This window comes from Pecten maximus, chromosome 16 (assembly GCF_902652985.1).
Source record: "Pecten maximus chromosome 16, xPecMax1.1, whole genome shotgun sequence".
In the NCBI taxonomy this organism is placed as follows: Eukaryota; Metazoa; Mollusca; class Bivalvia; order Pectinida; family Pectinidae; genus Pecten; species Pecten maximus.
In genome coordinates, this window is record NC_047030.1 from 22,984,137 (window position 1) to 23,035,508 (window position 51,372).

General features: G+C 34.0%; 2 protein-coding genes across 2 annotated transcripts; one reads left to right on the top strand and one right to left on the bottom strand.

Annotated features, from left to right (window-relative positions):
- Positions 1-1,886: 1,886 nt before the first annotated feature.
- LOC117345344 (inactive C-alpha-formylglycine-generating enzyme 2-like) lies at positions 1,887-12,401 on the bottom strand. Its single transcript, XM_033908412.1, has 8 exons — positions 12,278-12,401; positions 8,275-8,440; positions 7,355-7,511; positions 6,812-6,962; positions 6,111-6,166; positions 5,630-5,714; positions 4,753-4,915; positions 1,887-3,860 (listed from the first exon to the last, which is right to left on the bottom strand). The coding sequence occupies exons 1-8, from the start codon at positions 12,387-12,389 to the stop codon at positions 3,740-3,742; spliced, it is 1,011 nt and encodes a 336-aa protein (XP_033764303.1). The 5' UTR covers positions 12,390-12,401; the 3' UTR covers positions 1,887-3,739.
- Positions 12,402-16,830: 4,429 nt separating this feature from the next.
- On the top strand, positions 16,831-25,243 carry LOC117344623 (TAR DNA-binding protein 43-like). The gene is made up of 4 exons (XM_033907445.1): positions 16,831-17,192; positions 18,393-18,571; positions 20,254-20,394; positions 22,602-25,243. Exons 1-4 carry the CDS (start codon positions 16,955-16,957, stop codon positions 23,400-23,402), a joined length of 1,359 nt encoding a protein of 452 aa, XP_033763336.1. The 5' UTR covers positions 16,831-16,954; the 3' UTR covers positions 23,403-25,243.
- The last annotated feature ends 26,129 nt before the right edge of the window (positions 25,244-51,372 follow it).

Consider the following 51,372-nt stretch of genomic DNA (forward strand, 5'->3'; position numbering starts at 1 on the left):
TAATTTTCTGTATGGTAGAGTATAGTATAAGAGCGGAAATCACAAGTCTAATTTTCTGTATGGTAGAGTATAGTATAAGAGCGGAAATCACAAGTCTAATTTTCTGTATGGTAGAGTATAGTATAATAGCGGAAATCACAAGTCTAATTTTCTGTATGGTAGAGTATAGTATAAGAGCGGAAATCACAAGTCTAATTTTCTGTATGGTAGAGTATAGTATAAGAGCGGAAATCACAAGTCTAATTTTCTGTATGGTAGAGTATAGTATAAGAGCGGAAATCACAAGTCTAATTTTCTGTATGGTAGAGTATAGTATAAGAACGGAAATCACAAGTCTAATTTTCTGTATGGTAGAGTATAGTATAAGAGCGGAAATCACAAGTCTAATTTTCTGTATGGTAGAGTATAGTATAAGAGCGGAAATCACAAGTCTAATTTTCTGTATGGTAGAGTATAGTATAATAGCGGAAATCACAAGTCTAATTTTCTGTATGGTAGAGTATAGTATAAGAGCGGAAATCACAAGTCTAATTTTCTGTATGGTAGAGTATAGTATAAGAGCGGAAATCACAAGTCTAATTTTCTGTATGGTAGAGTATAGTATAAGAGCGGAAATCACAAGTCTAATTTTCTGTATGGTAGAGTATAGTATAAGAACGGAAATCACAAGTCTAATTTTCTGTATGGTAGAGTATAGTATAAGAGCGGAAATCACAAGTCTAATTTTCTGTATGGTAGAGTATAGTATAAGAGCGGAAATCACAAGTCTAATTTTCTGTATGGTAGAGTATAGTATAATAGCGGAAATCACAAGTCTAATTTTCTGTATGGTAGAGTATAGTATAAGAGCGGAAATCACAAGTCTAATTTTCTGTATGGTAGAGTATAGTATAAGAGCGGAAATCACAAGTCTAATTTTCTGTATGGTAGAGTATAGTATAAGAGCGGAAATCACAAGTCTAATTTTCTGTATGGTAGAGTATAGTATAAGAACGGAAATCACAAGTCTAATTTTCTGTATGGTAGAGTATAGTATAAGAGCGGAAATCACAAGTCTAATTTTCTGTATGGTAGAGTATAGTATAAGAGCGGAAATCACAAGTCTAATTTTCTGTATGGTAGAGTATAGTATAAGAGCGGAAATCACAAGTCTAATTTTCTGTATGGTAGAGTATAGTATAAGAGCGGAAATCACAAGTCTAATTTTCTGTATGGTAGAGTATAGTATAAGAGCGGAAATCACAAGTCTAATTTTCTCTATCGTGGAGTATAGTAGAAGAGTCTAATAAGTCTAACAAATCTAAAATTTTATCAATGTTTTGTTATATGCATATTGCTAAATTTTAAGTATTTAAATATAAACTATGTTTATTTTGTTCAGTTATGCGAATATTCTGTTAATATGTTTAAATGAAAGCATTATTAGGCCAAGTTCACGTATGCTCGATATGTAAACAACGGCCCTGTGTGTAGTTATAATTATGTGCAGCGCACGTTGTTATAGCCTCGTTCTCGGCTCCGTGACAAATCTCGCGATAAATATAAATGCGGAGAGTTATTTTTATACACTGATGTCTCAAGGACTCCCCTGGTCAGTGTCCAGGCCAGTGGTCATTTTAATGTTAGGAGAGCATGAATGAGCATCTTGGATTGCAATTGATACACGTGTGCAACTATAATTTTAGGTTGTTTGGGAGTATGTGGCTTTAATAAAACATGGTCATTTTGTTGCGCCATTCATAATTCATGACGTCACGTCATTGCCCATATTATGACGCCACAATTTTTTTCTGACTGGCGCTCCTGATGTGATAAATCTGGGTAGTTTTACTTTACTAATTAATATACATGTACATTTTTTTACCAATAAAAACAAGATAACATCGTTATTAGAATAGAAGATTAATATTTATTGAGACGATAAGGTGAAATAAAAACAAGAATTGTTATGAGTCTATTTATCCCATTAAATGAGAAAAGATTATATCTAACCCCCTTGGTAAGACAGTGTTAAATGAGCATTGCAAAATATATAAATAAGAAAACCACATTGTGTTATACTTAAGTAGAATAAAGGCCTAGTTGAAAATTTGCGAGCATAACATATTCATTGACTTTTATGAAACTGAAAATGTACATGAGAAGAGTAGTTCAATTTCTTTTAATTTTATAAGTGTTTTCAGGGAGGAGGTATTCATGTAAGAGCAAGTAACATATGATGATTATTTTATAAAATTTTAGAATAGGTACGTTTACCTATTACAATATACTAGCCCTGAAATGTGTTACGTAGGAATTGTATAAGACGTAGCACGTGAACCTTTTAAGTTCAGTTATAGATACAGTGGCTTGACTTGTTTTCAATCCTCACATTTCAATAAAATGATATTATGTTACATCATTTTAAAATCAATTAAATAATGTTTAAAATCCTCGACTGAAACGAATGGGGAAAATTTTACTAAAGTGACGAGAATTATATTTAGTAAACATGAAATTCCTGAAAATTCTTTCATACACATATGCTCAAAATAAATAAATTAATAAACGTGTCTTTGAAACGAGGCTAGTGGGAATAGTAGATAATAATACTCGATTTGTTAACAACGGCATGTGCCCTTTTTCTGAAATATTGACTTTTAAAACATAATTTCACGATCCATATCTCAAGATGGTAAAATCTCTGCTACTATATCTTGTTTAATATCTAACACTAACATTTAGACACCTTTCACCAAACTTATGCATAAAATATGCATTTGTACTGGGGAAAAAAACCTAAGGACTAGATTGTAGTTCTTACTCCTTCACTACACCTACTTGACGGTTGAACCAAACAAACTGTACACAAAACATTATTGGTATTACTACACGCCCTTACAACTTGCATGTACATGTAGCTGAAACAGTTTCACTAATACTTCTCATATACACACTGTCGTTGGTACTATTGTTCCTTTTTATCACTGGTTGTAATTTGTGCTGATGGATAACAAATGTAAAATTATAATCAGTATGCCTATATCAGGATAGACATATACACTTATTAATGACAATTTTGAAATATTATCTAAATAAACACTATTTCAAAATGCGATTTTTCTGGAAAGATTATGTAATTTTCGAAAATAAAGAGATAGGAATTGTAAGCAGCAAATTTGTTACAGAGGCTGGATAACCAAATTCATTCAATATTCAGAAAATATTTACAATGTGATTCCCCTTTGTTAATAAATATGTTTTAAAACATGTTTTCATTGTTATTTTGTCATATACCAGCTGAATAGTATATATACGACATGCTTTATACGACGTTAATGAGCTGGGGTTATCGCAACAAAAGGACAGTCGGTCGGGCCCTTTTCTTTTATACGGTTTCTTTGTGCCTCCATGATAGGACTTTTCGTTTTTGTACGAAATATGGGTATATTGAACATAAAAACTTAAAATATATTTTAATATGGCTTTCTGATTGCTTGCCAAATGTACACAATTTTTAAAGAATCTGTCTCAGTACCATTAAAACTCTCTTGTTTTTTTCATAACCACTGTAGAAATTCTTCTTTGCGAGTGATTCTAGAAACATATTTATTTGATAGTTTTCCGGTAGATGTATTTTGTCGAGAATTTTGGCATTTTTGAAAAAAAATGTACTACTCAAAAAAGCATTCATGGTGTATATAGCAAAATATGACAATGAGATCACCACATGCTCTATACTAAGATAATGACTAGTGACTCAGAGTTCGTCCCTCCGTCTCCGTTTCCTTGAGGATTGTTTATTGAATTTCTCGTGTGGTATCGGCAGTACACACCGAAAACCAACATTGTGTGCTGTGTAGTCCGGAGATAAGCCCATCCTGAAACAGTCCAAAGCGTAAATAGATTAGAGCAGATAAATAATAGATAAAGTCATTGTCTACATTAATTGTGTAATACTTCACTTGCATATGTGTTTTTTCTGTATTCAGTTTTTTCTCTTTTGTTGTATTCATGTCTTAAATATCCACTGTATTAGTCTAATCGCTCCCATGTGAAGTCATTTTGTGGTCAACATTAGGAATTCTTTCTCATGGTATCAATTCAAGGATCTTAGAATTTATGTTAGCTTAATAAATGATAATGCCGTCGTTTCATAGAGATACATGAATAAATGTCCCCGCTGCCACTTGACATCCCGAAACACATTTTGGTGAGAATTACATCAGCTGTTCCTGAGATTAGCTACACTGTAGTTACATTGCATCGGGACGGGAAGCAACGCGACGGGACCAAACGGGACGGACATGGGCAACACTATATGCCCCCCTCACCGCATTTCATGGTGGGGGCATAAAAACGGGGATGCAATTTACCTATAGATCGTTTTTTCGAGTGCATTTGCACTATTTAATTCTATAACGCTATTGTATATATATTGTGAGATAATACCCCTATTTTTTATTATATATTTTTTTTTTTAAATAGTACTTATTTGTTGACTATGATAACCATCCTTCTCTTACAGTATATAACGGTTTTCACTTGAAGACATTCAAATTAATTGTCATTACGATAATTCTTTTTTATTGTTACCTACGGCAAGCTTTTTGGTTTTGCAAATTCATCGTTGCGTTAATGGTCAATAAAAACGCTTACAGTATTTATCTGCGCTTCACCATGACCGTCCTACCTATCCACGATAATCGTCCAATTTATTCGCCCAACACAATGATCATCCTATCTATCGGTCCGATATGATGACAGTCCTACCTCTGTGCCGTCCGGATGATGTGATTGGCTTTCCCGTCAACCGTGTCTATGTACGACCCGCCCTTCACAACATACATCTCCTCCTGTAGTCTGCGGTCGACAAGCCTCTCGTAATATCTCGTTGTCGTCCACTCCCAAACATTACCCACTACATCAAACATCTCTAAAGAGAAATCAAGTCATGTGTTAGACTACGATATATGTTAAATGGTGACACAAAATATCTCTTTACTGATTAATCTATTGTTAGCCAAAACCTTTTTTCTCACATTTTGCTGACTAGTAATGATAACGTTGCTATAGATTATTTATTTATCTGTTGAAATTCAATACAAATTGACCATGAATTATATATTTTTATATATTGTACTATTTTTACACCTTATGTTTGACAATGTTTAAACTTCTTACAGGTAATTAGATCGGTTGCGCTTTTACAAGTGATCAATATCGTCACCAGCAAATATCGTGTGATGCGCAAATTAAAATAAATTACCCTTTCGCATCTTCGTTAGCCAAGGCTCCTGACCGCGTTACACTCCACGATAACCTAGAAGCGGAGTGTAACGCAGTCAGAAGCCTGGGCTAGCGATGATTGCTCATTTAGGAACACCTTGGTTATTCCAAAAGACGAGAGATTCTTTTTGTTTTGTTTGTGTCGGATAAGCAATGGGTTAGGACCCCATATTAGAGGTGGCTAAAATCTTAGCTTTGTTTATAGAGGCGTTTTAAGTGAAGAATATGTTTCGTTGTTCTTTCACAAAATAACAACCTAACTCCTGTATATGTGTGTTCATGTGATACATACAGGTCACGTACAAGACAAACGTGCGATATAAATTGTTGAGTGGATAGTAATCAGTCAATGGCGACTTACTGTAATCATTCTGGGGTCCAAACGCATCCACTGGAGAAAGCCCTTTCCAGCCGTCTCTGTGTTTCGTACTGTTAGGAAATGGACCCTGAAGTACAATAGCAGATCCTTATAAACACATATCTACTATACATACAATGTACAACAAGTAAGTAAAGGTCAAAAGTATTCAATGATATCTGATCCTTATACCCTACGTTAAGAAGCTTATCAACATATCCTTCCTTTTTCAAATGTTTAATAATCAAAATAGTTATTTTGATCATATTTGTACTTTCTATCAACATGAATTGCTCCCAGCACCACACCATGAGAACAAAGAAACATCCCCGTTAAGTACGATACTGTTTATTCTGTATTTTAATATTTTTCTTACGGAGTTGGTCGATATATATACTAGTATAGTAATATCCGAAAGCAATGCAACTTGTTGAATAAGTGAAAATACCTTTTCGTTAGGTGTTAGTAATTGTCAAATACTTACCTGCCATATGTTTGCCCTGTTTCTCTTGTACGACTCGCCCCACGGATAAGTCAAGCCTAAAACAAATGACATTCTGTAGCAGATACGTCAGAGATAATTAATAACCAGTAAGTCAATATCATTGAATAAAATCACATCGTACAGCATATATAAAGTTAATGCGATTTTTCAAGAAGTATTTAACGAATTATAAGTTTGCATCAAATGGTGGAAAAATCTGAAATAGAAAACTAGCATCCTGTAGGAGTCATCACTGCATTTTCTATATTCTTCCGCGGATGTCGTAAGCATTTGTCAACCTCTTCGAATTAAGAATATAGAGACAGTGCCAAAAAACTTTCGTCTGCACATAGAAGGCGCGTTCAGTAAGAATCTCAGCCCACCTCTCGCATCGCTTGGCAACAATAAGCGTGATGGTTAACAAGCTCTGCCCACTTTTCGCCTGATTGGCTCGATGGAAACATCCAATCGTAAGCGTGTTTAGTCTAGTTAGGTTGTATTAGTTTCCTGACTAACATACAGGACAAACATACAGCCAGGGACACCGCTAGCTATCGATTAAACTAATTGATGAAGTAGAGGTATAGCAAAGCAATTCAACTGAATAATTCCAACACTGATGCCATAGCCCGTATACATTATCGTCTAAGTTGCTGCAAAAATAAAACCGTTAACCAAATAAATGATGGAAGCAATCTTACCGTTCTCTCCGCCCCTAGCGGCGTATTCCCATTCGTGTTCTGTCGGCAGACGTTTGCCCTCGTTCTGACAGAAGGTGGCAGCGTCGTTCAGGTTGACATGGACTACCGGACGATCGAGAGTCTGTTTGATAGTGGAATCGGGGCCTTCAGGCTACCACCAGAAAAAATGAACAAAACTATTCAAATATTGGTCCTAGATAAAATATTTAATTAACTGTTCATTCATTTGTGATACCAAAAATCTATGATCTATAATAAAAATGTGATTAATTAAGAAGGTAAACGTTGGGTCATTAATACAGATTGGGCCCTACACTTAACTGGGAAACCATTAAAACAAACATTAGGGAAATCAACACAGAAATTGACTTCTAATTTTAAGAATACAACTTGTAACATTTCTATCGATAGAGAAAATTAAAGTGAAATTACAAGAATATAAATGTTAGGTTCAGTATTATGAGTACCACTACAGCAATACATTTTCAATTTACATACATTACCACTGTAAATAAAATATTTTGCGCTAAAAGACCTTCATACCTTCCTCCAGGTGGCGCCGTGCACGGCCACCCACCAAGGATCCCTCGAGGGAGTACTTTTGGCCAGAGTTTCATTACTAATTAAGTCCCAAAATACCCAACTCCATCCTCTGATTTCACTTCCGGTAAAATGTCGGGATCGCTTTTGACGGAATTTCCTGATAAAAAAGCAAACAAAACTAACGCATGCAATACTATTAAATATCATAGAGTGTGTTTTGTATCATTAATATACAAGGCAGACATTAGTTCATTTCGTTATATGCCAATAATCTACTAACAATTTATTATCATTTTTATTCATAGATATGCTTTCTTCTGTATGATAAGGAATTTCTCGATATAGACTCTATTACCAATCGATTTTTTTTTTTTTTTTTTTTTTTGATTTTTAAACTTTTAAAAAAATTTTTTTAGATGACAGTGGGAAATCTGTTTTGATCAACCATACCCAATTATATTAAAAGGTGAATAATATGGGGTCCCTCCTATAAAATCAGCGTTTATTTTAAACTAAAACATTTCAACTCAATTTTGTACATTCCTATGTACGGTTTTTATCATGTATTGTTATCGAAGGGAATTCAATAATCGAATGCATGAAATTACTGCAGGTAGGTTACACGTTGATTCAAAAGTAAAGTTTAGATTCAAAACCATGTTTTTATTTGCCTATAAAGATTACATATTATAGTAAATACGGCTGTACTTACCACAATATGGCATTTGGTTAATACGGCTGTACTTACCACAATATGGCGTTAAATCGATACGGCTGTACTTACCAATATCTGGCGTTTAGTAAATTCTGTACTTACCGGCATCTGATGTTTATCTAATGTAGCTGTACTTACCAGAATCTGACGTTTATCTAATGTAGCTGTAGCTACCGGAATCTGACGTATATTCACCACGACTTACCAGAACCTGGCGTTCGTGACAGGGAAGCGGTCGATAATAAAGGATCCCACGTTGATTTTGTGAGGCGGATACTCTCCACTGTCAGATCGAGGATCGTTGATACCCATCATAAAGCGCCCGCCATTTACTGTCCGGACGAGATTTAAATATTCGTACTTGTCTACCTCTGAAGAAAACAACACGGATCTATTAACGACCAGTCACGGTCTACAAATTTTTTTCTGTTTTTTTTTTTTTTTTTTTTCATTGAGCATGTTTAATACGTTGATACCTGTATAACTTTTGTCTAATCTCATTGAAATTTTGAGGAACCAATAGTATAGGGGAAGAGAAAAAAAAGTACATTTATTCAGGCATATACTTCAACATTGTGACGACCAAAACAACTGTCCAGGCGCAGTGGATAATGATAGCTCTGAAAGACCCTGTTGGATGGGAAAGAATGCGATTCAAAGCAGGAGTTTGATCATCGAAAGAGACAAGGTAATGAAGTAGGTCACCATGAACATCCCATCCATAATGAGATCCAGGCGGATGACATCCTGTCCATAGTGTAATCAAGGGGGGTGACAGTTCATCCCTAGTGAGATCCAGGCGGATGACATCCCATCCATAGTGAAATCAAGGGGGATGACAGTTCATTCATAGCAAGATCCAGGGGGTTGACATCCTATCCATAGTGAAATCAAGGGGGATGACAGTTCATCCATAGTGAGATCCAGAGGGTTGACATTCTATCCATAGTGAGATCCAGGGGGTTGACATCCCATCCATAGTGAGATCCAGGGGGTTGACATCCCATCCATAGTGAGATCCAGGCGGATGACATCCCATCCATAGTGAGATCCAGGGGGTTGACATTCTATCCATAGTGAGATCCAGGCGGATGACATCCCATCCATAGTGAGATCCAGAGGGTTGACATCCTGTCCATAGTGAGATCCAGGGGGTTGACATCCTGTCCATAGTGAGATCCAGGGGGTTGACATCCTGTCCATAGTGAGATCCAGGCGGATGACATCCCATCCATAGTGAGATCCAGGGGGTTGACATCCTGTCCATAGTGAGATCCAGGGGGTTGACATCCTATCCATAGTGAGATCCAGGGGGTTGACATCCTATCCATAGTGAACAGCACCATCAAGTAATTTGGAAAGTAGTGATTGCAAGTTTGAACAATGTCAACAACATCAAGTTATTACAAGCACTTGTTTATGAAGCACTGCAGAGTATTGAGAAGAACGGACAACTAGGGAAGGCCAAGGCATGGGATTCTATTTCGACTGACATCGCCTCTCGTATTGTATAATGTTACCAAAACAACAATTGAAGCTTTGACGAAAACATTTAGACAAAAGTCGATGGTTCGGAGTTCCTCTGGGTTTCATAAATGTCGGCCTCTACGGCACATCAGCAAAACTACAGCTTCTTATTTCATCACTGAAGAGGAGTTCAAGGAAGCGAAAAAAGTTGATGCGTGTGAGAAACTTCATGGATGAATAGGTCCGAAATTCTGGCATCGAAACCAGGAAGGGAAGAAATTATTTCACCCATATAGGTGGAGTGTTAACGGTGGCCAAATCATCATTGGATAACTATATGACTGTACTGTTGTAACTGTAGTCAGATAAACACTGGATACCTATATAACTGTACTCTAATTGTCACTGTGGTCAGATAAACACTGGATACCTATATAACCGTACTATTGTCACTGTGGTCAGATAAACACTGGATACCTATGTAACTGCACTCTTGTCACTGTGGTCAGATAAACACTGGATACCTATATAACCGTACTGTTGCCACTGTGGTCAGATAAACACTGGATATCTATATAACTGTACTGTTGTCACTGTGGTCAGACAAACACTGGATACCTATATAACTGTACTGTTGTCACTGTGGTCAGATAAACACTGGATACCTATATAACCGTACTGTTGCCACTGTGGTCAGATAAACACTGGATATCTATATAACTGTACTGTTGTCACTGTGGTCAGACAAACACTGGATACCTATATAACTGTACTGTTGTCACTGTGGCCAGATAAACACTGGATACCTATATAACTGTACTGTTGTCACTGCGGTCAGATAAACACTGGATACCTATATAACTGTACTCTTGATTGTGGTCAGATAAACACTGGATACCTATATAACTGTACTGTTGTCACTGTGGTCAGATAAACACTGGATACCTATATAACCGTACTGTTGTCACTGTGGTCAGATAAACACTGGATACCTATATAACTGTACTGTTGTCACTGATGGTCAGATAAACACTGGATACCTATATAACTGTACTGTTGTCACTGTGATCAGATAAACACTGGATACCTATATAACTGTACTGTTGTCACTGTGGTCAGATAAACACTGGATACCTATATAACTGTACTGTTGTCACTGTGGTCAGATAAACACTTGATACGCACAATGTATACAAATTATAAGAGTCATATTATCTCGCCAAGGTTAAATACATTTACGAACATCATTGATAAAAACAATTCAATTTAAATAAGGTTTTCCACTAGAAATTACATAAGGTAACGACACATTTAAGTAAATGCTGTATAGTTTTGCTTCATAGCAACAAGCACGGCTTAGTCTGAGGGATTTACTTGATGACATCGTGCAGCTGTCGCGGGTATGTGAACCCCTTAAAACAAACATTAATTTACATATTCTTTTACCAACAACTGAACTTCTAAAACTTGATTTGTGAACAGCCTGTATGTATGTGTTATCTCGGAGGATAGCAAGGGACAGGATCATTGGGAGTTAAATAGACTGGTTATCATGAGAGGCTTGTTGTAGTATTAGAGGAGTGATGGGTATCCAGACTGTAATAAGCAGATAGAAGAGTTGAATATTGGTACATTAGAGTAAAGACTGGGGGTGACTGAACGTATTGATTATTACTTGTAACAGTTTTGGTATATAAACAGATAATTCCGACCTAATACTGAAACCGTAATTCTAATTAAAAATCGATAGAGCGAGGGAAAAATCATAAATACATATATCTATATATGTAGAATCTTCAACAAAAAAAAAGTCAAGGAGGATAAGACCAGGCGTTCCGCAAGAGTAAGCGTCTTCTGCTTCATCGACAACACATATCATACAAATATAGGTCTAATCCGGGTTTTAGTCACATTCTCAAAATTGGAGTTAGCTTAGTGTCAATGGAACCATTAGGAATATCAACTAGCATCGAACACGTCTGACTTCATATCGCAAAAGGAATAGACTATTCCATGATGTCCGCCATAAAACTCCCCAATGGTCTACATCAGCCTTAATCCCTGTCAATAGTCGACATCTGTCACAAGCCTTTGGATATAGAATCAACTGGGACATTTAAACGCCGGAAGAAGGGAAAGCAGTGATGTTACTATTCAGAAAAGGAAAATTAACAATAAACAACTTTTCTATTGTATCAATACATAGAGACTAGGTACAAGTCGCCAAATCCGCAACCCACGGATGTACATGTAGTATGTCATGTAATGCATGTTAAATATGAGTCGTATGTTGGGAATTTATCTATAACGTCCCTATGTATTAATGTATGAACCCAGTTCTAAAAATAAGGGAGATAATTTCGGTATTTCATCTGGCTCCTTGGTCGGTAGACGTTTAACCCGAAATACTTCAGTATATGAAGTTTGCAAAAATATCCATAGAAATTCTGTTGACAGGACTATTTTCAGAAGTGTTCATATCAGAAAGGCGCCAACAGACTTCTCGTAAGAGTGAGAGTGTAGCACCCATTCTTCCCCACAAACAATGTTCACATCATCGTCGTCGTCGTCGTGTTCGTGGTCGTCGTCGTCGTCATCATAATCTGCGAACACCTTACTGTGCCATTGCTGTAACTTCTGAACACCATTTATGTTGTGGTTTTCAATTACTTAATCAATAGGTATAACAGTTTGTTATAGTAATGGTTGGATATAAGTACAACATAAAAAGTAATACGTACGCTCATCGATACCATTAATTAAATCCAGTCCGGACGTAAGTTGTGGTATACATAGATATATTAAAAGCTTAACAGCATTTAAGTGTATATTCCTCCATCTTTGCCGGTCCATTTTTACTATATAACTCAGATTGAACGGTGACGAAAGCAGTTTTCTGGGCATGCGCAGAGAGTTGTGCAGCTGTTGCATTTTGTCGAGTTGGAGATGAGCACGTGGTGAGATCGATTAAATTTCTTGTTGTATCCGGTGACAAATGTAGTGATTTAAAACTTCACAACTTACAATGATCCCTGCTGATCGATATGTAGACGTTGGGGTTTGTAAAAGTATCTAACATCTGTTGTACGTCGTGTCTGTCTGCTGATCATTAACGGGTGGTACTCATAAACTGTAAATCAATACATTTTCGCGAGGATTAATTTTCGTGTTTGCGTGTTTAAAACCTCTGGTAGCCAGTTAATGTCACTCGAAATATCATAATAATTGATAAAATATTGGAATAAAAGTAGTTTATGTTAATGAGATATTGGACTAAAGGTAGTTTATATTTATTAGATATTAGATCAAATGTAGTTCATTGTAATTAAATATTTGACTAAAAGTACATGTACGTTATTTCAATGAAATATTGGACTAAAAGTAGTTTATATTAATGAAATATTAGACTTTGTGTTAATGAAATATTGGACTTAACATAGTTTATATTTATGAAATATTGACTTAAAAGAAGTTTATAGTAATGAGATATTGGAATAAAGGTAGTTTATATTTATAAGATATTAAATTGAATGTAGTTCATATTAATTAAATATTTGACTAAAAGTACATGTACGTTATTTCAATGAAAAATGAAATATTGGACTTTATGTTAATGAAATATTGGACTTAACATAGTTTATATTAATGAAATATTGACCTAAAAGAAGTTTATATTAATGAAATATTGGACTAAAGGTAGTTTATATCAATGATATATTGGACTAAAGGTAGTTTATATTTATGAAATATTGGATTAAATGTAGTGCATTTTAATTCAATATTTGCCTAAAAGTACATGTACGTTATTTCAATGAAATATTGGACTAAAAGTAGTTTATATTAATGAAATATTGGACTTTAAATAGTTTATGTTAATGGAATCTTGGACTTTACATAGTTTATATTAATGAAATATTGACCTAAAAGCAGTTTATATCAATAAACTTTTGGATGAGACGTAGTTTATATAAATAAAAAAAATAGACTGAAAGTAGTTGATATTAATGATAAATTTATATTTGATAATGAAATTTAGATTTGTTGTCGATCGTTCGAGCATATAACTTATCGAATGAGAGTATATTTGATTTGATTAAATCATGATGATGATCATGCGGTACCTCTGTCGCTGTGAAATACATCCATGTGTTTGTTTTGTTTATCTTATTGGATAAGTAAAAGGAGTATAATGGTTTTAAAGATTACCAGAACAGATACGTGTTCCACTGGATTAGCTGGACAGGCATTGAATCTTATATCAATACTATGAAAGTTTTATTTCTGGGCCGAAAAAAGGATTTTGCTCTACATGTTACATAGGTCGTGGATGGGGACATTTTTTTCAGATCCATCCCCACTGTGGGCGACTTATAAAAAAATGATAAGTATCTTTTCTGTCTGTTATTCTTGCAAATGATAGCCAATTTATCATATTATTCCGTGATTGGGTTATTTCTTTGAAAGAAAAAAAAAAGAAAATTTCTTCAATCTTGTTTTCAATCCCGTTTTCCTAGTTAATTTTCTATAGGAATTATCGTTACCCAGGTGTAAAATCCATCGACGCAGAGGTGTACGCACCGGCGCCCAGTCAGTAAGATTGAACCCGGTGATGTACAGTACTTGTTTCTGAATCATTTCATTATCTTGTATATTATATGTAGCACTGCAATATCAATTATAAAATAAAGTTTAAACTAGACAATTTCGAGGGGTTACAGCCAGAAGGTCCTAAGTGCACATTTTGTCAAAATACGTCTTTTCCCCCCTTTTTGATCAGAAATTGGCATCTCTTAATCCTGTGAAATTATTGGAACTATATCTTAATTAGAAAAAATATTACGTCCAAATTACATAAGGTCATAAGTGCAAAGTATATAGATACAATAAAGCCAAAAGGTTACAAGTGCATCTGAAACTTTGTGGCATTGGAAATTATAGTCTAATGTTTAATTCCATAAGGTCCCAAGTACACTTGTTTCATTTGATTTTAAAATTTGGAAGATTTAGGAAGATTTTTCATATTTTTTTAAGTTATATATTTGGACTTTGACATTGTGACTAACTTATAGTGACTCACTATGTAGTTCTTGGAGGATTTTTGTTGGTGAATATAACGATGTGGATAAAATTACTAGTTTAATTAGAGTTATATTAGCTTTTAGTTAATTAATTGCCTCTTGCATCATTTGTTTTATTCAAATGATATGTTTTTGATGACAATTCTTCAAAACCAAATTAATTTTACTGTCAGTTTCTGAAAAAAAATGGTGAAAAATGACCCATGTGCCATTGTTTTAGCATAGAAACTTATTGCTCTTCATTCAACCAAAAATTAACACACATTTTTTTCTTAAAATCATGAATTTTGTTTAAAACCAAAAAGTCATCAGAGCACTTGAGATGAATTTACTTTGAAATACTACAATTAAAACCGAAAGTCATAATTAAGGTAGCAGGTGAACTTATGACTTTTGAGACCCCACTTTCTAAACAATAATGCAATAAGTCTGTATGCCAGAAGGTTATAAGTGAAATTAGTCATAACTAATTAACGCTGCAATGTATTTTGTTACATGTAATGTGTATATATCTGATGTTTAACATAGTTCAATGATGAAGATATCAATAGTAAAATGAATATTGTGTCGGGCCTTGAAATCTTTAAATGCGTTTTTCTCAAAAAGTAAAATTATGTAATTATAACCTTACCACTCTATAACCCCTCGATTTGTTTTGTTCCAACCACTTTAATGACTTTGTGATATGAAGTCCATACAAAATGAGCACAGGGAAAAAATAAATATCAATAAATAAATTAGTATAACAATATTTTATTCAATATTCATTCAAGTATTATGCATACATTTTTATATAATTTGGGATCGGAAAGCAAGCTTAAAGCTTATATTAATTCCTTCTCAAGTACATATGAAAACAAGTGAATCTTCGTATCTGGAAACTCCTTGTTTACGATACAGTATGAATAATAATAAGTTAACAACTAATACAAATGACACAAATAACTTGAATGATTATACATCTATCTTCAATGATGGAATGTTAATGTATGGATTTTTTTATGATCATACTTAATATAATGCACTGCAAAATGTGACTTAAGGGATTTTCATGTTTATAACCTATTTGATACTTTAAACATGTATAGATCCCTATATAGAGTGACATATAAGAACAGATTAATAATGCTATTTCTGTACAAATATTATATAATGACCTGTGAAAGGTAAGTTGGTTTTATGCATAATATTGGACATATTAATGTTTTTTAGTGTCTCGTAGGTCTGATAAGGCTGGACATTTTAATGTTTCATATGTATGTGAATTATGTATTTAAAATGTGTGACACTTAAATAAAATATATCTTATTTTATCTTATCTTATCTTATCTTATCTTATCTTACTATAACATATACATGTGACGAAAATAATCGTATTCATGAAGCCTTTGATAATGATACATATATCGTAAGGTACATGTTACATACTATATATAGCTATATTACTTAGTAACTACATAACCAGTTAGTTACTATGATATGATTATACAAACTAGGTTGCTTACTTGAGACAAAAAATACAAATAATTAGCTAAAACGTTTACCATATGTTAATTAGTTTGATATAAGTTTGGACAGCTGAACATATTTCTTCATTTATCTGTTTAGAGTAACCATACTTTCCCCAAAGAAGAGTGGTTTCTGTTTTTTTTTTTTTTTTAATTCTAAATTTTATATCTAATGAATGGTATTCCGTCTGATTGGTGTATATACACGTACTTACTACATGGAAGTAAGAAATGGAAATTATACAATTACAACCAATCCACAAATGTCCTCTTAATTTCTAAGATATAAATGCTGCTTTGAATTATTACCTATAGGTCTTAACCTAGTATGTAAATTTGGAGGTGTATATTTCCAATATTAAAATATTTTGGACTATTAGTTCATCTTTTTCTAAGAACTGCTTTATCACACTGATAGACTAGCCTAGTGTACGCGTTCTATAACTGGTATATAGATAGGTACAACTATTTTAACAGCCTACTGGTCAAAAACAGCAGGGTAGCATAGCCATATGAGCTTTTTCAAGATCGAAAGGTGTGTGTCGGATGTAAAATATAGCTGGATATGAACTATAACTGAAAACTTAAAACGAAAACAGTGATGTAAGCACGATTAGTGAGTGTCAATCCTACCGGTCCAGGGGGGATAACTCCAAAAAGAAATGTTTAAAATAGGTCAACCGCAAGATGGCGTATCCATCGCAGAAATTGTCAACAGAAGCAGCCATCTTGGAACGCCGCGCACTTCATTTCGGGACTACGGCGGGATTCTCAAATTTGAGGACAGTTTTGAGCGTTTTCATCTAGAATGTGTATGTAGTCCACACTCAGAATGAGTCAGTATATCCAGGTAACCGAGGATGAAGGCGACGATCCAATGGAGGTTCCAAGCGAAGACGATGGAACTCTTCTGCTGTCAACACTAGCTGCTCAGTTCCCAGGGGCTTGTGGATTGAAATATAGAAATCCAGATTCTGGTGCTTTCAGAGGAATAAGATTGTCTGATGGACGTCTTTATCCACCTGATGGGAAATGGGGTAACAGGATGTTTATTGCAGTGTTCCCTAAAAGTAAGTTAACTCGGTTTACAAGGATGAGATCCGAGTGTTCTTGATGACGCTTTAGGTTTTTTGCTGGAGCAGACGCCTCGGAATTTCTCGCTGTTTTTGATACTTCTTTCGTGTAAATACCAAAATCATCCTTGCATTATGATTCTTTAAGATTTCAAGAATATGTTTGCACAGACAAAGTTAGCTCATATGCTTTTATTGGCTTCAATAACATAGCTTTGTTTAGCTAAAGTGAAACTGACAGTGAAATAAGTTTGACAGCTAGGGGCGATAACTCTAATCTATAGGAGGAAATATTTGACAGGAAATATTTGAACATTTTCAATTCATTTTGCATGTAAATATGTCAAAAATTTTGGGTGACGTAATTGATCCTTAATAAAATGTTTTTGTCTTTAAAATGAATGGGAAAACAAATTTTTCAAAAGGATTTTTATGCAGATTATTGAGCGTTTGATGTCTTTTTGTCCATAGAAACGAAACATGAATTGCAATATTTACCCACCTTGCATATAATTATATGGGAGATGTAAAACATGTAATTTTAGATTACTTTATTAATATAGTAAAATATCATTCGCATTCGTTCATTTTGCTATTCTGGTTGTGAGTATGAGCAGTCTTTGTAAGCTGTTTATAAATTAGACAGTATATATTTCATTGTTTATTATATATGCTCCTAAATACATTAATGTATTATGTAGAATTTGTTGAATGTAAAATAATATGTTAACAGATATATCTACATCTTACGAATTGTCCACATTGTTTAAAAACTGTGTTTCAATCAGTGGAGTTTTTGTATAAATTTCATCAAATTCTATAGGGCTGCTGACAGTGGATTTCATTGATAATATTGAATAATATTTAAATTCCCTTGCCGGTAATTTTTTCTCCGAAACAAATATTTGAGTTTAAAAGCTTTTGCATTTGAACTCGTGCACATTTTGAAAACAAGTTTGAATTTTTATTGCAATGACAGTTATCATGACACACCATGATATTTATTATGACAAATCAAAAATTTTGAAAAACGGTATCTTGCATGATCATGGTCAGCTGTACATGTGAGTCAATCCTTGTGACCCTCTTGTAAATACAGTTCATTGTCAGTTATTGCGATTGACAAGTCTTGATCTATTTAGGCATTTAATTTCATCATTTGTTCTATATACTCATTTTCTCTCTCTTATTATTCAGCTGGAAATGAGTGCAAGCGTGTGCGAGAAGAAAATCCGGTTATTGACAACACTTTGATTAGGAGGAAACATGAAAAATCAAAATGCAGCGACCTCATAGTTCTGGGTTTACCCTGGAAGAGTACCGAAGAAGACCTCCGAAAGTATTTTTCAACTATTGGTGACCTACTTATGGTTCAGGTACATACAAACAATATATGTTGGGGATCTGTTTCTGAGCTGTTCCTTAAACTTTAGTTCTGTACTCTTTGCAGGGCAAGTCCTCCAGTGTACACAAGGGAGGTCACTGAGGATGGAACCAGTCTAATGTCTTTCTGAAAGAATTATTCATTGAATTGCCATAATAATTTCAGTGTATTCACATATGTACAAGACAGTTTAAGATGTAAATATTGCATGTTAGATTATCTAATGTGACATTATTCAGGGTTTGACACTGACTTTATCACCTTGACAGACCACTGGGCTGTCTCAGGTTTTAAATGAGGCAGTCCGGGCTGCCAGTGGTAAAGTTCCTCCTGGGGGATTTGGGGGCATGTCCCTACAGCCCCTAATTATAACCCAAACATGGACAAAAAAAAACTTTAGATGCAGTTTCCTGCGTCTAGTTCATTCTGAGCATAAAAATATTAAATCTTTCGAATTCACCAAAGGGTTTTAAAAAAAAAGGTTTGAAAATAAAATTATTGAAGTAAATGAAGAAAATTTTAGCTGGACGTTATGCATTTGGCTGAAAATGTTTGCAGCCCACAAGTCTGGACTTTCTGGCAGCCCAAACTGATTCCAGGCAGCCCAAGGCTGCCAGCTGGCTACTGTTGATCCCTGGTATAAATGTATTGTGGTACTTTCCATTTAAAAGCTTCCACACAAGTCAAATGACTGTAAAGCTTTGTAGGTGTAACAAGACACATGTACTATCGATGGATTACAATTGTTTCTGTCTTGATTAAAAGAATTATTGTGAACTCATAAATTTTCATATTGGTTGCTAATAGTCTGAAAGATAGATTGATAGTTTCAATAGTGATGGAACTACTTTAATCTTATGATGAGTATACGAGCAATAATAATTCAGTCCCTATCACATACATACTTAGTCACATTTATATGTTTTGTCATGTGCTATAACAGGGCATCCAGTAGACCCTTGAGAGTATGTTTTTGACTCTCCAAATTGAGATCTGACTCTTGGGTTTGAAGGGACATGTCTATTTGACATATGTTTTGACCCTTCAGATTTCTGAGAAAAGGTTATTTGACTTCTGTAATTGCTAAAAGTCAAGGGTCAACTGGATGCCCTGTGTAATCAAGTCAATCTCAGGTGTGTGTGCATTTTACCTGTCGTCGACAATATTGAGGCCTTTAACAAGTTAAAAACAGAAATGAAAGGTTACTGAGTAGGAACATTTTAGAATTAAAAAAAAAAGAGATGTAGAGACAAGAAAAAGGCATTTATTTCTTTAAATTTGCATATATGCAAGACATTATTACTTTCTAAAAATGAACCAGCAATGAATTGCTATGTTGTTACTTTCTAAAAATGAACCAGCAATGAATTGCTATGTTGTTATATATATAAGCTCAGGTAAGTTAAGTCTCCAATAGTGATGCCATACTATTGCGATATATATAGTGACTATTAGTGTTTTCCCCGATGGTAATTATGTTTGCAATAGTGAAAAATTTCTGCTATAGTCAGGCCTATACTTAGCTTCAGTGAAAAATAAACAAATGAAAAACATTTTTAAATGAATATTAAAAATGAATTGAAAATTAAGGTTTTCTATATATGTCTGTCTTTTAAAAAAAAAAAATTATGTTCATATAAATAAACCTTATCAAAAACAATTTCTTTTCTGCAGGTGAAAAAGGACACTAAAACTGGCCAGTCAAAAGGATTTGGATTTATACGATTTGCAGATTATGAATCACAACAGAAATGTATGGCAACGCGGCATTTGATAGAGGGAAGGTGGTGTGATGTGAGGATACCCAACTCCAAGGTACAGGACTTTGTGGTGTATGATGACTGCTGTTATACAAGCCATTAGGGGGCAGTGCTATAATATTAATGTATTCTTCAGAACATCAGTACACTCTGACTTCCATCCTTAAGTTTTCCACCACCCATTATAAGGGGAAATTTATCATAATGGTAAGACAGTGGTGGACTTATAACATTAAATAATTTTGTCACATTAAACATTAAATGAGAACTAGATGAATGTATATGGAGCTTCTGGTGAAGGATGATTTCTTCACTGGCAAAAAGATTCTTAAATCCTTATTGTAGGACCTGGTTGATCTCTTTCACAAATTTTAACATCTATTCATCTTCATTCAAACTGTTCGTCTAAGATTTCCGAATTGTCTCCTTGTCCCATCCATATTCCTATAAATATTTGAAAATAATTTGCATTCTGCAAACATCCATTTACAAATCCAGTCTAATGTAGAATTTTACTATTATTCTTTTTGACTCGTGCATGGAGATTTTTGTCCTGTCCTGTCAAGACCACAACTATGATCAAATGCCATATTCATGGCTCTACACAAGTGAAATAAAAAATTTTAATATTTTTACACAACAATTCCGGTGTACTAAATTGCCCATTTAAATCTATAGATGATGTTGATTATATTACTGGTCGACCAGCTGGCCATCGATATCCCAACCCTCAGGGATATATATCTGTATATCCTACTCAGAAAGGAGGTTGAGAACTTCAGATGTTGATGGAGTGAACAGTGCAATCTTAATGTGTTCATAGCCACTAGTTTTCTACACATGTAGCCTTTGTAGGCCTACATACTTTCTTTGTGTTTTGTTTGTATGTTTTGTTGAGTTACCTCCCTTTGGCAGTACTCCATCTAAAATCTACTGTCTGTACCAGTTATTATCGAAGTGATTTTTCGTGGATTTTTGGGAAGTTGATTTATAAATTACTTACAGGTATTGTAAAGTCCTCAGTTAGGGCATGTCCCAGAGTAAAATAAGGACTGGTATTTCAGTTAATTGTATCTGTCTCAAAGATCACTGCATATTTTCTCAGTCAAAAAAAAAATTACATTCACAAGATTCTTATAAAATACATCTGTATTATATGTTATCATGATACATGGAAGTATTAGAGATAGTTATAATTAAATTGATGTCAAATTATTAACAGACCTGAATATATATGTAATAGATAGATATGATAGAATGATTGAATTGAAACTGAAAGTGAAAGTACAATTTTGTATTTTCACTTCTGAGAAATTCTCATGTTTTGACTTTTAAAAAGTCGATAATGGAAATTTCTTGGAAAAGTTGTTTATATTTAACTTTGTAATGTTTAGCATTGCTTTGTTTTATATTTGTTTTTTTATTGAAATATTTTCATTCATATCTGTTATGAATTTCAAAATCAATAAATATGGTTATGATAGAGCTTTTGTTTTAAGTAATCTCCTATTTGAATATAAAGTGTACATGCTTTAAATTCGTACATTAATTTAGTCTCAACAGCATAACAACTCTCAAAAGCAAGACTATTGGTGTACATGTCACTTTTTCGCTATACTTTTGATAATATTTGTATGTAACCAGATTTTATGGTTCAATGCCTCTGGAAATATTTATTAGAGATGCTGGGAAACTGGAGTTTTTGATATGTTTGTTTTCCATAACTGTATGTGTTTCTCTGAAGGGACTAGTTTTATTCCAGCCAAACCCAGAATATACTTAAAACCAGATATTTATATAAATATATATATAGATCTCTATCAAGATGTAGTATGGACATCAACCTCGAGCTCTTGCATGTGAAATTTATTTTTTGTGTATTATGGCATGGGTTACTGGTAAAAACCCTCAGATTTTGAAAAAAAGATCTTTATTGCTTTTACTGTAGCTAATTATATATAAGTAACTTAAAAATTGGTTTATAGTCAGATTTTTTCTGAATTACAATAAGAGCAATGATTTTTCAGATGACTTTTTAGATTAGAGCTTTTGATGATGAGAAATTTTATATAAGGTTTTTGCATATTATTAACATGCAAATTGATTTGGTAGTTTTTTGGGGGAAAGCACATACATTTTACAGATTTTTGAGTTTGCTAAAACTTACACCCTACTTTCAAATTTAAATGTGAAAGACATAACTATGAATTCTTGTCATAAAAATGTGAGAATTATAATTAACATATTTTATTATGATTGCAGGAAGGGGCACAAAATGTAATGAACAGGAAGGTGTTTGTTGGACGATGCACTGATGATATGACAGCTGAAGATTTGCGACAGTATTTTGGAAAGTTTGGAGAAGTAGTTGATGTGTTTATCCCCAAACCCTTTAGAGCATTTGCGTTTGTAACTTTTGCCGACTCGGACGTATCCCAGGGCTTATGTGGTGAGGATCACATAATCAAAGGAGCCAGTGTACACATCAGTAGTGCTGCCCCAAAGAACTACGACCGACAGAACGACAAAAAGGCAATTGCGCCAGGGCATCCCGGGTATGGACAGGGATATGCACATCACAGCTCTTGGAGTCAGGGAGGGAGAAGCAACACTCAGGCCATGGCCAACCAGGGCAGTGCCATGGGGCATGGCAACATGCCGAACAACCTGAGTCTGGGTCCGATTCAGATCAGTCCTGCTATGCTGGCAGCAGCGCAAGCTATGTTAAGTGGTCAGGGGGGATGGGGCCCCATTGGTTTGGTCAGCCAGGGCAATAATACTGGTACTGGTATAGGAACCGGTGTTGGAGTCAATGTGGGTGGCGCCTCGACCCCAAATGCCCAGCCTACAGTGGAAACCTCAAGCCAGGCTAGTGCTCAGAGCTTTGGAAGCATCGGGAGCAACAGCCAGGCAACAGCAGTAGCCGCTCCAGTCCCCACAGGAAGTAATAGTTTCCTGGGGTGGGGCAGCTCCCACTCCCAGGGCAGTGAACCAGGCAGCAGTCCAGGGGTGGGGGGATGGGGCACGCCTCAGAGTGGTAAGACAGGGGGTACATGGAACTAACTGGACAATTTTGAGAATAAAATGAAATGCATGTGGCAGGGGCATCTGGAGTTAATTGCTGTGAGCAAGTCTTGTTTGTGTGAAAGGCTATACAAAAAACTGTACATGATGTGTATTGTTGTGTTAAGGATGTTGATATAAATAAGGATATCAAGATGTGATTGTCTTTGTATGAAGTGTTCTTATTTAAGCCACAAGGATTACCAAATAACCCAACTCCTCTTCAACTTTGACTCTTGTTTTTATTCTAGAATTTTTTTCCCCCTCCAAGATATTTTTAGTATTGTTCTTTGAAGAAAAGAGTAGACTGGTTACTATAAGTTACCTTTGTTGGTAGAGAATTTGACTGAGAAATATTGTTGAAATACTTGCACAGAAAGAAAAGTATTAACTGCGTTTCATTCACGTTTGAAGGCTGTTTGATATTGTTAAGCACCAAAAGGAAAGCATTAAAAACTTGTGCTGCATTCTGGCAAAAATATAATTGAAATTATATTATGTTTTGTATTGTTAATTCTCTGTTAATGGGTTCCATCACTGCATGCTTTTATTAATGATACCTCCTTACAAAAGTTGTATTGATTACTAATATTCACATTCTTCCTGTGTATACTGCTGTTTCAAAATATCTCAGATTTTTTCTTTGAAAATCACCATTTCTTTGTTTTTATATTTGTTATGATTTGTAATCAATATGTATAATAACAGGTAAAGGCTGTTTATGTTGACAGATTTGTTAAGCTTGTAATAATTTCGTTTAAATTACTTTGTGCTTCACAGTCAGTCTTTAATGCATGTTTAAAAGGATTGATTTCATCGATATCCCATCATGATAAATACAAGGAATTCTGAAATAATTTGGAAATTTCTAATGGTCCATTTGTAAATAGTTTAAAATCTGAAAATAGTTGATTTTTAATTTTAGTGCTATTTTTCATGGTGGTTGATTGATTTCAGTTTTTTTTAGAAAGTTTTGAAAAGCACAATTTTAATACAGAAATAAATTTAACTCTTTCACAAAATTGTTTTCATTTTAACCTTTTAGATTTGGATAAAATTAAATGAAATTGTATGTTTGAAATATTCATTGTAAACTGGTGAAGCAGTTTTCAATCATGAGGCACAATTTTATAGTACCTACATTTTTATGTTCAAACATTTTTGTTAACTAGCTAAAATGATTATAAAGGTAGTAGTAATTAATCAATATCGAACAACATTTTTAATTACCTAAAGGATGCTGAAAGTATTCAGACAAGATCAATAAAATGTGTTGGAAGCCTTTAAAATACATATATACTGATCTGATGAGGAAAAGTATAAGATGTTGAGATTGACATGGAAATTTTAATTTCCCATACTAACTTGAAAAGGAAGATTTTTTTTATTTCATGCTTACTTTGAAATTAATTCTTTTTATTTTCATACCAAGTTTGTCAAAGTTTGACATGGAAATGTGAATTTTTTTATTAAGCTAAGAAAAAACCTTTTGTCAACTGCCTCAAATGTGAAAATTTCCAAACATTTCCAGTGTTTGTTGTTAATGTAGTATTAAGATACATATAATCATGATGTCAAAGAGGGTTGTTGATTTAGCGTGATGTGGTCCCAGATCTTGACGTTTGATGATTTCACCTGAAATGGCCATTTACCTTACATGTAGCAGCTTCTAACCATTGACATGTTGAGGAACTTGTGGAATAGAATCTGGATATCTATGATAAAGATTAGAAATTTGTTATGCATTCTGTATACAACATCATATCTTCTCGTTGAAAAAAGAAGAGAATCATGTTATACTCTTGTTATCTGCAGTTTGAAACAAAAATGTATAGGATGATTAATCAGGGGAAATAGAGGTAATTCTTTTAAATCGTTACTAGTCATAAAGTTATGAATGGATTTGAACCCAACTTGGTCAGAGACATCCTTGGGGGAAGGGGAACAGATTTTGCATAAATGGTGGCTCTGACCCCTGAGGGGCCAAAGGGACGGGGCCCCAATAGGGGAAATAGAGGTAATTCCTTTAAATCGCTACTAGTCATAAAGTTATGAATGGATTTGAACCCAACTTGGTCAGAAACATCCTTTGGGGAAGGGAAACAGATTTTGCATAAATGGTGACTCTGACCCCCGAGGGGCCAAAGGGGCGGGGCCCAATAGGGGAAATAGATGTAATTCCTTTAAATCGCTACTTGTCATAAAGTTATTAATGGACTTGAACCCAATTTGGTCAGAGACATCCTTGGGGGAATGGAAACAGATTTTGCATAAATGGTGACTCTAACCCTAAAGGGGCCAAAGGGGCGGGGCCCAATAGGGGAAATAGAGTTAATTCATTTAAATCGCTACTAGTTATTAAGTTATGAATGGATTTTAATCCAATTTGGTCAGAAACATCCTTGGGGGAAGGGGAACAGATTTTGCATAAATGGTGGCTCTGACCCCTAAGGGGCCAAAGGGGTGGGGCCCAATAGGGGAAATAGAGGTAATTCCTTTAAATCGCTACTAGTCATAAAGTTATGAATGGATTTGAACCAAATTTGGTCAGAAACATCCTTGGCAGAAGGGAAACAGATTTTGCATAAATGGTGACTCTGACCCCCGAGGGGCCAAAGGGGCGGGGCCCAATAGGGGAAATAGATGTAATTCCTTTAAATCGCTACTTGTCATAAAGTTATGAATGGACTTGAACCCAATTTGGTCAGAGACATCCTTGGGGGAATGGAAACAGATTTTGCATAAATGGTGACTCTAACCCTAAAGGGGCCAAAGGGGCGGGGCCCAATAGGGGAAATAGAGTTAATTCATTTAAATCGCTACTAGTTATAAGTTATGAATGGATTTTAATCCAATTTGGTCAGAAACATCCTTGGGGGAAGGGGAACAGATTTTGCATAAATGGTGGCTCTGACCCCAAAGGGGCCAAAGGGGCGGGGCCCAATAGGGGAAATAGAGGTAATTCCTTTAAATCGCTACTAGTCATAAAGTTATGAATGGATTTGAACCCAATTTGGTCAGAAACATCCTTGGCAGAAGGGGAACAGATTTTGCATAAATGGTGACTCTGACCCCCGAAGGGCCAAAGGGGCGGGGCCCAAAAGGGGAAATAGATGTAATTCCTTTAAATCTCTACTAGTCATTAAGTTATGAATGGATTTTAACCCAATTTGGTCAGAGACATCCTTGGGGGAAGGGGAACAGATTTTGCATAAATGGTGACTCTGACCCCAAAGGGGCCAAAAGGGCGGGGCCCAATAGGGGAAATAGAGGTAATTCCTTTAAATCGCTACTTGTCATAAAGTTATGAATGGATTTGAACCCAATTTGGTCAGAAACATCCTTGGGGGAAGGGGAACAGATTTTGCATAAATGGTGGCTCTGACCTCAAAGGGACCAAAGGGGCGGGGCCCAATAGGGGAAATAGAGCTAATTCCTTTAAATCGCTACTAGTCATAAAGTTATGAAAGGATTTGAACCCAATTTGGTCAGAAACATCCTTGGGGGAAAGGGGAACACATTTTGCATAAATGGTGACTCTGACCCCCCGAGGGGCCAAAAGGGTGGGGCCCAATAGGGGAAATAGATGTAATTCCTTTAAAGTGCTACTAGTTATAAAGTGATGAATGCATGCATGTTCTAAAAACAATTCTTGAGGTCTTTCAGACCTTTAGAGAGTCTGGACTTCATTAATCTTTTAAGCAGTTCGGATTCCCACACTATAACCATATATAGCATTGTTAGAGATTTACAAATAAAACAAATTCAATATGAACATTATTTTGACATTTGGTCCAATTCAACCAGGTGAGCGATACAGGCCCCATGGGCCTCTTGTTTTAAATGTATTCAGAAAAATGTTTTTGTATTTTACAATATTGATAAAATATAGCAATGTGCATATAAGATTAAATTTATGATATATCTTGATGACAAACTCAAATCCTCATTCAATGATTCTGCATGTAATAAGTTTTTAACTTTATTTTCATGAGTGGAATATGACCATGTCACCTTAAATGACAAAAAAAAGTAGATGAAGTAAGTCGAAGGGACAACAAATTGGCTTGTTGGTTCACATCCTTGTGGATGCCTTTGAAAGGGAAATACATGTATTGTAAAAATGTAGATGGTTTAGAAGAAGAATACTGACTGATTGTTTAACAAGCCTGAAGATCAAGATGTGTTTGCTGGAATGTGTTAAGTTATTGATAGGACATTCATTTAAAATCCGACTTGGAACTGCCAGTACGGAATCGTTATGGAAATTGTGTTTTATATTTAGCCTGTTTACAAGTGAGGTAAAAATGAAAATGGGAATATGGAAAACATTTTGGTGTTTGAATTTTATATGCAGAATATAATCTTGCACATGAAAATCACATTTTTATCAGTATTTTCAAATGTTGGACAATGAATTTTGATACGGTAGTTTGTGTTTGGTCATAATCATTGGAAAACATTTTATTTTTTTAACATCATTTTGGGACTAATAGATGAACTAGGTGAAATTTCTGTTTAAATGAATTTTGTTTTTGCGCAAGAGGGTGAAAAATGGGTACCATATATATAAACATTTTCAGAATAAATTTAGCGAAGTAAAATTAATAGAACAATCTATGTCAAAGTTTGAGACAGAGAAGATCAATTTTGGGATTATTTTGTAGTTCAATTGGATAAGACCAGTTTATCTATTTCAATTTAAAAAGTCTATTTTGAAAGTTAAAGCAAAATGTTTTTATGTTTCAATAGTATTGTCAGAGTAGCACTGTTTGCAATAATAGTAAAAAATAAAATATACGTGAAGCGGCGACACATGGTCCCACAATGGTTGCTGTTGATGATACCCGTGTGGCCTGGCTGTGGCTCGTTGAAAATGTAAGGTCATTGGTCCTGGTTTGTGTGTGACCTCATTCATTTGCATACCTGTAAATATATACACTCTGATGGAACCATTTCATGATTAAGTCTTCTTCAACCAAGAATCTTGTACACACTTTTGAAACGGTCAACCAAATAATATAATTTGTATTTGGATGAAATGTATGAAAGTTATTTAATGGAAGTTTTGGAAACGGTAACGGGTGTCAAAATTTATATTGATATATTTCTGCTCTTGGAACCACCATCCTTGAGGATGTATTTAATACAATTGTTTACTTTTAGAATTATTGTTGAATTCTGTCTTGTATATATTAACAATTGTGAACCACAAAAAATACAATGTGAAGTGAAAGTAAACGGCTATATCATATATTGATGTTGACTTACATGCAAAATTGATACAAGAATATTTCTTGTTGAGAAAGACTATTTCACAACCTGCTTTTATATTAAGTGTGAATTTGTGGTAGATGTAGTTTGCATAAAGAATATTTGACTGTGTAGAAAGGTGGAGACACGTCTCTGTATATGTTATGTGACTATACTAAAAGTTGAGGTAAGTTGTGTCAGGATTATATATAGACTTTGTATATATGTACGACCTAGCTATAATAATTAGGTGTGTAACTGTATACCCATCACTACATATACACGGCTAGATGTGTGTTTGATCTGTGCTCTGATAGAGAATGTATGTGTGTACGTGTCAAATCAAATTCTGAATAACTGGTTATTTTTTGCAAGTAGATGTACAAAAGGTTAATATTAGAAAAAAAAAGTAAACTTTTTACCGGGTAAGTGAAAGTCAATATTACAAGACCGAGGATGTAACGGTATAGTATTTTGGCAAATATTGTTGTTATTGATGACATAAAGCATAAAATAAAAATAACCAGTTATAAGGTTTGTAAATATATATATATATATATTATATTTTAAACATTGACTTGGTCTTCTCTGTTCCCTATTCCCATTCAATACAAGATTTTACTATATCAGTAAAAACATCTGACTTATATGCATAGGATCTGCGATATTTCCTCATAAAATCTTCACCTGTTTAATTTAATATAACTATAAAATGTGTCATGAAAACACATATTAAACTTTCTTTTACAGCAATATGTCCTTAATTATGACTATAACCATGAAAACTAATGCAAGGTATTTTCTTTAAATTTGTTTATTCGACTTGGGAGTTGCTTCCCTGAAAACTGGACAGATATTTTTCACGTGAATATCGTAGGTCTTATGACATAAACAACTTTCTTTTTAATGGTTTGTGACCATAACAAGTGTACAATTTTTTTATAATCAAATGCAATATATAGAATTGATAGTCCTACAGAAAATATTATCAAAAAGTACAATAACGTTACTGTAACTTGAGAAGATGGTGATTAGTGTCCCTTTAAGAGATCCTTTTAGCTAACACTTGTATCATACTACAAGATTAATTTATATTTTTTAAATTCTTAAACTATCAGCTCATGTTATATAAAACTTAATTACTTTCCTCATTGGAATTTTGTCTTGGCTTTTTAGTTGTTTTTTTTTTAAATTTTTGTTCTTTGTTTTTTTTTTTTTTTTTTTTAGACCAACACAAACACGATACAGAAAAAAAATACTGAATGCACAAAACAAGGGTTAAAGTGTTAAGATTGCATAATCATTACTTTTTGTATGGTATTTTAATTATTTCTATTCTCTTTTCCTTTCCTTAAATTTTCAGCATGATTAGCAATGTTGTGAAAGGTTTCCTAGATTTGTCTTACCATGGAGTTTTTCACATTGTGTTAGATGATTTGTTTTGAATGCAAGTGCACGGTTGGTTGAAATATCAGTAAGATCTAATTTTTATACAAATGTTGATGAAGCAGTGTGCTTTGAGAGTCCGCAGTGGGCTTCTCTGGTCTGTCCGTCTCATTTCCTTAATATTTACATTATTCCTATGGCCGGGTTCTTTTACGATAGAACAGAAACTTAATGATGACTTTCAATGTTATGGACATGCTTTCCATGAACACGGGTCAAATTCAATAAAACTCGCTTTAAATTTGTCAGGGGTACTTTATTGTTAGGTTAGTGGAAGATAATGGGATGTGGAATTCTCGCCTATAAATTAGGTCAAATTCGTTATAACTTTTTAAATAAAATTGGTTGATACAGAATAATAAAAGAAAAAATATGGTCAAATTTGAAACGACAATTAATTGTATTTTAAACGAGTGAAAATATCTTAAAGTAAATGATCTGTTTGATGATTTTAGCAACATTTTTGAGTAGTGACAATTTTAACTATTTTTGAAAATAAACTATTTAAAAAGTTTTTCAAATTTGCATACAGTATTTCGAATGCTTTCAAATTGGCTCAGTATGTATTGCCTGTTAAAAGTCATTGTTAAGATTATAAAAATATTCTGATGTATGAATTAAGCCTACAAGTTGACAGGATTGGCTATACATCGTTATTATTTAATACATCACTAATCAGTAAATTAAATGAGGAGAAGACTTTTCATCCAAATGTAAGCACTGACTTCATAGAAATCAACGTGTTAGATGACTATTATAAAACATTTAGAAGTCCGGGCACAAGTGTTTCTCTAAATTTAAGTTGATATAAGGAAAAGAAGACATTGACCTTTGCATAGTAACAGTTCAGTATTAAATATTTTTTAGATATATTTTGAAACTAACCTAACTTTGCAGCTTGTTAGTCTAGAACAGTATTGCATTTTAAAACCCTGTTTCTCTATTTTAGTTTACGATCCTTTCATTTTCTCTGTTTTGTGTTAGTTTTTGGTAAAATAGAAAAAATAACATATATTTAATAGAATTTAAATTATATGCAGTTATTTGGAATGTGCGTTCAGCACAATTAGATATATTTATTTATTAGACTTTAGATGATCAGTTTTAATGTGCATGATTTTATCACCGATACACACCACAAATAGATTTAACAGTTCCGTATTTCTACTAACAGAGAATACCTTAGTTTTAACCTGTAGTCAGCAGACTGTACTGTAAATAGATTTGTATCTGGTTACTGATATCAAATACTGGGTGAACTGTTTTTATTACATCTTTATAATTTCATGGAGATATCGGTATATTTCGTGAAAACCTAACAGATTTTTAGATTCCGGGTAAATTTTAACACACTAAGCAAATTGATTATTTATTCTGTATTAATAGGAAACTGATGAAAGACGTTGTAGCTAATTTATTTACCAAAGTATGCATGTGGAATGAATTTAATGATGCATAAAAGTTTTCATCTATTATACCAAGCTTCAGAATTGACGAATAAAATTAGATAAAAAAAAATCTGGATTGTTTTGTCACTTTGTTATCTCATATATATGTTATCACACGGTCTATATAGCATATTATGCGTTTTAAGTGGTATTTACACTTGATTTCTATATTATGATATAGATATATTACTTCTGATGATAGTTGCCTGTACATGATTTTTTTTTTTAAGAGGAACAGCCAGATCGTTGATGGAGATATGGTAAGAATTTATTATTTATGCTATAAACATTTATCATTGATTAGGAATCGTTCGTGGTGCTAGGAGCCAAACGTGTTGGGACATTTTTAGAAAATTAAAACTGGTCCAAAACTTCGAAGAAAAGGTACTGAAGATATGGTAGATAATGGATTATGCTTCATAAACGTATGGTAACATGTAGAGATGTCACTAGCGTACTACTCATTAGTAATAAGAAAGGATAAAGATGCATGAAGACAATTTATGCGAGGAAATGAGTTTCCTTAAATTTTCTCGGGAAGCAGGCAGTTTCAAAGTATATGATGAACAAAGAATATCGAAGTCGCCGTGCACCAGTTTCGACTAGGCCTTTGCGTGAAAACAAAGAATATCGGCATAATACCGAAACCATGAATCAAGATCGAAATCAATTAAACAAGCAAAAATATAAAACGAAAAGTATATTTTAAATGGAGACTCCTGAAACTAGTACAAGACGAATAAGTACATGCGTTCTGCAAGAGCGTTTCCTTCTTCATCGGCGACACACGCCACACAGAATTAGGTGAAATCCGGGGCAAGTCACAATCGCCAATGAGAGGGTGATGACAACAGAAGTACTTTGCATGTCAAAAAGCATCGAACACGTACACTTTCATATTGCATAAGAACATAGAAAATTTCAAAATTACATTATGGTTTCGACTGTAAAACTCCCCAATGTCAACATCAAGCTGCATCTCCAAACCTCGTGTTGTTAATTTCTGCGTCAGCTGTCGACATCTGTCACTGAAATAGTGATAATTGGAACACTCCCTTGAATATCAAATAAACTCAGACTTGTAAACACATAAGGTTGGGGCGTACGGGATGTTGCTATCTAGAAATGGGAAATTAACAATTTTGGAAATTGACAAGATCAAAAAGCTGTCTCTGTTGGTTACGTTGAACGAGGCAAACAAACTGCTTATTCAAACACATCCTTATCAAACTGCTTTTAGAAAAAAATACTGCTGTTGCATTCGCTGGGTTTTTCAATTTGTCACATGACATACGTATGCACTTTGCATTTACACATGGTATGTGGATCAGCAAGGTGCTTGAGATTTGAAGACTGATACACTGAAGATAGTCTCACTTGTTTTGTTGTACGAACTCGTCACTTGATACATTAGCTTTCCGACAGGATCTAATGCCAATGGAATAAATGTTTGTCGAAAAGAATAGTTTAGAGAATATATTGCTACAGATCAACCGCCATAAATATAATAATATAATAGAATATAATATAATTAAATATAATAGATATAAACTCAATATTATGTTGAGCCTCGATTGTTGCAGTCAAAATGACCAATTCTTAACTTTGTAGAGTCCATACTTTCCACACCTGGAGTAGTACACATCCTATAGCTAGGTATGAATACATCCAATATACAGTTGATTCAGGAATAAAATTAAAACGGTGATCAGCAACATTGCAGGGTGTGCTGAGGAAGAAAATAATAACCAGAAAAATGTCAAAAATGATGTTAAAACTTCAGTTTTATGTTTTTCATGGGTCAATATTTTCAAACTGTTCATTATAACCGAATTTTATGCCATCTCACTACAAAGAAAACACACATGGAAACCATGGTATATTATATGTAAGTCACAGTGACACCATGACAAATAAGGTTACTCGGTTAATGTTTCAGTTAAACGACGACCAGACGTCTGCTATATTTGAACCCATAACCTTTTGTTTAATAACCCGTGTAAGGTAGCACTCATCTCTGTCGTCAGATTAAGGAAGATTCATACATCTGTCTCGAGGCTTTGTTTGAATAATAGTAATATACACAGAACATATTTAGAGTCATGAATACATGTCACTAGCTTTAATATATCACACATTTAATCGTGTTTATGTTGACGAACATTTGTAACGGTGTCCAGATATACCAGCTGACCACGATTTACTTTGTGAATGAAGGGGAAATGAAAGAAAAAACTGATCTAATTAACGATGATATTTACTCTGTAAATGTAGGGGAAATGGAACTTTGAAGTTGGTATGAATAATTATAATGATGTGATGGCATATCTTAGAGTATAATGTATTAACATTTATTTAATTTTGCAACGTTCCGATCGCCATAACCTAATTAAGTCCGCCAGCGGTGACTACCACATGCAATAATAAAAAAAGAAAAATACACGCGATATTTACAGCTTTTAATGCAAAGAATTGTACAAAAGTCACACCAGATATTTACACCTTTCTATATAAAGGTTGTACAAAAATCATACAAGATGATAATGCTTTCATTTACAAATAGTTAATTTTTCTTTGTTTTCATGGTAAATACTCAAATGTGATTGGTCGAAAAATTCTGTTCATTCTTCTATGAAAGAAATTCCGAGAATGGCGCGAAAAATGTGACGTCACAATACGACAATTGACGTTGCGTATTGATTTGAGAAAAAGAATCCCATTTAAAACAAGTAAAATTGTACATAAAATATGTTTTAAATTAGAAAATCATTTTCAAAAATTAATTATAAGCGTTGATGTCAATTATTTTTTTAGTTTCATCGGGGTATGAAACAAATTTTGTTTGCAAACTTCTGTAAGAATCCGCTGCGCGGATTCATACAGTTTGCAAACAAAATTTGTTTCATACCCCGATGAAACTAAAAAAAAAAAAATGACATCAATGCTTAAAGGTTTGTACAAAAGACACAGGATATTAACATATTTTTATATAAAGGATTGTACAAAGAAACACGAGATATTAGCACCGTTCAATACAAAGGATTGTACAAGGACACAAGATATTACTACCTTCTAATACAAAAGATTTTATAAAAAGACATACAAGATGTTAACACCTTTAAATAAAAAATATTGTACAAAAGACTAAGGATATTAGCATCTCTTAATTCAAAAGATTGTACAACAACATACAATATATTAAACTTTCAATGCAAAGAATACTACAAAACACACACAAGATATCATTTTTATGCAAATGAAGAGTTAGATAAAGTTTAACTAAATGATATAAAACAATATCCTTGAAATATGCATTCAAAACATCTCATTTTTATAGGTTTATTTAATTTATTTTGGTTTGTTCAGTGATTCAATGCAGCTAAGAACAGCTAAGTATAGTGTCCCAAGACGAAGTGGTCACTCAAAGGCTGTACATGTCATATCCCTCAAATCATACATAAAGCATTGATATTCTCAAATAACATTCGACTTTGTCACATTATTTTAAATGTTTATAGGAACACACCGCAGAAAGGAAAAAAAAAGGTGAACACCATAAGAGAAAGCATTATCCCACGGAGACAGCATATGTATAAGGGTCTCTCTAATGTCCAACACCAATGGCTCTGTCCATCCTTCTAGAATCCTTCAGAGCTGCTAGGGATGACACGAACGAAAATCCAGGAGTATAGGAAGGTGGTATTTTTAGAGACTTAACGTCCTTGCAACAGCCAAGGTCATATGAGGACGGATACTCAGGGTTGATTTCACAATGCTACGCTACATTAACTATCCCCAATCCCACATGAGAGCCTTACAATTAGTCGCCTCATGCAACATGAAGTAAATTACAACAGGCATAATTTCCCCCGCTCCTGCAGGGGTTAGATGTGAAAATCGGAATGGACATAGATAAATATCAAATAATGAAATGGAGGTACTCTTACCATAAAATTTATTCACATTGATTACATTTTTGATATCAGATAGTTTTAATAGTGGAGGAAAGTATTATGAACTGATGCCAATGTTCCAAGAACAAAGAATAAAGTGCAATGCAGGAAGTCATTACACTGCGTGTATAAATCACTGAGCTTACCACCAATTGATCTCAAATGATGTAATTCACAAGTAACATGTAGTACCTCCCTTAAATATGAAATCAACTGTTATTTCAGTATGCATGAATGTTTGTTAGAGACAGTATATCAAAATGTGCTAATTGTTTAATAAATGATAATGCATTGATTTATGTGCTCCAGCATTTTCTTGCTGGAGTAGCCCCCCTTCTTTCAATTATGCATTACCACCTATCTTCTCTGGGAAAATATTACCCGGAGCCAGTTACATGATACTTTATGCCAGTAATTACAGTTTTTTGTTTTTATCCTCATGCTTTATATATTCACGATAATTACATAAAATATAAACGTCAATATAATATTAGGCTAATTAGTTGATAAGATTATGTTGATTATTTCAGATCAAGTTAAGAAAATATCAAGTTAGGTGCATACTATATATAAATACACTGGAAGACTTCAAACTGAAATATGTTTGAAAACTATATACCACACTGCTGTCAAGAGGAAACAAATCGACAAAATAACGAAATCGTGAAATATGCAACGCTCATATAACAACTGTAAAGCCCAACTCTAACTCAAAGTCGATATATTGATGACAAACACAACATAGAATACCGACACAATAACGAAATCGTAATTCCTACTAAAAATCCATATACTGACGGCAAAAACAATAAGAATACCGACATAATAACAAAATCGTAATTCTAACTCAAAATCGATATATTCTTACTTCATATCTATAAAACTAGGGCAACATACGCACAAAAAGTGTATGTAGACCCTTGAAAAATTACCAAGAGAATAAAAACATTCCACTTTTTTCACTTTAATGAAATTCTTTCGTCCTAATATATTTTTCTTACGTTTGTTTTTATTTTTTAAAGTCTGTGACTCTTTGTACTGACATACCCTAATTAATTTAATTTTCACATTTGACAACATCACGTCACATTTACACGCATGCATCTTGTAACTTATTTCCTTTGGGGTTTCATATGTTTTAAACTGACGTAGTTAAATACTGTGCATAATGTGTAAATTCCGCTTTGGGGGATATGACTGCAGTTCGTTTGGCTTGTGTTAACATGAATAGCTGTCCAAAGGTATTCCGTCAGCTTTTTATACTGTGATTTATTTAAAAGCAGACAAAACAATTATTTACGAAGCGAACAAGCGGATATGTCACAATGTAAGATAATTAAGTACATGTTATCTTTGAATAATATTTTGTCCAAGAAATGTATATATTTCCCCGATCCCCGACAACCATAGCTGAAGCCATAGTTGACGACATTTCAGGTTGGTGTACCTGTAGCCAGACATACAACACTTGCCCTGGCACTGGAAAGAAAAAAACAACAACAACAAACAAAGAAAAAAAAAAGCAAGAACAAAAAACAACACTTCAGTTTATACTTAATTTAGGTTATTCCTTGATATAAATATTTTACTTACTTATAAACTATGAACGTAAGGGTCATCTAAATAGCAAATCTAGTGATATCAATGATATTTTACAAGCCTATAAATCCCTACTATGGTGCAATTTAACAGAAATAACTTAATCAATTTTTAGTATGTATCATGGATAAAATGGATCTTGCTGTTGACATGTAATTTTTTAAAGTGTTTGTTAATTTCAACAAAACATTCGAAAAATGCATGTCTCAAGGGGACACAATCAACTCATTTATATCGCATATCTTGCACAAAAATAGCCATGCCGTTTTGCTCACAACTGTCTATAGTACACTATAAGCAATGTTTTGACCAGGTTTGACTTTAGGATATGTTTAAACACCGATTCTATTTTGGCCTTGAAATGCAAATGGCGGCTGTGAATAATATCGCACAAATATGACATAAAGGGAGGCATTTCAATCAATAACCAAATAAGTGATTATACATACATGAAGACAAATCTGACCAATCTGTACTATAGACACTTCAGAGCATTACAGCATTGCTATTTTCCAGGTTTGATTATTTGTATGACTAAGAATTACTCCCTGTTACATCTTACCACAAAGTAGCAAAATATTTGTGATTTTAAGAAACTATATGTCCAAACAAACATTTTGGTATATGACATGACTAGTTTTGTACAAATTTAAAGATACTTATTCCTGTTTATCATTCTGTAGATGGCCCTTAAGTATTTACTTAATACACACATAGCCAATGTCTGTATTTTCACATTTCATGCAGTTGCTATTTTGTTCTTGGGTAGATATTGTACCTGCTTTATATGATTATTGCTATTTATTTTTTGTTTGTTTTCTGTTTTGATTTTTTTATTGTATCTGTTGTTTTCGTTTTGTTTTTTGTTTTGTTGTTGTTGTTTGTTTTTGTTTTTGATTTTGTTTTGTTTTTTGGTCGTTTTTTTTTTTTTTTTTTGAAAAAAATGCACAAGTTGTACCAGCGTTCAGGGTTTGCATTCTGGAAATTAATTATGGAGATATATAAATCTCTGACTCATGTGAGTGGAGATAAGTTATCAACATGTAAATTTCTCAATCCCAGTAGAATGTATGAACGTCAAAACATAACAACGATCATGCACTGACTATAAACCAGTCGACGAGAAACTATAAGTTATAGATTTCATGTCTTATTTATGCGAATATACCTCTAAAATTTCTGTACTTATTCCCATTGTAGGGCAATAATCGGTGACGTGTAGTCAGCTCCTATGCGGATCCTTTATTTACGCGACATATGTTTTTTTTTATTGAGAACATGATGTCTTAACGATTTTATTACCAATAAACTGGGTCGTTATTAGTGTATGGTGCATTGATATTTATATAATTTCCAATGTCGGGATGATAATCATGCTTTTGCTTACCATATACACATGCCAGTCAATATACATTGTACATACATGTCTATTTACTGTTTCCAAATGACTTTTCACATATGTTACACTGTAATTGATGGCGAAAGATATCAGCACAAATTAAGAGTTAGATACAGCATAGCCGAAATGAATTAAACTGCATCATACAGCTGTTTTGTCCTTCTAGGACACGTCAGTAATGCTAAGGCAACGATACAATGTTTTGTCCTTCTAGGACACGTCAGTAATGCTAAGGCCACCATACAATGTTTTGTCCTTCTAGGACACGTCATTAATGCTAAGGCCACCATTCAGCTGTATCGTCTTTGTAGGACTTGTTAGTAATCATTATGCCATCATACAATGTTTTGTCCTTTTTGGATTTGTCAGTTAGGCTAAGACCACCATTCAGCTATATCATCCTTCTAATTCTCGTCTGCGATGCCAAGGCCATCATACAATTATCTCGTCGTTGTAGGACTTTTTTCAACATTGGTATACAATGAAATGACACATTGTATTCACGATAAATTGGAATTGATTGATACTTCTACAAAATACCGCATTCAGCTGAGAATTTAAACAACATAATGAAAACAATGACATTGATCCTAAAAGTCTTAAAGGACTATAATCTTAGTCATATAATTATTACTCTTCCTGTCTGTAATTTCCGGTAATCCAGAACTATCTTACTGCTTTAATTAACGTATTGTTACTTCTATACACATTTGTATTCTCCATCACTTCAAATATATCTTATTTGCTTGAAGGTTCTGCGACTCTCACTTTCAGAACGTAATTGCTCATTCTGTTAGATCGCCGGCCACGTAATCTCAGATTCGTGTTGAAACAAAACGGGGCGATCTGTGCAGTCGTGGTGGTTTCCTTGAGCAAGACACTGTACCCTGATTGCTTAGGATGACATGCGACCTACCTCCCGTATGATGTTCAGTGAGGTAGTCACCAACTACCGCAAGGACACCCAGTAAGCGCACAAACACACAAAGTACGTTTCCCTTACCTTCTTTATTTGCGTTACAATTTAAGTTTTAAACCAATGATATTTTATATATTTAACTAAATGTATGTGCCGTGCTTTATATTTAACAACAATTTTTCCGATGTAACATTTTAATAAATGTTTTATGCGTGCATACTTCAGGAATTGAGATTTATTCAAACTGCTTATTAAAATGCATTCTTCCAACACCTTCATGTATACAATAATTATGATAGATATTGTACTACAAAGACGATTTATAAAAAGAACACGTGATTACCTGTAAATCATTACGACATATTAAATAGGCCAGACAGAGTTTTGACTGTTGTTTTGGATATGAAGTGTCAGAAAGGTGTTTATGATATCCATTACTTACACTGACCGCACAGCTAGAAAGATATAACGAATGGTAAATGTTCAACAGGTTTTATTTTTGGGGACATAATATCTTGATTGACGAGCATCTAAGGAGTGTTTTTTTCGTTGGTTGTCCTATTTGGCTTACCAACACCTTCCATTGTGGTCCACTTCGTATATAACGACAATTAAATGTGTAGTCGACAAAAAAACACCAAGCGTATTACCTTTTGATGACTGACTACGGTATACCTGTGGGAACATTTTGCAAAAGGAGGCCATTGGGACGATGTCTATATATCTGTGTACCAGTATTGGTTTATTATGACACTAGTGATACTTCAGTTACTGCAAATCATTTATGTTTCGCGGGGAATTTATTTTCGCGTAAATGCGCGAGGAGAATCAATCGCGAAATAAAATCCTTCGCGATTATTTGTATGAAAATAAATCCTGGTTCCGGTAAAGCGATCGGTTACCGAGATAGAGTCTGGCAGAGTCCATGACTCTTAAATCCCATCATTCGTGAGTTTAAAGTCATATCTAGATCAGAGGTATCATGCATGGGCGTATTTCTCTGAAGAGGTAGATTTGTGAAATAAAATAATCGCTAAATCTAGGTGATTCCACAGTAAAACATTCGCTTTAATCCGGGCCAACAAACGCGATTAATATATGTTGATAAACCTTAATTGGCAATTGCTGTAAAATAGATAAATTTACAAAAGTGTTGCATTTCACTACATCGTCCCTCTAGGACTCTTCAGTGGGGAGGGAAGAATCGCAGAAAGGAAGTCGGGAAAACATTCTGGGAAATAAAATATCAAAATATAGAGCGGGAACGCATTAACCTGGTAATGTTATCAATACTGTAATCATAGGATATTAAATAATGTTTAAAACAACAAGAAATGCGTGTTTTGTGATGAACAGATGGCTACAGGTGAAAGTGTTCTGAAGAATCTGAAATAGACATGCTGGTAAATGGCAGTTGAGACTATTGACTATCGACGTTTTACGAAGGGAAGAGGTCTTAAATTGGCTTTAGTCTGTTGCGCAATACCAATTGATTTATTTCAATAAAATCTTGTAAAATCTTGTGAAATGAAATGAAATGATACGTTTTACGAAAATGAATCTCAAATAGATTAACCTACCATGTTTAGAATTTTACAGTAAATAAATATACATGTATAATATTCACGCTTTCTTCGAAATAAATGGATTTAATAAACAACTATAAGAAAATACCTTTAAAAATAGTAAAATGTTGTGAATCTTGCAATCATGACTATTTGGCGATATCTATGTCACATGAAGGTCAAACAGAGACTAGCTGTCGGGCTATTTATACGAACTGTCCTATGTATCTAAGGTATACTCGTCAAGCTTTCAACGGAATGGTTATCTATGTGCTGGACAAATACCACGTCTATATATAAGTACAAAATGATAACAAAAATACTAAGCTCATGACTTTTATTATATATACGGAGCCTACAGCGAGATTCCTGTACTTGTTTTGTCACATGTTGATTACTATATCGTGTCAAGAGTTATGTTCCGCATTTCACACCTACGTTCAAAACATAATGTTTTTCTTCAAACTATACAATGGCATAAGCATCATTTGTGCACGATTGGCTAATAGATCATTTCCATGCTTTTTAAGAATAATAACATATCATTTATTTGATTTTTAGCGTGCTTATAACATCAAAAACGGTTTCTTAACACTCTTAGAGTTTTCTCTAATTGAAGTAAGACATTGTCCTTATTGGGTAATAAAGAATCTTAAATCCTATCGCAATTAGTATTTCCCCGAAAATTTGGTAGCATTTATAACACGTAGAATGAATAAACATGTTTATTAGCGGCTGAGTTAAAATATGAATTCAAATTAGATAGGCTTGTTGTGACTTTTTTATTGTCTTGAGGATCAAATAAACAAGTTCAACAAAAGCTGCTGTTAAACAATCGCCTAAATAAACAACGGTCTTATGTTATTTTTTAATATAACATGAAAGAGATATTCCACAACAATTGTGCATATGATTTCCCGTGTTTTTTGTAAGAAAAAAATAGCAAAAACAAAAAACAAAACAAAAAACAAAACAAAAAAACAAAAAAACAAAAACAAAAAAACAAACAAACAAACAAACAAAAAAAACAAACAAAAAACATCTCACTCGTGCAGAATATCATTTTAAGTATTACGTATGGTTTTCAAAAAAAGAACTGTCTAGAGCAGACACAATATTTTAAATGTCTGGGCCTGTTTTATCCTGCTTACCGTGTAAGTATGATTTGTTCCGACACAAGATTTCGGGAGATACATGCTAAAGAAGACAATAGGAATGTTTATAATTTCTTTCTTTGTTCGAAATAAACTGGTTCCGTTGTCGTCAACCTGATACTTTTATTCTGGGGACCTGACAAAATCTTAACTGTCTCCTTATTAACATGATGGGAGTTGTCAATGAAGCGGAAAATCTTACTCTCTTTGTACGTTTTACCTACCTGTATTGTCAACCTCGGAACCGGAAGTTTTCACTATTGGTATGCATATCTTTCATATGGCTTTGGAACAGTCTATGGTAAACTTGAAGACTATATAGGATCACCCTTGTAGGTGAGATGAAGACGAATTGATTTGGTAAGTAACTTTAACAGAACCACACACATTGACATCAACAAAGGACAAATATCGGTCTTGTGATCGGTTTATTGTCTGAAATCAAGGGGAAAGCCAACAATGGACTACTGTTGATGACTTTTGTTTCATGACACATTCCAAAAGGATAGAAGAGATTTAGCTGTCTATGATGTAAAATGTATAGTGTTTTTGCAATAATACAACGTCATATATAATATTATAATACAACACCTATTCAACATATTACAACTGCGACAAGAAATTCAAATCTTTACCTTCATGTCAAGAGCACACAGTGTATATGATACATTATGCTGATAATTAGATATAAAACATAGTAACACAAAGGACGAAGGAAGACAACGTTTTGACCGGCTTCAGAACACAGGATCTACGGCATCTAATCACTTGGCTTGAAATACCATCAGCTCTTATGAAGAACATTTCAACGGCGCAGTGATGTTCGGCGTGATACCCTGATATGATCATAATGGCAGCGTAATACATATATATTCTTATTTCCATCCAATTTAATTAAAATTTCCACTCCTCTACAATACTCTACGATACACTTCAATGCAAGATATAACGATGCCCCGTAGGAAGTCATCTCAGCATGATCTTTGAGCTTCAAATATAAGCCAATGAAAACTGGTCAATGACGTCATTAATCAACCAATGACAAAGAGTCTTATACGAGCCTTCGGTTGCGTCTCCTTAGTATTTTCGACTCAATTCAGCGCTTAATTTGAAATACATGTACGCAAAAGTTTGCAAAAATAACTGCATTATGTTAATGGCCACGGTAATAAAAATATTGCTAATCCTCTGGACGTTACATTGAAAAAAGAACAGAAAACGATTAAACAATATCTCGTCGACAGGACGGATTGTGTTGCCAATTAAGTGGACTGCGAAAATCGTTACCGATGTAGGTAAAACCAAACGGACATCAGACGTTTGTTTAATTATCAATTCGATGAGGTATCTTGGTGAGTCGGAGTGTTTGGAGCCATGTTGTCTACCGTTGCTATCGACCATCGGAATACCTCGAAAACGTTGTGTAAGTATTTATACATGTACTTCCGAAGAATGAAATCACACCGACAATTTCATAGGCGGCACGTTGATTGGCTGAGCTCGAAGGTCATGCTGAGATGACCTCCAACGGGGCATCGTTAGATCTTGTATTGAATCGTAGAGTACTGTAGAGGAGCGGAAATTACAAGTATAATTTTAATTAGATTTATTTCCATCATGCATATATGACCGTCAGAGTATTGATGATTAATAAAAACGTTTATGGGGAAAAGTTCTTATTCCAAAATGAGAGCATAAATCCAGGATCTTACATGAGTGGCTATATCATATAGAGTTTAATAAAATTCATAATAAATAGCCACGAGTATAAGATTCTATTTATCGCATAACGACTATTTACGAGAATGTAAGCAAAAAAATTTCATTTCTAAATAAGGCAGGCGAAATCCGTCTCAGTTGGGACGTTTCCATCTATTCAGACAATCATGCGACGCAACATATTTATTATCACGTCACATCTTTATTATGACGTAACAATAATGTTATTACACATGTGTCTTACGATATTGATTTTATGCCATGGCCGTATGACATGGCAGAACGGGCCAGTTATGTGATAAAACAAATGTATGCCATGTCACCATAACCATCACGCATCATTTATGGAAAATTAAATATATAGATATTTGAGTGGAGTATTTACGACCAATATTTATCACTTTGCGATAGGTAATCACTTATCGTGATTGACAGCGTCCAGTCAGTTATGTAGATGTAGTTAATGACCTTGTACGAGTTCTTCACCGCACACAATGTGCACCTCTTTACCTGTCATTAATTGGATATTAGTGTCACAAAAATCAGCATTGGGTCACAGAAGCTAGATGATGTACCACCAAGGTTAATCAACAATTGTATCAACCTGCTAAGATACTGGGTCACGGTCATAAAGACTAAGTTGTCAATAAAGCGGAAATATTTGTCTACTATATTTTAATGATCAACGGGCATATCGTAAAGGTTTGCATAGTGGAAATATTTCACCAATATACTTGTTCATCATATATTTAACTTCTTCATGTACGAGAATATATGAAAGCTGTTTTGGTATTGTTTCTCTTACTCGGTTCATGTTGCTTCATCATGGTGAGGCCAAACATCGTCATTTAATTATAGCTGAGGAATATTAATGTATTTGATGTATATTCACTTAAGGAAAGAATGAAGTGAAGTAGAAATGATAACCTCCTTCACCATAAGGACGCATGATTGGTGTTGATCTGAAGTTTCCTCAACAGAAAAAAAATAGTTCAGAATAGGAGAATACGATAGCCATACAACTCATTAGAGTTCCCATGTGAAGTCCCTGCAGTTTCTTTACTCCTGGGAAGTCTTAAGTTTACTCTGGATTCTCACATCTAGTTTGGTATTTGTCTGAATAAAATTATCCTATCTTTAGATTTATTTTAACATATTGCGATAGGAAGTTTAGTTTATTCACTCAAGATCTAGATCGCACTCGGATGGAAGAATACCCCGAAAGAAATTTCAACAAGTTTTATTATCAGTGAGCAAATGTACATCAGAAATCAAAACTGTATGATGACAGATTGTTATATAATGTACTGCTATACCAAAACCTGATTGATTTTAACCCACGCATGATGATTCTTCCTTCCTCCAATAAGCTCATAATTTGTACTTATCTATGGTCACTGGAATGCAAACATTGCGTTAGTTATGAATGCTTGTATCACTATTGTGTAAAAGGTTCTACACACAAGAATGTTCTGGTAGAGTTGATCTTTTGTACGGAAGCTGTACTATATATATACTGTGCCCTGGTCGGAGTGTTTTGGTGCTGTGATATGTTGGTCGGAGTGTTTTTGTGATGTGGTATATTGGTCGGGGTGTTTTTGTGCTGTGGTATATTGGTCTGAGTGTTTTGATGTTGTGGTATATTGGCCTCAGTGTTTTGGTGCTGTGGTATGTTGGTCTGAGTGTTTTGATGTTGTGGTATATTGGCCTCAGTGTTTTGGTGCGTTGGTATATTGGGCTGAGTGTTTTGATGTTGTGGTATATTGGCCTCAGTGTTTTGGTGCTGTGGTATGTTGGTCTGAGTGTTTTGATGTTGTGGTATATTGGCCTCGGTGTTTTGGTGCTGTTGTATGTTGGTCGGAGTGTTTTGATGTTGTGGTATATTGATTTGAGTGTTTTGGTGCTGTGGTATATTGATTTTAGTGTTTTGGTGCTGTGGCATATTGGCCTCAGTGTTTTGCTGATGTGATATATCGTTCGGGATGTTTTTGTGCCGTTGTATATTGATCGGGATGTTTTGCTGCTGTGGTACATTGTTTCTTTTCATTTATGCCATTGGAACAATATCCCATTTCCCTACTTTTTGGGAGTAACGGGGGACAAGAGACACTGTCTAAGAGGGTTGCTATTCTGAACGTTTTTCATAATGTCCTTCAAGTTCTTACAGTCAAACTCCGTTTGGCCATTAATATCTGGTTATTGTCACTATTCTCGACTTTTGACATGTGGAAGCGACGATTGGTTTAAACTACAATGATATATAAACTACAATGATATATAAACTACAAAGATATATAAACTACAATATTAAATTAACTACAATGATATATAAACTACAATGATATATAAACTACATTGATATATAAACTACAAAGATATATAAACTACAATGATATATAAACTACAATGATATATAAACTACAATGGTATATAAACTACAATGACATATAAACAACAATGATATACAAACCACGTGTAATTTTAGTCTAACAAGCTTGTCAGATTATCACAGCGATGCTATAAATTACATGTTAGAGCTAAATCTTTATTTTAGCGTTTTTTTAACTGGAAACATAACCGCTTAATAATGTTTGTTTTTATCAATTTTGTAAATACCGCTTCTATAGAGAATTTGTTAGTGCATCAATTCTCCATTGGTAGTAATTTGGTAATGCACAAAAGGGGGGGGGGGGGGGGGGGGGGGGCAATATTACTACAAATAGAGTATGATTATTTGCCTTCAAAACATAATAGACCACATGGAATACGCACGTGCCTGTTAAAAACAAATGTATTATATGATCCTAATGTTTTTATTCTGTCGAAGTACATAACATTGCCTCACGAACTATATATATGTATATTATATATATATATATACAGACACAAACAACAAAACAACAACAAAACAAAAATAGCACGTGTAAGTTGAGTTACAGACTGGCTACACCCTCCTAATGACCAACAAACACATATAACATTGTATGGTGATCCATTATACATCTATATATGGTCCTTCGACACAAAAATAAAAGAAATGGACAAAACGTACATGCTAGTAACATCGTATTTGGTAAGGTTTTCCGCAATAACAGTTCATCGTGTGACTGGCCGGATGGTAATGTCCAGGATAAATCAGGCTATGGGGGCGTGTATAGACTGTGGTACACTGTTCTAACGTCAGTATCCTAGATTAGAAATAACGTAGTGATTGTATTCCTCATTAGGTCTTGTCTCAGATATGAAATATACCATGTAGTAAAATATCATTTTACGCTCAGATGGACTAAATTCGGTGTCAATATACTAGTAACCAATTTTTTCGGTAGTTTTAAAAAATATGAAAAAAAAAATTGAAAGGTTTGGTACATGCAGCACCACTTTTAACGAAATGTTATCATTGGCAATAAACGTTACAAAAACCGAAATTTGTTAAAATTAAGTTTATGGACATAAAAAATTGTATAGAACTAAACCTGGAACAAACATTACTGATCCATTTTAACAACATTCTAAAATAAAACTTCCATGCAGCTTGAAAATCAGTTAATCAAATTTGCCAAGAGAACGCAATATCTTATCATGAAGAAGCAAAAACACGGTGTGTCTCCTGAGACTAAAACATTCATGTCCAGACATTAAACATTTAGGAAATTTGGAATCGGAAAATATTCATCCAGTCGAAGAATCCTTAGTTAATAGCTAATTGCCACGCAGCCAATGTCCAATGTGGTCAGATAACATTTTGAAATAGCCCGCGCCACAAATAGCAATAATCCAAATACACATGTAGATAGCGAGTTACTGAATATTCTTTCGGTAATAATATGCCTGTAAGAAATTACTTTACGAGAGAACATAGAGATTACATGGTTAAGTTTGACTTCAAATGTTATTCTTTAAGTCTAACGAAATATGTTTCAAGAAATGATGATATGTGACAAAATAGAACCCTTGATTATAATAAATATTTCAATTCGGCGAAACACAGTTTTTATTGGATGAAATGTGTTTGATTCAACGACTGAAATCACCACTTTTTTGTTGATTTTCCTTTACAGATCAGAGTATTTTTCAAAACTATTAATCAAACTGCATGAAAAACATAAGCTTTTGTCAGTATGTGGCAATACGGAGTATACGATTTTGTGACGTAATCAAAAGCAAAATAAAGTTTGATAAATTAAACCTTTATATATTCCGATAAGATACACACCGATGCATGATTGATTTATCTAACCAGCTGGTAATAGTTAGGGGAATGTAGTTCCATGTATGAAACAATGCATTGCTCAAAGAAAGTCGCATGTTTGCAGTTTCTGTTCTCCTCTAGAAGTCCCCATTTGGTGCCGATGTCTTCTGTTTAGAGGACGCTGAGGAGTGCAGGAATAAGGATTTCTGTGTCCACCGCAGGTTGATTGTAGGAGGCGACTTCACGTGGGACCCCTGAAGAATCAAAGATTTTGTTCTGTGTCTTTTGCTGAGGGGCATGTCGGAGACCCAATTTGATCTACTGGCCCCATCATACCACTTTGGATGTATATCTATCTTCCTTTTGCATTATTTCCCGAATGCTTTCTCTCTTTCAAATCCGTTCTTATTGAAGAAAATGTAAAACAAAATATCAGAATAGATGTTATTTGCCAAAGGCACTAAGTCTGTTTCGATATTCATATTTATTACATTTTTACCAGTGAAATATCAAAAATTATTCATTCTATAAAAGTGATATTTTTCACTAGTGAAGAATATCATATTTTTCACTAGTGAAGAATATCATATTTTTCACTAGTGAAAATAGTGAAAAATATCACTTTTGCTGATTTGACCAATCAAATTAAAGATTAGAAAATACCAAAATAATTGACCAATCAGAAAGCCCGACATAAATGTCACCACCTGGACAGGGGAAACTACGGTTTTTGTTTACAAATTATCGCTGTAGTCCTAGTTAGCTTACGGGGTAGGGTTTTCGTTGATAAAAAATGTAATAAACAGAATATCTAACAGTGTCTTCAGTAATACCAAATATATTTCACTCGTGTGGCTAATATTCGTCCAAAAACATTATCTTGATCGATACAAGCCTGATTCATTTGTTTGATTATTTTACTCGGTCTAGAATACCTTACAAAATAATACAAATTGACATATTTCGTTTATTTAAAGACTTACATCACTGTACCAAATATTGTAATGTGCATGTACCAGACCAGTAACATTCTAATATTATCTTATCAATTACACTGCGTATATGAAGATTATTAGTCTGCACAAATTTACTCTTTATCGTGTCTCATAATAAAAATACATATTGAAATACAAAAATATACAATATTATTCAAACCGTACGGTATCTTTCCCCCTATTTTCAGTATGTAATAAAGGATATTTTCAAAATTGCAAAACAAGCAGAAAAAAATATTTTACGATTAGTTTAGCCTTACAGTTTTGCAACAACAAAAAATTACTGTGCCATTAGTATATTTCTCTTACCCTGAGTTTTAATTAAAGTAAAGAATTTGTAATAAAAAAAGTTATAACAGAAAACATTAAAAAAATAACTAGAGCGCATTTTATAAATGACTTCCTGTTTATATAATGTCGGGGTTACCGGTATTACCAGTCTGTGTCGACAGCTGTTGACGGTGCAGTCAATCAATGTTCCAGTTTCCCGTTTCATTTACCCCACAGCATCCTGAGTTAAGAGATTGTTAAACATTACTTTTTATTACTGTTCTCATGATTGTCTGGTGTATAATTTCTTTTTCTGTACTATTATCATCTATCACTTACGCTATATCTAATGTAAAACACAAGAAACGGTCATTACAGAAATGTAATTACAATTCCGACATGTGGGTCCGGTCTATAGCCGCTTTTTACACATTTGTTTAAAAGAAATGTATGTACATCTACAACTATACATAGAACGAACGGAGTATAAGTTGGAAAACTTTTTCCAAATTTCCTTGCATCACAAAGATTCTAATAAAAAATGTTTAAATAAAATATGCACAATATACCATTCTTCTTATAGTGCAATGGTCTAAAATATAACGATACACGACCTTATACAGTAAATGTTCTATAAATATCTGTTTACGTGTTTTAAAACACTTTTTACCTCGGTTGATGTTTGTAAACAATGCTTTACGCAGAATGGAGTCACGAAAGTCACGTTAGTGCCCACGTAGTCATGAGTTCGCGCGCCGATACTTTCCCAAAATAGAAATGGATTCCGAGGTAGGTGTAAACAAAGACACGCGTGGAAGATGTTACTTGCCGCCGCCCTTGCAATGTTTATGAATTTCTGATTGGATAATATAATTGCATTTCGTGTAATCAATATAAGGTTTTATAATGTAAAATAGCAATGGGTTATAAGTTTTGTTTACCTGAGTAAGACGTAACACAACTACATAGTCAGAGCTGACGATACCATATGTAGGCCCCAAGAGGGGGGATATTCTTCTTAATATATGCATTCTTGTAGGGTCAACCAAATTGTAGGTATTGATTTCCATTGTTTTAGGCATTAACAAAACACGATCACTTTGGACTTCCTTAAAAGTATCAATTATATAACACGAATGGGTTATATTGAATCCTTTAATGAATCCTATTTCTATTAATATCATGTTTATTCTTCCAAAATTGATTCATGTGTATATGACCTCACAAAAGTGTTATTTCAAGTGAGTCATACGACATGGTCATATATCAGGATATGAAATGACAATAAGAAAACAAGCATTTTGGCTGGGCCATATGGATATGGATATGGATATTATATATTGAATGACTTTGCAACATAAATTTGGGTGAACACAAAAAAGCTTCCAAAATAAAGTGTATCACAGAATGCTTGATGCTTGTTGATATGCATGCTTAGATGGTTCCGTTGTCACCAACCTAACTCAAATTTGAGATTGCAACTTAACCCCGATTTCACCTAGATCTGTATGGCGGATGTCGCCGATGAAGCAGAAAACGTTTACTCTTCCGGAACCCCTGGTTTTATACTCCATGTACTTTTTTGTGTTTATATTTTGCTCTCATTTGATCGAGTTTTTTTATGTTTGAAATATAGTTTCGTTAATATTTCGGTATTTTTTGTTGTTTTATCGACCATTAATAATGCTCTGTCTTATCGATTTTACATTGTACATTTTTTTATCCTTATTTTTGAGAGAATGTTGCTTTTTCATTTTTTTGTAACGCTTCAGACGTTAAATGACTTGTGTGACGTGGATCTATCAGGTGTAAACAAATAAACATGGTACCGGATAAACTCACTCTTCCAGATCTTCGTTCGTCTCGTTTTTTCTCGTTGTTCATGTCGTTTGGTGTATTTCCTTTTGTGTTTAGTCATCCTTATTCTTGCAAGTTATTTTCTATTCTCATTAACACGGGCAAAGCTACATCTTTCACATTCATCCGGTCCAACCCATTCCCAAATACCTCCTTCTCTCTCATTTGTTGGACACCCCAGCCTCATCCGAGTCTCACATC

Excerpts from the sequence above, each read along its gene's own strand:
- LOC117344623 (XM_033907445.1), top strand. The coding sequence starts at position 16,955 with ATGAGTCAGTATATCCAGGTAACCGAGGATGAAGGCGACGATCCAATG. Across the intron at positions 18,572-20,253 it reads GTGACCTACTTATGGTTCAG|GTGAAAAAGGACACTAAAAC; the intron begins GTACATACAAAC and ends TCTTTTCTGCAG. Across the intron at positions 20,395-22,601 it reads TGAGGATACCCAACTCCAAG|GAAGGGGCACAAAATGTAAT; the intron begins GTACAGGACTTT and ends TTATGATTGCAG.
- LOC117345344 (XM_033908412.1), bottom strand. The coding sequence starts at position 12,389 with ATGGACCGGCAAAGATGGAGGAATATACACTTAAATGCTGTTAAGCTT. Across the intron at positions 7,512-8,274 it reads GTCACGAACGCCAGGTTCTG|GAAATTCCGTCAAAAGCGAT; the intron begins GTAAGTCGTGGT and ends CTTTTTTATCAG. Across the intron at positions 4,916-5,629 it reads TGGACCCCAGAATGATTACA|AGATGTTTGATGTAGTGGGT; the intron begins GTAAGTCGCCAT and ends ATTTCTCTTTAG.